The 72,089-nt window shown below is 41.8% G+C and overlaps 1 protein-coding gene across 1 annotated transcript; it reads left to right on the top strand.

The window, feature by feature from the left end:
• Nucleotides 1–16,850: 16,850 nt before the first annotated feature.
• Nucleotides 16,851–32,868, top strand: LOC307126352 (meprin A subunit beta-like; the record flags this gene model as incomplete). Its single annotated transcript, XM_079816818.1, has 11 exons — nt 16,851–16,856; nt 16,941–17,013; nt 17,111–17,228; nt 26,708–26,886; nt 27,016–27,231; nt 28,249–28,404; nt 28,484–28,708; nt 28,778–29,218; nt 29,358–29,528; nt 31,633–31,709; nt 32,449–32,868. The coding sequence occupies 11 exons, from the start codon at nt 16,851–16,853 to the stop codon at nt 32,866–32,868; spliced, it is 2,082 nt and encodes a 693-aa protein (XP_079672944.1).
• Nucleotides 32,869–72,089: the final 39,221 nt, after the last annotated feature.

Genomic DNA, 72,089 nt, shown 5'->3' with positions numbered 1-72,089 from the left:
GTAGCCTAAGGTAAGACAACCAGCATGTTTTTTATTTTTAATTATTTGTTTAGATTGTGTAGCCCGTTTTGTTTGCGCGCGCCGTTGCGATCTGCCTGCCTCATCTTGTCAAAAATGCCTTTTTACTGTGATGGTGGTGATAATAGGCTAAACGTTTAAACGATGCTTTAAGTGTTTTTTATGGATTTAATAAGCAAGACAAGTCAAGTGTTGATTTCAGAGGCTAAAGTGTTGGGTTAACTCAGGGCCGGCCCTGACCAATTTGCTGCCCTAGGCAAGATTTTACTTGGTGCCCCTTGTATCAAGGTTTAGCACTACACATTATCATTCTAAGTTGTGGAAACACTCGTACTGTTTTATTTTTGTAATGCATTGATGTTTTATTTTTATTGTTGTTTTATATGATGTCCAGTCCACTCTACATCATTATGTTCATGATATTATTATTGTTTTTTATTTGTTAAAGGCTGATGATAGTAAAACTGTACAAATATTACACCTATGCCACATTACAGCCTAAACACAAATAGCAAGAGTAATTGCATCTAACATTCATGCACAAACTATTCATTGAGAACTAGCAAAAGTGTTTGTGTTCCAGTAGATGGCAGCAATCTTCCACTAAACTATGAGCATTCATGCTTTCACCAGGAATTCAACTGAGAAATTTTGATATTTAATGTGAATTTTACATAAAATGTTGCCATTTTAAATAAACCTGTATATAAATATCATTACTAATTTAGGCAAATCCATTTTAAAATTGCTATACACCCCCTTAAAACAGCACAACTGCAGAGTAAAAACATTAGGCTATTAAAAAAGTGATATTACATGCGTTTAATATTTTTATATTATTTATTTTTTACAAAATCACTGGCTGTGACCTCTGGAGAACCCAGAACAGCTGCTTGCATAAAGTTTAAGGTAAAAATAACTGGAATTAATTAGCAAACATTAGTATTTTACTACTATGCAATTAAATAAACTGTTCATTAACTGTTCAACTAATTTGCCTACATCACTTTACTTCTGTCTTTACACAGCAAAAAATGCTCTTCTTATTTAGAATCTTTTTCTTGTTTCCAGTCCAAATATCTAAAAATTCTTAAATCAAGGTGCATTTACTATGAGTAAAATGACATACTACATTTTGATTTTATTTTCAAGTAAACAAGAAAAATGTCTTGAGTTTTTGCTTAAAACAAGCAAAATTATCTGCCAATGGGGTGAGAAAAATAATCTTATTTCTGTTTGGGACAGAAAAAAGATTTAAATCAGAAATAAGATTATTTTTCCACTCCATTGGCAGATAATTTTGCTTATTTTAAGCAAAAACTCACTTCATTTTGATTTTATTTTCAAGAAAACAAGAAAACTATCTTCTGTCATTTAACTTATCTAGTAAATGCACCTTCAACCTTGATTTAGGAATTTTAGATATTTAGACTAGAAACAAGACACAAATACTAAGTAAGAAGAGCAGTGTATCCCTTAAGGCCCATTTATACTTCTGCGTCGAGAGTACGCCGTAGTGTACGCCGTAGTGTACGCCGTAGGCTACGCGCGTAGCCGACGCCGTCGTGAGCATTTATACTTCTGCGCTGTTGTCTGCGTCAATGTGCAATTCCACATGCAGGAGCTAGTAGGCAGTGTCCTCGGGCATGTTGGTGTAATCAAGACAACAGCCGAAGAAGAAGCAGTTTGTTGCTGTGCATTCATGTCGGAGTATCAGCAGCAGTGAGAGAGCGTCTTTTCTTGCAGCTTGAGTTGTTGTATCTAATACAAATTAAGCATCTCTAGTTGATTAGTAAAGTTAAATAAGGCGATCTGGCGCTGGAATGTGTTTGTGAAACCATGCGGAGCTCGTGGCCGCTGTTTTCAGCAGCGGTGGCTCGAGCAATCGATTGCTGTTGCGGAGACTTCATTCACGAAATGTACCCTAATGTGTCCCTGTTCATGGTATACAATTACTGATTAACATCTTTGGTTTTAATGAGAAAATAAATAAACTATACTCAGCGGATCTATGTATTTATTTACTACGATAAAGAATCGCTGGACTGCAAAATATTGTGTTATAGCAGTCGTAAGGAACTATCATCCCATTTCTTGACACACACACACTCACACACTCCTATCGCAGATTTTTTATTTATTTATTGACCTGAGGGAAGGGTTCTGGCAGACCAATCACAGCGCTTGCGGTCCGCGTAGAATTGACGCGTTGTTACATTTTTGGAGAGGTGCGCGTCAGGCTACGGCGTAGGGTACGCCGTACCCTCTGCGTGCACTCGACGCAGAAGTATAAATTGGCCTTTATCTTCCCTGCATCAGAGGGCTTCTGTCTTTTTTTTAGACACTTCAATTCGGCCATCCGTCATAAATAATCAGGCAACTTACACCGTGTCAACACCTGGCGTGAGCGGCCAAGCACCCTAAAATATGAAAGCAATCCTGTCTACTAGGGGTGTAACGATTCGTTTTAACAACGATACGATTCGTATCACGATTTGAGGTTGTCGATACGATTCAAGGACGATATTGGTTAATTTAGAACGATACGATCCGAAACGATTCAGTGACTTGAAATCGATTCAGTAACTTTTTAGCCAAAAATTGTGTGACTGAAATAAATATCTGGATACTGGTCAGTGCAGGTGAAGTTTCCTAGATTCCTGTTGTTTCTTGTAAGGGAATCCGGTATATCAATTAATTATGGATATAAACAAACAAGTAAACAACAATTAATGGCAAATGCATTAAAATTTTATTTGAATGAAGTGCAACCAACAGTTTAGGTTGAATTAACAGGAAGTTAACCTTTTCTGCTCTCATTTTCAATATTCAATACATATTCAATAAAAGCACAGTAAGTGCAACCAACATTTCAACAGTAGGTTAACCTGCTACTTCTGCTTTTGTTTCCCAACATAAAAATATTACAATATTAATATCAAAAATAAAGTGCAACTAACTTCTCTTCAGGTTTAATTAATAGTAAGTTTGCCTGCTACTTTTGCTGTTGTTTTTCAACATTAAAATAATACAAATACAATATTAATATCAAAAATAAAGTGCAACCAACATTTCTTCAGATTGAATAAACTGGCCTGCTACTACTCTCAGTTTAATAAACAAACAATATTTAACAAAAGATAAAATGTAACCAACTACTCTTCAATGACTCTACAGATTTCTTTTTCAAAAATATCAACATGATCTGACCGCAGAACACTTCTCTGTGCGTTCACTATGTCGCCAGCAGTACTAAAAACTCGCTCTGCTGGCACACTGGTGTCAGGAATGCACAGGTAACAAGCAAGGGTTGAAAGTACAGGTAGCGCTTTCTCCTGGTGGCTTGATAATTTCTCGCTCGTTGGCTTCTCCTCTGCCATGCGCCATGCTATGTTTTGTTTTCTCAAGCCCCGTTCACACCGCCAGCGACACGCAGCAACAAAGCGACACGATCCCATTCATTTCAATGAGCGCTGCTGCTGGTGCGTTGCGATGATGTCACAGATAGGCAGACTGAATCGAGTAACGTTTAACGCCTTTATCATTAAAAGTGCTAAGAAAAAACATCCATATAAAGTCTGACGTGCTTAAATCCAATGCGTTATTTCCTATGATCGATACAATCGATTGATTACCTTTTAAAACGATGTTAGATCGATATATGTCGTCCGGAAGGCCAACTTGCCGAGCACAGATCGATGTAGTTAGATCATAGGAAAATAAATCGATACATCGATGTAGTAGATGAATCGTTACACCCCTACTGTCTACGTTATGCGGCGAGAGGCGACGCGACACAACAAATTCCCCTAACGATAAACTGATCTCGCGTTGTATTTCTGACGCACTTCAAGTAGATCGGCGGGGGGAGATTGATGAGGCGGACCGGAAAGATGCGGGGACTTAGTTACGTTTTTTTTTTGCGCTTTATTTGGTAATATTTCAAATTAATATTAATAAAATAGTATCAGTAATACATTTTGGCGCCCCTATGGATGAGTGGCGCCCCTAGCATTTGCCTATTCCGCCTATGCCACGGGCCGGCCCTGGGTTAACTCACTGTCGGCCGCTGGCCGCTTGGTCGTCACTTTAAAAAGCAAAAACTTTAGTTTAACAAACATTAAATGCTTTAAACATTTTTCTAAATTAACTTAATAAAGAAACAAAACGAAATATATCTACTTTGACATTAAAAACAAAACTGAACTATTTTAATGGCTGTAACTAATGTGTAATAGGGAGGATAAAAAAAACACGGGCTCCAGTGGGACTCTGATAATGAAGTGGTGAAAAAAATTGCAAAAATGAAAAATATTAAAGAATTCGCGGGGCGCTTTCGTCGCCATGAGTAAGATAGGCTATAAGACCCGTAATATGTCTCTCATCTGACATTTTTATTTATTTACATTAGTAAGCTGCAGGACATATAGTCTTTCAAAACATGACCTGCGCGAAAGAGAAAAAAAAATGTACCCAGCACTTCTGAAAATGCACTTCTGAATGCGTCTCTGTCCCCAGCACATTTCAAACCAAACTGACGCCCATGCTCATGTCAGAAAGTTAGTAACTTTAGTGAATGATGGATCAGCGCTGATTCGAGACGCGAACCGTTTAGAACGATTCAGTCTGATTTGGTGAACTGGTTCGGTTCACTAAAAAGAACCGGTTCAAAAGAATGATTCGTTCGCGAACCGGACATTAATGGACCAGAGACGGAGAGATTGCTAACAAAGTATTATAGTTATGAGAGCTCTGTCAGCGAAAGTTTATTGTGTTTGTATCTGAGAGTTCTGAATAAACACGAGCCCGTCTTCCTGCTTATTACCAACTTTGTAACACATGTAATGTACCATTACAGCTGTCGAGATGAACGAGTTACGAGTAAGTGTTGATTATAGCATTAATTTTAGATATTTTCCTATCATATGAAAAGCGTCAGTGACGCGCATTGAGTACAGAGTGCAAAAAAAGACACAACAGCAGTAATCGAATGTAATCCAGTTTATTGTGGGGATAGCTGGCTAGCCTAGCCCGGATACCCTCACGCTCACCCCCCTTCTGCTTAATCTCGCGCCGCGTTTGGTGCCTCCGCTATGGGCCAGATGCTGTACTGGGGGTCGGTGATGTGGAAGTTTATCTAGCGGTTTCTGAACGATGTTGTGCTCGCTATCCGGGTGACAACACAAGCACTATTAATTAGCATCACACGCACAATAACCGGAATTTAAAGCTGTGAAGAAACAAATAATCAGTGAACTTTTGGACCGATATACATAGTAGACTAGGATTTGTGCGCTCAATGCTCATCTTCTCTTTATGCCGTGAACTTTTCAATGTGCACTCGCGCTGCACTGCGCACTCTGACTCCATGTTGCTTTAAGCGCATCATTCTGCACTCGGGATGCGCATGAGCGCTTTGTTGCCGCTCTGTTTTGAAGCGTTTCATATATTTTCATAGTTTTGTGCACTTAAAGATTATTAAAAAATATATCTTGTTCTCAGGTATCGATCATATATTTGTTGTACCCTTACAGAGCTGCACATTACGTTTACAATAAACTATAAATCTTGTAATTTTATATTATTTGTGTAGGCCCATATAATTATTTACATTCATATATAAATATAAATTGTTTTTCATAAATGTATTAAATAAGAACACAAAGTAATTTGTACCTTTTCATTAACATGTTTAGATTTTATAAAATTAGTCCAAAGATTTTTTTTCAAGAAATACTTATTGTAATTGCAATTTATTTTAACTATCCACTCACCTAATTTAATATATATATATATATATATATATATATATATATATATATATATATATATATATATATATATATATATATATATATATATATATATATATATATATATATATTTGTCATAGCTTATGATTATATATTTTTATTCATTTATTGTTTTTTCTATAATGAAGTGTACTTAGTGGATTCTGGATTGTGTTTAACAAATAAAAGAGTGACCATTAGTTCCACAAACACAGTCCTACAGATATTCTATAGTGATGTAGAAATATATGAATCATACATTTATAACCCTTTTATTTTGCCAGTTTGTTGTGCTTGTTTCAGTTATTTACTGAATTGAATATATATTTAAATATTTAAAGGTGTTCAAGATTTCAAGATTCAAGATTCAAGAGTTTTATTTGTCACATACACAGTTATATACACAATATACAACTGGCAGTGAAATGTAAACAGGTCCGCTCCATGGACAGTGCAAATAACAAATAACAGTTACAATAGGATTGAAATAGAAATAGAATAAAATTAGAATAAAAAGTATTAACATACGTAGAATTATACATAAATCAAGTAAAAGATAAAAATAGGAAATAAGATAAAAATAAAAATATAAAAATAAAAATATAAAAATATAAAATAAGTGGATGTGATAAGTGAGATAAACTGTAGACTTAAAAATAAGTGGTTAACATAAAATATATATATATAAATATATAAAGAAGTATAATGGATGTGTAAACAGGAGTATGATGTGCAAACAGGTTTATTACAGGTTGTTACACAGTAACAATAGGAACGTAAAGTGCAGTGCAATGGCAGTATGTGGATGTTAATGTTAAAACCGTATGTTTATGCGTGTGCGGGGTGAAGTGAAGTCACGTGACTGAGTTCAGGAGTCTGATGGCCTGGGGGAAGAAACTCCTCCTGAGTCTTTCAGTCTTTGCCATCAGGCTACGGAAGCGCTTACCAGATGGCAGCAGGGTGAAGTGAGAGTTTGCAGGGTGATTAATGTCTCTGATGATTTTAGTAGCTCTACCTCTGCAGCGTTTGGTGAAGATGTCCTGCAGAGACGGGAGAGCTGAGCCTGAGATGCGCTCGGATAAGCGCACCACTCTTTGCAGGGCTTTGCAGTCGTGACTGGTGCTGTTCCCGTACCACGCTGTGACGCACTGAGTCAGGACACTTTCTATCGCCCCTCGATAGAAAGTTTTCAGGATGGCTGGTGAAACCCTGAATTTCCTCAGCTGGCGCAGGTGGTACAGTCTTTGCCTGGCTTTTTTCACCTGTGTCTGGATGTGTGTAGTCCAGGTCAGATCCTCGGAGATGTTCACACCCAGGTATTTGAAGCTGCTCACTCTCTCTACCGGTGTCCCGCTGATCATGAGAGGGGAGTATGACCGATGCTGTCTCTTCCTGAAGTCCACAATCAGTTCTTTGGTCTTGTTAACATTCAGAGAGAGACAGTTGTCCTGGCACCATGATGTCAGTTGCTCCACTTCGTCCAAGTATGCCATCTCATTGTTGTTGGAGATGAGACCCAGGACAACAGTATCATCAGCAAACTTGATGATAGAGATGGAGCTGTGTGTGGACAAACAGTCATGGGTGTAGAGAGAGTAGAGCAGGGGACTCAGCACACAGCCCTGTGGAGCTCCAACACTCAGGGTGATGGAGGTGGAGGTGAACTGGCCTACTCTCACCGCCTGGGGTCTGCCAGTGAGGAAATCTTCAATCCAGAGGCAGAGAGAAGAATTCAGGCCTAGATCCAGGAGTTTGTGTGTTAGCTTAATGGGAACTATGGTGTTAAAGGCTGAGCTATAGTCAATAAATAGCAGCCTGACATAGTTCCCACTTTTGCTGTCGATGTGAGTGAGGCAGGAGTGAAGGACGTGAGAGATGGCATCTTCAGTCGATCTATTGGGACGATAGGCAAACTGAAGAGGGTCCAAAGTGTCAGGAATGGAGGAGCAAATGTTGTTTTTAATGAGTCTCTCAAAGACCTTCATGACTAAAGATGTGAGAGCCACTGGACGATAGTCATTTAGGCAAGAGGGTTTACTGATCTTAGGTACAGGGATGATGGAGGATCGTTTGAAGGAGGTGGGGACAACAGATGTAGCAAGGGACTCGTTAAATATGGATGTAAAGAGCCCTGCGAGCTGATCAGCACAGGACCGCAGAACACGACCTGAAATACCATCCGGCCCAGCAGCTTTCCTGACATCCACACGTTTGAGTGCCCTCCGAACCTCGTCCTCCGAGACAGAGATCACGTGACTGTTGCTGCTCTGAGGGACTCTCTCTGACGCGTCACTCGCCGGAGTCGCGCTGCCGCGATTACCATCAAAGCGAGCGTAGAAAGAGTTTAACTCGTTCACCAGCAACGGATCAGCTCTCACCTCTGCAGAGGATTTAGTTCCAAAAGCACAGATGGTCCTCAGTCCCTGCCACATCCGCCGGGAGTCGTTGAGTTGGAAATGAGATTCCACTCGGTCTTTATATCGGAGTTTTGCGGCTTTAACGGCGCGCCGGAGGGCGTAACATGAAGCTTTGTACTCCCTCATATCCCCCGTTAGGAGACCGGCATTATAGGCGATAGTGCGCGTGTTTACTGCAGTGCGGATTGAACTGTCCACCCACGGTTTCTGATTAGGGAAGGACGTTATAGTTATTGTTTGTGTGGCTTGCTCTGTCAGTGTGTTGATAAAGCAGAGCGCCACTTCTGTGAACTCGCTGACGTCTTCAGAACTCGCGCGGAACATGTCCCAGTCGACGTCATCAAGAGCTGCCTGTAGCGTGATCTCTGAATGGGATGACCAGCGTTTGACTTCCCTCCTCACCGGGGGCTCTTGAACGAGCCTTTGTTTATATTCAGGTGTGAGAAAAATGGCGGCATGGTCCGATTTGCCAAAAGCTGGCTGTGAACGAGCTTTGTAGGCGTTCTTAAACGGAGAGTAGCAATGATCCAGTGTGTTTGCTCCTCGTGTGGGACAGGAGACATGCTGGTGAAAGTTTGGCAATACTTTCTTTAGGTTTGCTTTGTTAAAATCACCCGCGACGATGAAAGCAGCGTCGGGGTGTTTGTTTATGAAGCCGCTGGTCACATCATGGAGGGCAGATAAAGCCAGCCCCGTGTCTGCCTGTGGTGGAATATAAACGGCAGTGGCGATGACCGAGGAAAACTCCCTCGGTAGGTAGAAAGGCCGGCACATGAGAGTTAAATGTTCCAAGTGAGGCGAGCAGGATCGCGAAAGAATGGAGATGTTCCTAGGATCGCACCATTTCTTGTTTATCATGAAACACACTCCACCGCCTTTAGATTTCCCGGCCTCGGCTGTTCTGTCCATCCGAAAAACAGAGAAGTTCTCGGACGGCGTCACGGCTGTATCCGGGACCGCTGGCGTGAGCCATGTTTCGGACAGACAATAGATGTTGCAGTCTCTCATGTCCCGTTGAAAACTTATCCTGGCTCTAAGATCGTCCATCTTATTCTCCAAGGATTGGACATTTGCGAGCAAAATGCTCGGGAGAGGAGGACTGAATGCTCTTTTTCTCAGTCTGTTGCGGATCTCAGCGCGTTTCCCGCTGTGTTTTTTGAATCTTCGCCGTCGACTCGAGTGGCCATTGTTCAACTCGGCGTCCCGGCGAATATCAGATGGAAGATTGGAGAAAGTGTCCTGAAACAGGTCAGTGTAGCGTTAACCAATTTCTAGAAGTGTTTTGCTGTCGTAACAGATCAAAGCAGATGATCCGTTGGAAAAAATAGAGAGTAAAAGAGAGTAGAATAATAAATAAAAGCAAAGTCTTAGCGGAGCGACCTGAACGGCGATCGAACACGGCGGCGCCATCTTTGATTGTTAGCTGACAGGTGTTAGCTGTAATCTTACACTGCAAAGTGACAATTTAAAAGGGATTAAATTCATAATTATTTAATGATCGAAGCACACCAAAAAATGTATAACAAAGCCCTAAAACTGACAATTAAATGGCAAAATCGCGAGCCGCAGGTCGGCTGGGCCAAGCAGGATTTGACCACCTCCACCTCATTTTGAGCCAGGAAAAAAACCCTGCTCAGGGAGAGTATTTAAGTTAAGTGAAGTCAAGAAAGACTGTCTTTATTAAATTTTTTATTAAAACATGTTTTTTTTTTTTTCAGGAAGTATTTTTTAATTTCAACTTAAAATGTCAGGAGATACATTGTTGACGTTACTGTTAAAAATGCACTTCCAATAAAGTGAGTGTTGGCAAAAACGGTTGTCATTTTTATGTTGAGGATAATAAAGAAAAACGAATAATGAAGTTCTGTGTGAACTTGAATAATTAGCTACACATCAGAAATCACTGATCCCAGATCAGAAGGAACTGAAAAAAGACTTCTGTTTTCATTTGTACATCCAAACACTGAGAAACTGCCAGCGTTACCGTTCCTGTTATGACGTCATAACAGGAGAATCCCAAATCGGCTCGTCTGAGCTCTCATTTTCTCAAAGGCAGAGAAAGACAGCCAGAACTCGGTTTACAACGATCAAAATTTCTATCCACTTGGGGACAATATTCAGGCTAGAGGAACTCATATTAATGTTGAAAAACCTCATAAAATGAAAATTTAATGCCATGGGACCTTTAAACTTTATAGCGTCCGTAGCCTTCAGTGAATTAACTTGAGTTTAACCTTTTTTCACTGACACAGACGAAAATGAATAGACTTACAGGCAGAGCTCAGCTTTAGGAGGGGAAGAGACAGGCCAAGAGAAGGAGACTGAGAGAAAAATAAAGAGTGATGGAAATAAGAGAGTGATGAAATGAGGAGAGAGTAGGTATGACAAGATGACAAACCACTAACATGGTTTGTTTTGAAAGCTATTTATTATTATGTTTAGCCTTCAAACATCTTAAAAGGCACATAGTTAGATCAGAAAAATAATAATTTTCTTGGGGGACCAAGCCCCCAAAATAGCTCAAATTTGGGACCTCACTGGTTGTAAAACTCCTTAAGGCAGTTGTATACTCAAAAGTTGTTTCTGTTTCTGGAAACCGTATCTGGAGTTAATGTGTTTATGCTGTTAATGTGTTGCAGCCTGGAATATTTATATATAGGCCTACTTAATATTAAAATTGAATATTCAGACAGTATAAACTCATTGTATCTCTGTGCTTTGACGATTTTGTTTTTATAAAAAAAACAAAATTCCGATTATTTCTGTGGTAGAAAACGTCTCGGTTACGGATGTAACCCTCGTTCCCTGAGGAGGGAACGGAGACGTAACGTTAGTGACTAACGAATGGGGGTTTCGCTTAGAAGCCTATCAACTTCGAGTTTTGAGAAAACGCCCAATGGCGTGCCAATGCCATGGGGCATGCGGAATTTGCATACGTAGCTCCGCCTCACTGCGTGAGTATATAAGGAAGTACGAGGCAATATCGCATTATGTTACCTGCTTGAGGAGCCAAGACTGAACTCCTGCGTTCCAGGCAACACAGCTCGATGTGGCAAGGGGACGTTACGTCTCCGTTCCCTCCTCAGGGAACGAGGGTTACATCCGTAACCGAGACGTTCCCTTTCGTTCAGTCACTACGACGTAACGTTAGTGACTAACGAATGGGGGTCCCAATATAATCCCGCCACTCAGCTGTCTTCCAGTGCCCTGCGTAAGTGTGAGTACCCTGTCGTAAGACTAGTACGGACGAAGGACTCCCACTTAACACAGGAATACCAAGGTACACTGGGAAGCATATCCCAGTGAGGGAATGCCAAAGATGCCTACCCGTGGGGAGGACTTAAGAGACACATATGACCCGGAGAGGGTTGCATATGGAAGATCTCTAGGGTACCAGCCGAAGGTGGATTTTTAACCCTAGGGGTGGCGGGGACACGCCAAGGGAAGAAACCCGCTCACTGCGGAGACTTACGGTGAAATACACATGTGGGGGTCGCCGGAGGGGAACCATGCACATGGGGCACCTGGCCGGACATGAGGGTCTGGGCTCGAAAGGGCAGACTGAACTGATGTCGGCGTCGACAGTGCTGGAGGAGCTCAGGGCTCTCGGGGAACTCACCTGAGGAAATATCGCACGTATCCAGTCCGTAGAGTGGAGTGGCGAGCAAGCGAAGACACCTGAACCTGGTCCATCACCGGCCCCTCGGGGGGGCGAGTACATAGTCGGACACTGGCTCCACTCGGAGATTGTAGAATCTGGCGAATGTGTTGGGTGTCGCCCAGCCTGCAGCTCTGCAGATGTCTGCTAGCGAGGTGCCATGCGCTAGAGCCCAAGAGGAAGCCACACTCCGGGTGGAGTGTGCCCTCACACCAAGGGGACATGGTCGGCCTTGCTGCTGGTAAGCCAAAGCAATGGTGTCCACTATCCAGTGAGACAGCCTTTGCTTTGAGAGAGCACTTCCCTTCCGCTCTCCACCATAACAGACAAAGAGCTGGTCTGAGGTCCTGAAACACTGCGTCATGTCTACGTAGACGCGAAGGGCGTGTACTGGACAGAGCAATGCCAAGGCTGGGTCTGCCTCCTCCAAAGGCAGCGCTTGCAGGTTCACCACCTGGTCCTTAAACGGAGTGGTGGGAACCTTGGGCACATATCCAAGCCGGGGTCTCAGGATCACGTGAGAGTTAGCCGGCCCGAATTCCAGGCACGCTTCGTCAACCGAAAATGCCTGCAGGTCCCCGACCCTCTTGACTGAGGCCAATGCGGTCAGCAGAGCCGTCTTCATAGACAGAAACTTAATATCAACCGACCGCAAAGGCTCAAAGGGAGGTCTCTGCAGAGCAGTTAACACTACTGCGAGGTCCCAAGAGGGTACGAGAGGAGAGCGAGGAGGATTCAGTCTCCTAGCTCCCCTCAGGAACCTGATGACCAGGTCGTGCTGACTTACCTTTTTGTTCTCCAAGAGATCGTGGTGGGCAGATATTGCGGCCACATATACCTTGAGGGTGGAGGGAGACAGCCTTCGCTCCAGCCCCTCTTGGAGAAACTCAAGCACGGACCCGATCGGGCATTTCCAGGGGTCTTCTTGGCGGGAAGAGCACCAGGTGACGAAGAGGTTCCACTTCAACGCATAGGCATGCCGAGTGGACTCTGCCCTAGCGGAAGTGATGGTGGCGACCACCGTAGGTGGTAGGCCACTCAAACCTGCCGGGTCCCGTCTAGGAGCCACACGTGGAGGTTCCAAAGGTCGGGACGCGGGTGCCAATGGGTGCCCCGTCTCTGAGTAAGGAGGTCCGGTCTCAGAGGAATAGGCCAGGGAGGGGCTGTCGCAAGGAGAATGAGTTCGGGGAACCAGGTCCGGCCGTGCCAGTACGGGGCGACCAAAAGGACCTGCTCCTTGTCCTCCCTGATCTTGCACAGAAGCTGTGCGAGTAGGCTCACTGGGGGGAACGCATATTTGCGTAGGCCCCGCGGCCAGCTGTGCACCAGTGCATCCGTGCCGAGCGTGCCCTCGGTCAGGGAATAATACAGGCTGCAGTGGGAAGAGTCGTGGGAGGCAAACAGGTCTACCTGTGCGTCGCCGAACTGTTCCCAAATCAGCTGAACCGTCCGGGGATGGAGTCTCCATTCTCCCGGGAGAGGCTGAAACCGCGAGAGCTCGTCGGCTGCGTGGTTCAGGACTCCTGGAATATGGACAGCACGAAGGGACCTCAGGCGCTTCTGACTCCATAGGATGAGATGGCGGGCGAGTTGAGACATGTGGCGGGAGCGTAGACCGCCCTGGTGGTTGATGTACGCTACTACGGCCGTGTTGTCTGTCCGGCTGTTCCAGCTGGAAGGAGCGACCCCTGCCGCCGTCTCCTGGAAAGAACTGCCCATCCCTGAGCCGTCCGCATCAGGAGCGCCGCTTAGCCTGGCATTTCTTCGCGGGCTGCGGGGCTGGAGCGGACTGGGACGCCTTCCTGCGGCTGCCTCTGCGCGGCCCGGGTGGAGGCTGCTGCTTGGGTGGCGCAGAGGCGGAGGAAGCCGCGGGAGGGCGTCCTCGGCGGCGAGCAGGCTGAGGCACCTGCGCGGGCGGTGGGGTGGAGGCAGCAGCTGACCGCCGGGGCAGGATGTATTTTATAGCCTCAGTCTGCTTCTGAGCGGCCGAGAACTGTTGGGCGAAGCTCTCGACCGCTCCGCCGAATAGCCCATCCTGCGATATGGGGGCGTTGAGGAAACGTGTTCGCTCAGCGTCGCGCATATCGGACAGGTTGAGCCATAGGTGTCGCTCCTGGACCACGTTTGTGGACATCACCTGACCCAGGGAGCGTGCGGTCACCTTCGTCGCCCGGAGAGCGAGGTCGGTGGCGGCACGCAACTCATTGCTGAGTCCTGGATCAGCCCCTCTCTCGTGCATATCACACAGCAACTTGGCTTGGTAAGCCTGAAGAGTTGCCATGGTATGCAAAGAAGCGGCGGCCTGCCCCGCAGCTCTATAGGACTTCGCCACCAGGGATGACGAAAACCTACAGGCCTTGGAGGGGTGCTTTGGGTCACCACGCCAGGACGAAGCGCTCTGAGGACACAGTTGCATCGCAACAGAACGTTCGACTGGGGGGACCCCAGTGTACCCATGAGCCGCGGCTCCATCAAGAGAGGTGAAGGCGGAAGAGGCCGCCAAACGTTCACGGGAAGACAACGGGGCCTTCCAGGAACGCGCGACCTCTTCATGTACCTCGGGGAAGAAAGGTATTGGAGGAGCGGCCGGACGGGTGTCCGGACGCGCCGCCCCCAAAAACCAATCATCCAACCGCGAACGCTCGGGCTGAGGCGGAGGGTTCCACTCCAGTCCAAGCGCTGCAGCGGCCCGAGACAGCATGGCTGTCAATTCTGGGTCCGACTCGGGCAATGCTGGCGCACCCGAAGGTGGCAGCACAGCCGAATCATCATCCTCAGATGACTCCAGCCCACCTTGTGATGCGGCGATAGACATCACTTCCTCCTCCGCCGCGCCAAACGCCACAGTCGGGACAGCAGGAGCCGGCCCCGATGTAGACGCCTGAGCGCGGGCCGGGTCAAGTGCCTGAGAGGGGGGTGTGGGCCGAGGAACTAGCGTCGGAGCTTTGTTCCACACCGTCACCCTCAGATCACCCTGGTCACCAGCCAAAGTGCCGCCTCCAGAGGAGACCGCAGATTGGGGGGTGGCGGAGGGGACTCTCGTTCCGGCATCAGCACGGAACTCACGGAGTCTCGATCGAAGCACTGAGATGGCCAGGTTCCCGCAGAGGGAACATGAGTCATCCACAAGCGCTGCCTGAGCGTGCTGAAAGCCCAAACACGTCACACAGCGCTCGTGCCCGTCAAAGGAGAAAAGCGATCTACCGCACCCAGAAGTGCACGGACGAAACATCCTGAAAAGGACGTGTCACGTGCAAGCTCTTTTATGAGAGGAAACTTTGCAGCCGATGCCGAAGCGCCCAGGGAAACACACACCAGCTGGATGCAGACCACTGCACAGATCAGCAGGCAGGAAGTATGCGATCACTGGAACGCGCCGTCACACCAACACCGACTGGAAAGCTGCTCGTCTCGAAGAAGCTGACAGAGTCTCAGAAGGCTGTAGGAGTGAAGAGGTAGGTACTCTTGGCTCCGAAAGCAGAAACATAATGCGATATTGCCTCGTACTTCCTTATATACTCACGCAGTGAGGCGGAGCTACGTATGCAAATTCCGCATGCCCCATGGCATTGGCACGCCATTGGGCGTTTTCTCAAAACTCGAAGTTGATAGGCTTCTAAGCGAAACCCCCATTCGTTAGTCACTAACGTTACGTCGTAGTGACTGAACGAAAGGGAACGTTGTGGCACCAAGATTTGGTGGGTTTGGCTAAACAAGGGTTTGTTATAGCCCCAGGGCCTTACATGTTCTTAATTCGGGATTTAATCATTTTTATATTTCCCATTTTTATGTTTGAATTTAAATTGTGAAAAACAAGGTTGTGTTGCATATTATTTTAACATAGTATCATCATCATATCAGTGTAGATGTAGATGGACCAAAATAAAACCATTAAAATATAAAGTAAATAAGTTTTGTGTTACTTGGTGCTACAGTGACATAGAAAGTATTGCTACACCACGATACTCAATATGTTGTCCCACGGTGAGTCATTTTTCCCTGTTGCACCTACACAAAATTTGAGGGTTCCCCCACCTGCCAAATCCCACTTTAACCACTGGTTACACCCCTACAAATTATATACATTAAATATATAAAACAAACAGCTTTATGTTTACGTCATGTAAATAAGAGTCTGCATTAACTTATTTCCACAGTTTTAAAGTGAAATCCGTCATTTTGAGGTCAAATGTAAGACGGACCGTTTCAACTATAGCGTGTCTCACTTCCTATTAAACAGGAGATTTAGGTAATCATATAATAAATAGGATATACTTTTCCTACTATTAAATTAAATGTGAATGTATTATTCCAAGCGTATGACATTTGATTTACAGCAGACAATCATGTGAGTTTAGTCACTGAGGTGCACATTTATTCTTACAGACGTCCACATGAGAAACACTCACCGTCAGAATAAGGCTATTGTTGAAGCCATGTACAGCTGCTGATATTTTACTCTAAATCTATTTCCTTTATGTCTTGTTTTCATATCTCATGTTCTCAGGAGCCATACGGTGAGTACAGCACAGTCTCATTAATCTGCTGTAAAGTTACTGTAATATGTTTCCAGCGTGCAGGATGAAATATCCTGTTTTAACTGCTCATTACTGTCTGATGAGGAGATTGATCATTCATCATCTTACTTTCATACGGTTTCACTAAAGTCACATTTGGTCAATCACTCAAAGCGCTCAATGCTCATTCTCTCTCTGTGTCTTTTGTTGTCTTCAATATCATTTCCTTAAAGAGATTTATGAGAAATGGAAGGCCATTCCGGATATAAACACAGGTAAAACTATTATATAATCTCAAGAACACAAATACATTTATATAAGCAGTGAGATAACTTTGATCTATTTTTGTTTATGGACTATCACTTTTCCTCATGTTTTATTGGAGCATATTTACTGTGATCTGAACACTCTTGTAGCATTAGGGTTAAAGCTCACAGAAGGAGACATCATGGAGGTAAGTCTGTACATATAAATGGAGGAAAGTCTATATATATATATATATAAGATCAGGAGACGTGATGAATGATCTGCTTTAAAGCCTAGGCAAGGGAGCGTCATTCCAGGGAATCTGTGGGATATTCCCGTCCCCTATGAGCTGAGTGCCAATCTCAGTAAGATTTCTGATTTCTCACTTACGCTTCCATCAACTTTTAAACACTTAATGTAACTTTCATATTGTTTTCCACTCAGTTTAGTTTGTGTTTCTAGGTATGAACCGTAGAGGAGTCATTCTGAGAGCCTTTGAGCAGTTCAGACTGAAATCATGTATTGACTTTAAGCCCAGAGCCGCAGAAGAGTTTTACATCTCTGTGGAGAGTCATAAAGGGTACAGTATGATTAAATTTACTAATCAACAATATTAGTCATATATTATTATAGACTCTTATAGGCTCTTAAGGTAAAAAGTAGGCAGCTTGAACGCCAGTACAAGAAGTCATGCTTAACTGTTCATAAACTCATGTATGATGAACATTTGAGTCAATATGCTGAAGCACTCAAAGCAGCAAGAACACAGTACTACTGGTCTATCATTAGAGATGCTGCTGCAAACCCCAACTAGATTTTTAAGACGGTCAACAGTATTCTTGCACCAGTTAAACCACTAATTGGTTCCTCTGTGCAGGAGTGTAACAAGTTTTTTCATTTCTTTATGGAAAAAAATTATAACATCTATAAATTATTTTTCCTGAAACTGCATTTACCAGATTTAACATAGTCACTATTGATTGTATTTTGAAACTAGTGATGGCAATGAATACATCTACATGTACTCTTCAACCAATCCCAACATCTGTTCTTAAGGGGTGTCTCTCTTCAATTAGTCCCCTCATTCTGAACATTGTGAATACCTCCCTTACTATTGTTCCAAAAGCTCTTAAAGTAGCCGCTATTACACCAGTCCTTAAAAAGCCTAGATGTGATAAGGCTGATCTAGCAAATTACAAACCCATCTCAAACCTACCCTTTCTTGCTAAGGTTTTGGAACGTGTGGTTATGGCACACTTTATGTAAACCTTGTGTGTATTTGACAGTATTAGCGCAGTAAGATGACTTAGTCCAGTAATCACGTGTTTGACAAGCGTTTAGTGCGCGCGCTCGGAAAAGCGCATGTTAAAACTGCACACACGCCGGCAAGGCTTTAAAACGCATGCAAATAATAAACTTTCTTGATTGTGAATAACTCCATGAGTAGAACTCTACCACTTTCATCTTAGAAACATTGCAAGAATTAGGCCTTTCCTCACCCTGCCTGATGCTGAGAGACTTATTCATGCATTTGTAACTTCCAGGATTGACTATTGTAATGCACTGTTTGTTGGGTTACCTGCTAAATCAATCAAACGGCTACAGTATATCCAGAATTCAGCAGCACGCGTTCTTTCATACACTTCATCTCGTCAACCCATCACAGGTGTGCTCTATAGTTTGCGTTTGCTTCCTGTTCAGCTGTGTATTGTTTTCAGAACTATCACGCTAACTTACCCAGCTGGGTAACACTTTATAATAACTACACGCTATGAAGCATTAGTTAAGCATTAGTAAATAGTTCATTCATCATTTATAAAGCATTAATAGACATCACTAAGCAGTTTATAAATACAGCTATAAATGCATTATTCTTGATTTATAAGCATATCTATAATGTGTTGAATAATTGAATTTTCATACTTTATAAATTATCAATTCATCATTTCTAAATTAAGTATTACATTATTCAGAAACCAGTTATTTAGGAGTTGTCAGTGGTTCATCAGATCATTTAGAAAGTGTAAGTAAAGGATTAATAAACTATTTAAATATACATTTATACATCTTATTATTTAGACATATAGTAATAGTTACTCATTGTGTTAATAAATGCTTTATTAACATGTATTCCTACTGTAATTCATGATTCATTCAGGTAGTTATAAGACATTTACTAGTTGTCAGTAAACTATTTTTGTGAGCTCATCTAAAGTGAGGACTATTTATGCCTCGTAAAGCTTTTACAAATGAGATATAAAGGCTCAGTTCTCTTCTGAACAGGAAAAGGAAACAAACACAACACAGAGGAATATAGCACATAGAAATATTTATTTCAAAATGCAAAAATGGAGACTGTGCAACTAGTAACTTAATATAAAATTAAAATTAAACTTCTTCAATGTCATATAAAATAATATTCCTGTAGACCGCCAGAAACCATAACTGCAGTCAAATGAAACTAAGCTTCTGCAATCTGATATAAAAATACATTTCTGTAAAGTGTAAACATTGCTGAATAAAAATGTACCAGTGCCAAAATACAACAAATAAAATTTAGATAAAACAATAATAATGTAATAAAATATTTTGCAGTGTCAAAACAGTGCCAGAGAACAGCAGTGCAGAAGAGAACTGAGCCTTTATATCTCCTTTATAAAAGCTTTACGAGGCATAAATAGTCCTCACTTTAGATGAGCTCACAAAAATAGTTAACTGACAACTAGCAATGCATTAGTTAAACATTAATTAAGGGTTAACTTGTGCACAACTAAGCATTAGTTAAGCACGAACACACTAGTAATTAATGATTAACTTTACATTTAAATGGTCCGTAATTATGCAGTAGTTAAACTAGTAATTAATGATTTGCTTGTTCACAATTATGCATTAGTTAAGCATGGAAACAATAGTTATTAATGATTAACTTAACATTACAGTAAGGGCATATTAGACATTATTTACAACTTAATAAGCCATATATTATTTTTCTGTACACTCTTAGAAAGGATGTGTTAAAAATGACACAACCCGTGTTAAATTTTAACACATCTGTGGGTGAGCTCCAGGACCACTAGTTTTGTGTTAATGTTAACTCAAGCACTGTGTTAATGAGTTTAACACAGTAAATGTGTCAGAAAATTTGAACACAAAGATGTGTAAACTTGTGTAACTATCATATTTTGTGCTATCCTTGGCTACACTAAAAAAGGTACCTAAAATTATACACAAAACGTTAGAATTTGAAAATAATGAATCTCAAGTCACTTGTTGTTAATTTTATTGTAAAAATATATATATATTATAATGAAATATCAGCAGTTAAATTCAATGCAGAATATAACAATAGAATTAAGCAGTCAAAAAGGACATGTCCAACAAAGGACAAAACAGTTTTTACACAATCTCATTGGGTAACATGACACATTAAGCATTTTAATGTCTCACCAAAGAATTAATTTGGAATATAAAAGCAATATTGTGAAATATTACAATTTAAAATAACCGTTTTCTATATGAATATATATAGTAAAGTGTAATTTTTTCCAGTGATCAAAGCTGAATCTTTAGCATCATTACTCCAGTCTTCAGTGACGCATGGTCCTTCAGAAATCATTCTAATCTAATATAATTTCTGATCATTATCAATGTCTGTACTATGTACATCTTTTCCACAGCATAGAAGTAAAAGTGATCATAAAAATAAAAAGTCTGTAAAAAGCCAACACAATGTTCTTGTCCACCTTTGGGGATAAATTAACTTCTCCAAAGATTGGTTCCTGTTCAGAACTTGACTGACATCAGAACGTTCCCAGGATGCATGCGTGTCCACAAACATAAATGTGCCCAGGTCTTCTCAGATAGCGGTTCCAACACTATATAAGCAGGAAAGAGAGAGAGGAAAAAGTTACACATGAGTGTCAAATTGTTTTTAATCTCCAACAACATAATATAATTTGGAATATATATTTGTAAGTAACAACCTTTTGTCAGCATATTCAAACACTTCAGCTGAACTGCAAACTTAATTATGCCAGACTCAAATTTTAATACTTACATATACTTATTTCTCCAAAAATGCTGTGATGCATAGACGCCAAGAATGCAATCAAGGTTTTAGGCAATTCCAGCTTGTCAGGAGCGAAGGGATATCTGTTTGAGACAAATACACAGTAAGACACATGCAAGAAATCACCATGTGATGATCTTTTTCTTCCCATCAGTAGTTAACTTAACCCACCTGTGCGCTGATATGCTGGAATGATATTAGGCATCTTCCTGGCCAGGAGGGACTGTTCGACCTAATAAAAGATCAAAATAATACAAAAATAAAAACTAAAGTTGTTTGGAATGCTTGATTTGGTATGAATGAATGATTTAGTGACTTTTACTGCAATGCTTACCTGAATATATCCAATCTGGTGAGACTGAACATAGAAAATGCTCCATCTTCTGATTGGTTCATATTTGCTGTGTAATAAATATAATGTTAGACATAATGCAAAAGTCACTTATTTGATAAGTTAGCAAATTTTCTCATCCTACCTAGCCTGGCCCTGCACCCCACCAGTTAAGTTAGCTCCAAAGCACTTATAACTATTGCTAATCATTCAGCAAACTTTCAAATCCACTACAACTATTTTAGACATAACCAAGTACATTATTTTAATACACCATTACAGGTAACATTTCGTGTAAATCGGCTAACATTAACTGAACTTACAATCCACAGTCTAAAGGCGCGGTCACACCTGATGTTACCATTGCTTGGCAACATTTTACGTGCAAAATCCATTAAAGGTATCTTCAGTAACGGGAATTTCATGTGAAAATGGAAAACATGAAGTTTGAATCAGGTTTTCCACGCAAATTCGCTGCGTTGACCAACATAGAAGCTTTATATTGGTCAACGTGACGAGTTTGCTTGGTTTAGCTTCAGCTAATAACATACACTGCTGACAACGGACGTTTATTGCCCGCAAAACTTCGTCGTGACGGCGCTTTCAAACCAGTATTAAAATAACAGCAGCAGAAAATATTCTTTTTGTAATTAAAATGAGTAAAAATATGATTGTAGGTAGAGCTTACCTTAAGAATCTTGCTAGCAGTCACCGCCGCGATTCGGCGCGAATCACATCCTCCCTCGCTGGTAACCGAAGCGTTTTCAAGTTCAGAAGCAGTTTTGACGCGACGGGTAATCAGCCGATTAACTCAATGAAGTGATATGATGATAAATATCTTATTTTCAACAATATAGAAGTAAAAACGTAATGGTCGCTGTCCTTAACAGATTATGGGCTGGCTGACTGGATTCTATTCAGTCAAAGTCCCCCCTAGTCCCTATTGGTTCAGTTAGCTCATTTAAATAACGGTCGCATATAAAAATGACACATGAAGTGTGTTAGCAATCTGTCTACACATATTGTGTTAAATGCTGTGAGTAAATTCCCAAGTTGTGTTAATTTTAAACTACACATTGATATGTGTAATAGAGGTTATTTTTTTCTACACATTTTGAGTTAATATTGACACAAAATGTGTAAATTGGAGTGTTACACATTATTTGTGTAATTTTTCTACACATTCCTTCTAAGAGTGTAGCTGTGTAATTATATGTCTGTATTTTCTGTTAAGTTAACTGAACAATAAGCTAGTAATTATGTTTAATTACTGCTGATTTTGCCACTATAAATTGCTAAAATAGTTTAATAAAGACAATTTGAGCCCCTATTCTGAAGTTTAATACTCATTAATTATGGCACTTATTCAGTGATATTTAAGTTTATTAACCAGAATAAGCCAATAATTAAGCCTAACTACCATTAATACAGTACTAATAAAGGCAATTTGACCCCCTATTCTAAAGTGAAAGTTTAATCCTCATTAATTATGGCACTTATTCAGTGATATTTAAGTTTATTAACCAGAATAAGCCAATAATTAAGCCTAACTACCATTAATACAGTACTAATAAAGGCAATTTGACCCCCTATTCTAAAGTGAAAGTTTAATCCTCATTAATTATGGCACTTATTCAGTGATATTTAAGTTTATTAACCAGAATAAGCCAATAATTAAGCCTAACTACCATTAATACTGTACTAATAAAGGCAATTTTACCACTTATTCTAAAGTGAAAGTTTAATCCTCATTAATTATGGCACTTATTCAGTGATATTTAAGTTTATTAACCAGAATAAGCCAATAATTAAGCCTAACTACCATTAATACAGTACTAATAAAGGCAATTTGACCCCCTATTCTAAAGTGAAAGTTTAATCCTCATTAACTATGGCACTTATTCAGTGATATTTAAGTTAATTAACCAGAATAAGCCAATAATTAAGCCTAACTACCATTAATACAGTACTAATAAAGGCAATTTGACCCCCTATTCTAAAGTGAAAGTTTAATACTCATTAATTATGGCACTTATTCAGTGATATTTAAGTTAATTAACCAGAATAAGCCAATAATTAAGCCTAACTACCATTAATACTGTACTAATAAAGGCAATTTGACCCCCTATTCTAAAGTGAAAGTTTTATCCTCATTAACTATGGCACTTATTCAGTGATATTTAAGTTAATTAACCAGAATAAGCCAATAATTAAGCCTAACTACCATTAATACAGTACTAATAAAGGCAATTTGACCCCCTATTCTAAAGTGAAAGTTTAATACTCATTAATTATGGCACTTATTCAGTGATATTTAAGTTTATTAACCAGAATAAGCAAATAATTAAGCCTAACTACCATTAATACAGTACTAATAAAGGCAATTTGACCCCCTATTCTAAAGTGAAAGTTTAATACTCATTAATTATGGCACTTATTCAGTGATATTTAAGTTAATTAACCAGAATAAGCCAATAATTAAGCCTAACTACCATTAATACAGTACTAATAAAGGCAATTTGACCCCCTATTCTAAAGTGAAAGTTTAATCCTCATTAATTATGGCACTTATTGAATGATATTTAAGTTTATTAACCAGAATAAGCAAATAATTAAGCCTAACTACCATTAATACAGTACTAATAAAGGCAATTTGACCCCCTATTCTAAAGTGAAAGTTTAATACTCATTAATTATGGCACTTATTCAGTGATATTTAAGTTAATTAACCAGAATAAGCCAATAATTAAGCCTAACTACCATTAATACAGTACTAATAAAGGCAATTTGACCCCCTATTATAAAGTGAAAGTTTAATCCTCATTAATTATGGCACTTATTCAGTGATATTTAAGTTTATTAACCAGAATAAGCAAATAATTAAGCTTAACTACCATTAATACAGTACTAATAAAGGCAATTTGACCCCCTATTCTAAAGTGAAAGTTTAATACTCATTAATTATGGCACTTATTGAATGATATTTAAGTTTATTAACCAGAATAAGCCAATAATTAAGCTTAACTACCATTAATACAGTACTAATAAAGGCAATTTTACCACTTATTCTAAAGTGAAAGTTGTATCCTCATTAATTAAGGCACTTATTGAGTTATTAATAAACATTTCGCTGTTTGTGACTTCTGCTGCAAACTCGGTTCAAAGGATTACGTTAAACAAAACTTCACTTCAAAAGTCTAAAATGAATAACATTTCTGTAATCATTTAACCATTATTTATCATGTAATACTTATTGTATACCGTGGACACAATGACTAGAAAGTACACCAAAACGCAACATAAATTCACAAAATAAATTTGTTCCCTGTAATCCACATCTTTAGAATCCATATGATGATCTTTATGTTCAACAGCGACCGTAAACAAAGCCCGCGCACGTTATGAATTAAAAAAACTCGCTTTATGGCAGTGATATCAAACGCTCATTGGCTCTCGCCTGCTTCGTCACAGATTGCGACATGCCGTGCTTTAGTGTTTGAATGAGAAACGCGCGCGCCTTCAAATAGTGGAGTGAAGCTTAAATTAAATAACTTAAATTATCTATATCGCCAGAGAGGACTCCGACTGCAACACATCGTCATTTGGACTACTATTGGTACCGCTTTTGACATATTTTCACAATAAAGAAATTATTGTGATTACACTTTTGTTATGTTTTTTCTTCATAAGTTCACCCTAACGTTACATGCTTTTAAGAAATGTTTATGTGTAGGTTTAGAGGTTTGAGAGAGATTAGTGGCTCAACATATAATTGTAATGCTATATTGTTACTAAAATTTAAATTTTCCAAAACAATTCTGCTCATTAAGTTGTATTGTCATTTTTTATTCTCTGTTTAATTTTTGGCTTATTCTGGTTAATAAACTTAAATATTACTGAATAAGTGCCATAATAAATGAGGATTAAACTTTCACTTTAGAATAGGGGGTCAAATTGCCTTTATTAGTACTGTATTAATGGTAGTTAGGCTTAATTATTGGCTTATTCTAGTTAATAAACTTAAATATTACTGAATAAGTGCCATAATAAATGAGGATTAAACTCTCACTTTAGAATAAGTGGTAAAATTGCCTTTATTAGTACAGTATTAATGGTAGTTAGGCTTAATTATTGGCTTATTCTGGTTAATAAACTTAAATATCACTGAATAAGTGCCATAGTTAATGAGGATTAAACTTTCACTTTAGAATAGGGGGTCAAATTGCCTTTATTAGTACTGTATTAATGGTAGTTAGGCTTAATTATTGGCTTATTCTGGTTAATAAACTTAAATATCATTCAATAAGTGCAATAATTAATGAGAATAAAACTTTCACTTCAGAATAGTGGCTCAAATTGTCTTTATTACACTATTTTAGCAATTTATAACGGCAAAATCAGCAGTAATTAAACATAATTACTAGCTTATTGTTCAGTTAACTTAACAGAAAATACAGACATATAATTACACAGCTACAGAAAAATAATATATGGCTTATTAAGTTGTAAATAATGTCTAATATGACCTTACTGTAATGTTAAGTTAATCATTAATAACTATTGTGTCCATGCTTAACTAATGCATAATTGTGAACAAGCAAATCATTAATTACTAGTTTAACTACTGCATAATTACGGACCCTTTAAATGTAAAGTTAATCATTAATTACTAGTGTGTTCGTGCTTAACTAATGCTTAGTTGTGCACAAGTTAACCCTTAATTAATGCTTAACTAATGCATTATTCTGGACCCTTAAAATAAAGTGTTACCCACGGGGGAACTATTACCATATGTCTAAATAATAAGATGTATAAATGTACATTTAAACAGTTTATTAATCCTTTACTTACACTTTCTGAATGATCTGATGAATCACTGACAATTCCTAAATAACTGGTTTGTAAATAATGTAATACTTAATTTAGAAATGATGAATTGATCATTTATAAAGTATGAAAATACAATTATTAAACACATTATACATATGCTTATAAATCAAGAATAATGCATTTATAGCTGTATTTATAAACTGCTTAGTGATGTCTATTAATGCTTTATAAATGATGCATTAACTAATCACTAATGCTTAACTAATGCCTCATAGCGTGCAGTTATTATAAAGTGTTTCCGTCAGCGGATTCTCTTACTCTTCAGCAGCCTCCCTGTAGATTAAAATCTCTGTCGCTACGCCCAGGTTAAGGAACGCACTTCCTCTCACTGTTAGAGATGCTCCTACATTAGCCAGTTTCAAGAAGCTGCTAAAAACTCATCTCTTCAAAATTGCCTATATAGATTTTTATGAATATTATTCTATTGTGTTGTACTGTAATGGCTATTTAATAATTATTTTGTACTTTATTATCTTTGTATTTGATTTCTTTTAATTGTTATTGTTTTTTATTAAAAAAAATTATTATTATTATTATTATTATTATTATTATTATTATTAGACTGATCTGATGTAGCCTGTGCTGTACTGAATGTGTAGAGTCAAATATCTGACTAAATTATTTACCAGTCAAAAGTTTAAGATATAAGATATTTAAGCACATATTGTGTCTGGAAATGAAAAGCACAGTTTGTATTATTGTTGTTGTTATGAGATGTTGGCGATATAGTTTTATATGAATGTGCTGGTATCTCTGACTGGATTGGCAGGTGCTGGTCATCTATCGGACGCTCGTCTCCTGGAGGTCAGACTCTTTCCATTGGAGATGACTGTGGAAGAAAAGCCATTGTTGAGCACCAGTTTCTCCATGCACTGGGATTCTCCCACCAGCACACAAGATATGACAGAGATGATCATGTGACCATAAACTATGGAAACATCATGACAGGTTGCCACATCATTTTATTATTAATTAGCTTTACATACCGAGTGTCATTATTACTAAAGAGCGCTTAGAGAAAATAAGCCATTCCTTATGAACCATCACATTAATAACTGCTATAGTCTTTGTTTTCAGGCTATGAGAGTTATCTCAATAAATCCAGTGAGAACGTGTCCGTCACCCAAGGCACCCCGTATGATTATTACTCTGTGATGCATTTTGATAAAAACGCCTTCAGCAAAGGAGGACCCACGATCATTACCAAGAGTCCTGAGTTCCAGGAGGTGATCGGACAACTAATGGAAATGAGTGAATATGATGTGATTGAGCTCAACAAACTCTATAAATGCAGTGAGTATTTGACCACTTTCATTTGAGGCTTTAATGTCTTTTGTGGACTCTTTGTAAGACTGAAATGAAGTTGCGGTTGCAGCTGGTGGTTGATGAATAACTCAATTGTACCAATATTTGTTTGAAATTGAAACCAGGCGTTAATTTCTCCTGTTTTTCGGTTACATAATCAGTGTATATTTGCCATTTTCTCCCCTTTTTTAAATTTTACATTTGCTAAATTATGACTTTAGTAACAATCATTTGCATTATTACATCACATTATTGATATATAATAACTGTTCTAAATATTAGGCAGTCTCAGACTAGCCGTCGAGAGGGATGAATTTACTGTGGTACAGTACAATCATGAGATGAGATCCCAGTTTCAGCACCAAGCAAATATATACAAACAAATAAGCTTATTTTTTCTTTTCATTTTTTTGGCTCTCGTTTGCAATAGCCTGCAATATTTCATATAGCTGTAGTGCTGCAAGTCAAGAGCACTATGATTTATCATTTATTCATTACCAAATGGCAAAATCCCAAATAATTTGTGCACCAGCCATGCAATTAAATAAAGTAATAATAACGAATAACAAACAAAAGAGTCAATAAATAAATACAAACAAGCTGAGTAATGTGCCAAATCAGTAGCCATGTATGTGTATTATTATAACTGAGAGCTAAAAACCTAAAAAAAAATTTAGATGATGCTTAATTTTTGTTTTTTTCCTCAACGTGCATGCAGTGTAAATAAAGCACAGCAGTCACACCCCCACTAGTGGTACAGCCCACGGCGCAAACTACAAGACAAAAATGGAAATAATAGAAAATTGGTTAGACTTCATTTATTAAATCTCAGTGTGTGTTTATTTACCTAATTATCCACAGCAAAACTAAATGAACCGAACATGTCACCGTTCTGAATACCTCACCCGGACACATATTTGATGCCAGGGAGAGCAAGGGCCATTGTGATGAACTGAAATGGTGATGAATTGCTGTAGTCTCAGTGTGTGTTTGTGTGCACTGCAGATTCGTCCGTCTCTTTCCTTGCCCACTGTAGTTTTGATGATGAATCTCTGTGTCAGATGAGCGTCTGTTCTGCTGCTGATTATGGCTGGCAGAGAGTGAACTCAGTGAAGGGCATCAGTGTGACTGACCACACGTACTTGGGCAGAGAGCAGAACGGTCAGATCTATTACAGTCAGTCAGTAGAAATGCTCCACTTCCATCCACAGCTGCTACACACCTGTCTTCATGCCCGCAGGCTCGTCTTTGTTCATGCACTTCAGCACTGAGGGCAGAAACCAGGGGGACGCAGCCAGATTGGAGAGCAAGACACTGACCCCTACAAGAGCCTGCAAAGTCCAGTGCCTGCAGTTCTACTACTATCACAGCGGGAATGAGTCTGACCAGCTCAACATCTGGATCCGAGAGTACCAGAATGAAGCCGACAGCACAGGAACTCTCAGACTCATGGATCAGATCACAGGTCTGTCTCTTCTTCACACACTCATATAGGCCTGTGTCTCAGTGTGACTGACCGCTTCATTTCTTGCAGAAACCCCTGGGAATTACTGGAAGCTGCATCATGTGCCACTGAACGCCAATAAATCTTTCCAAGTTGTGTTTGAAGGCCGTAAAGGAGCAGGAAACTCCAGTGGAGGCTTCTCACTGGATGATATCAATGTTTCAGAGACCGAGTGTCCCTTCACATGGCAGATAAGGGACGTTAAGAAGGAAATGAACAGTGGGGTTGCCTTTTTCCAGAGTCCACTGTATTACTCCAGTGATGGTTATCGCTTTTACGCTGAGTTAGGAGTGGATGGGAATGGACTTTCAATGTTTGTTTTTTTGGTATCTGGTGCAAACGATGAGCAGCTGCAGTGGCCTTGTCCATGGAGACAAATAACCGTCCAGATCCTTGACCAGAATCCACACATACAGAAGCGCATGTCCTTTGAGCAAAGCATCACCACCGACCCTAACGTGACTCGATATGGTTAGATCTTTAATGCAATCTGATATTATTATTCTCATTATTCATGTGTTTATATGCAGCATTTCACTTAGATGAGAATCAAAGTTATTATCTGAAGCTTTCAGGGTTATTTTAAAAGCCATGTTTTTTTCTCTAACAGGTGGCCGCTCTTACTGGGGCAATCCTCGAAACATTGGAAATCCAACCATCATCGACGGCGAGGTTGTATCTGTGGGTGGATATGCCTATTTTCTGCTCCTCACAAAAGAGGATCTCACTAGAAGAGAGTTTATCAAGGGCGGTGACATCATATTTCTCTTGACCATGCAAGGTAGGATTTGAGCTCAGAGAACAGGTTTATCTGCTGTATTAAGAGCAAACTGGGCCTTATTAGAATGATATGGAGCCGGATCAGCCTCAAAAATAATACATTTACAAAACACAATTCATAAATGCACAATAAAAGCATAAATATTACACAAATGCATCTTCCCTAAATAAATGTAAAATCTGTACACAAATGTGTCTATATCAAGTTCTTGAGTTAATGTCCATCACACATTTATGAATGAAGACACATTTATGGATCGTTGAATCTGCATTTGCTTTGAATGTGTGTTATTTTTGAGACTTTCCTGACAGGTTAAGATTCTTAAATATCTTTTTTTGAGGATGTTCTGTTTAGCCAATCGCGGTGAGCTTTTAATCCTCCAATCAAAACGCTCCTTACTGGCCAGACTCAAGAAGCTCAACGCTTGTCCTGTGCTTTGCTCCATGATCGGGTCCTTCATGTAAAGACATTTTAATGCAAACTCTTTTTCTAGCACCTGATTACAGTTTCTACTAAATCACATTATGATTTATATCGTTAGCACAAAATACAGCTAGCGGTTAGCCTGCTGTCTTATACACCAAAGCTGCACCTGTTTATTCAGATCAGTCTGTAATGTTATTAATAAGTGTTCAATGTCCAGATATTTCATTTAAAAACAACAATTATGTGATGTGGTCTGTTGTTGTTTATGTTATTAGTAGTAATATCAGGTTCACAGTGACATGGACATTAATTCAAGAACTTGATATATACATATTTGTATAAAGATTTTAGATCCGGCTCCATAAATGATGATTGGGCAGGAATGATATTCTCATCTTTATGAGTGATGATTGAGCAGGAATGATATTCTCATCTTTATGAATGTTAATTGGGCAGGAATGATATTCTCATCTTTATGAATGATGATTGGGCAGGAATGATATTCTCATCTTTATGAATGTTAATTGGGCAGGAATGATATTCTCATCTTTATGAATGATGATTGGGCAGGAATGATATTCTCATCTTTATGAATGATGATTGAGCAGGAATGATATTCTCATCTTTATGAATGTTAATTGGGCAGGAATGATATTCTCATCTTTATGAATGATGATTGGGCAGGAATGATATTCTCATCTTTATGAGTGATGATTGAGCAGGAATGATATTCTCATCTTTATGAATGTTAATTGAGCAGGAATGATATTCTCATCTTTATGAATGATGATTGGGCAGGAATGATATTCTCATCTTTATGAATGATGATTGGGCAGGAATGATATTCTCATCTTTATGAATGATGATTGGGCAGGAATGATATTCTCATCTTTATGAATGTTAATTGGGCAGGAATGATATTCTCATCTTTATGAATGTTAATTGGGCAGGAATGATATTCTCATCTTTATGAATGATGATTGAGCAGGAATGATATTCTCATCTTTATGAATGATGATTGAGCAGGAATGATATTCTCATCTTTATGAATGATGATTGGGCAGGAATGATATTCTCATCTTTATGAATGTTAATTGGGCAGGAATGATATTCTCATCTTTATGAATGTTAATTGGGCAGGAATGATATTCTCATCTTTATGAATGATGATTGAGCAGGAATGATATTCTCATCTTTATGAATGTTAATTGGGCAGGAATGATATTCTCATCTTTATGAATGATGATTGGGCAGGAATGATATTCTCATCTTTATGAGTGATGATTGAGCAGGAATGATATTCTCATCTTTATGAATGATGATTGGGCAGGAATGATATTCTCATCTTTATGAATGTTAATTGGGCAGGAATGATATTCTCATCTTTATGAATGTTGATTGAGCAGGAATGATATTCTCATCTTTATGAATGATGATTGAGCAGGAATGATATTCTCATCTTTATGAATGATGATTGGACAGGAATGATATTCTCATCTTTATGAATGATGATTGGGCAGGAATGATATTCTCATCTTTATGAATGATATTCTCATCTTTATGAATGATGATTGAGCAGGAATGATATTCTCATCTTTATGAATGATATTCTCATCTTTATGAATGATGATTGAGCAGGAATGATATTCTCATCTTTATGAATGTTGTACTGATCCAGATATCTCAGGGCTGCTCCAGAACGACGCTCTACCCTGCCCTAAAGCAACAGTGAAGAACTTCCCCATTTCTCCTGACGCAAGTGTCCAGCAGGGACCATGTGCTGCGAGGTGAATGTGAATGATAGTTTCCTTTCCCTGCATCTCTCACTCATGCGTGTCTCTCTCTCTCACACACACACACGCACACACACACACACACACATTAAAAAGTGGTATAACATTTTTTTAATTGTGAATATAATTTTGTCAGTGTGTTAATGTCGACCCAAGAAGTGATTGCTACTTTAGAAAGTTAACTAGTCGCAAGTTTGAGGTAAAATGCACTTGGGTTGTCGATGTCAAAACACGATATAAGCTGCAGTGATGTATAAAGTACTCAAAAGACACACTTGAGTAAAAGTATAATATTTTTGCAAAGTGTTACCATTTCATATAAACAGTCATATCTTCACACATAAAGTCATAGCATTGAATTTAGACACAGTAATGTTATATGTGTATTATATGTATATTTCAGACTTTATTTGCTTCTACTTTAGAACACTTGATTATTATCTAATCAAAATATGTAACAGTAATTAAAAAAAAAACTGAAATCGAATGAGTTTCTGATTTGTTTATGTTTCCTAGAGGATACAGTTTGATTTTTCATGTCACTAGCTTCAAATACGCCAGCACATTATAAAATAATGCAATTAGGCTATGAATCAAGATCAAAATCAGATAATGCCATCAAACACTGGACAGAAGGTGTTCAGAGAGAAGCTGATGCATCTGATGATAAAAACCTGACAGTATTTCTGTGTGTTTCTTAGAGCTCTTCCCACAACTCCACCGATCTCAACAACTACAGCAACAACTACAGCAACAACTACAGCAACAACTACACCAACAACTACACCAACAACTACACCATCAACTACACCAACAACTACACCAACAACTACACCAACAACTACACCAACAGCTACACCAACAGCTACACCAACAACTACACCAACAGCTACACCAACAGCTACACCAACAACTACACCAACAACTACACCAACAACTACACCAACAACTACACCAACAACTACACCAACAGCTACACCAACAGCTACACCAACAACTACACCAACAACTACACCAACAACTACACCAACAGCTACACCAACAGCTACACCAACAACTACACCAACAACTACACCAACAACTACACATACACCAACTACAGCAACAACTACATCAACTAGCACTGGAGCTACTCCAGGACCCAATGAGGGGTAAGTCTACAACATTATTTTAAACAGTGACGTCCCATCATAATCAGACTACACTGGTTGCACTGTGTGTGTTTATGACTCACTGTTTTTTTGTGAAGTGATATATTGCACATTATAAATGTACATTTGTAAATGAGTATTTATCTATTGCATTAATGACGTTTATCTTTCCACCTCTCCTCTTTTAGCGAGTGTGTGGACATATTTTGCAGCTCCAGTGGCAGGACGGCTTCCTCTCTGATCATCCTGATGCTTTGCTTTCTTTTGCTGGAGATTTAATCACCACGAATCACCATTATCACTGCTCTATGTCTGAATACACAAGATTTACATCTGTCTGTGTCATTAATTATAGAAGAAGCTTACATATAATCTACAATCAATGTTAATCTTAGCTTTAATCAGAATAATCATTTTGAGCTCTTATTGTAATCATAATGTACTATTCACACATTCCCTGTAGAGGTTAAGGGTAAATATTTCAGTCTTTTCAATGTAATAAATCACAGAATGAATAGTATTGGTCAAGGGCATAGGTTTGATTTTGATATTGGTGGGCAATTTCATGTCATCAGCAGCTTGGCAGCCAAGCCAACTGACTCACTAATAACATCATTGTGATTGTTAACCAACAACTTTGTGTACTTTATGAGATATGCTTTATAAAAGGTAATGACGACATGTGAAGGATCTAAGGGTTTTCAACAACAGCCTGTGTGTTTTATTTTCTTTATTTCATAATCATTTATCATCATTAGTCATCATGTAGTTTATTTATCACTTATTCATATTATTTGATTTACATCATTTATTCATATGATTTTATATTACTCATTTCCTTGCAATGCTTGTTATTGTTGTTTAATCTTATGATTGTGTGTTATGCCTCTTGTCTTGTGTCTACTTGTACGTCTGTGTCTAGTTCTGTGTTGCAGGATGAGTCGGTGACCCTGTCTAACGTGCCCCAGGAGTATCTCGACCTGAAGGAAGTGTTCAGTAAGTCCCGGGCTGCTTCTCTACCTCCTCATCATCTCTATGACATAGAGTTACAGCCAGGTATGTCTCCGCCTAAAGGCAAGTTATACTCGCTTTCTGTTCCAGAAAGGGAGGCCATGGAGAAATATATTTCTGATTCGCTAGCTTTTTGTTGGTTAGAAGGATGGATCCTTGCGACCTTGCATTGATTACCGAGGGTTGAATAACATCACGGTTAAGAATACCTATCCTTTGCCATTGATGTCTTCAGCCTTTGAGAGGTTGCAGGGAGCATCCGTATTCATAAAATTGGACTTGCGTAGTGCTTAGCATTTGGTCCGCATAAGGGAGGGGGATGAATGGATGACTGCGTTTAATACCCCCAGGGGCCATTTTGAATATTTGGTCATGCCTTTCGGGCTGTCTAACTCCCCTGCAGTCTTCCAAGCACTCGTGCTGAGAGATATGGTAGATCAGTTCATTTATGTCTACCTGGACGACATATTGATTTTTTCCTCTTCTCTCCAGGAACATGTTCAGCACGTCAGACGAGTGCTCCAGAGGTTGCTAGCGAATGGGCTTTTTGTCAAGGCGGAGAAATTTCATGCACAGTCAGTCCCTTTCCTTGGGTATATCGTCTCATCCGAGGGAATGCGCATGGATCCCGACAAGGTTAGGGCTGTGGTGGATTGGCCAACTCCATATTCCCGTAAGGCCCGTTTCTGGGGTTCGCCAATTTTTACCGTTGCTTTATTCGTAATTTCAGCCAACTAGCCGTGCCTCTGACGGAGTTGACCTCCTCTTGAACTGCGTTCAGGTGGTCTGGTGCAGCCGAAGCTGCATTTTCCAAACTCAAGAGCCGCTTTGTTTCGGCTCCCATTCTCATAGCCCCTGATCCATCACGTCAGTTCGTGGTGGAGGTCGATGCGTCGGAGGTGGGGGTAGGTGCGTTTTTTTCTTTGCACTCTTCCTCGGATGACAAGATGCACCTGTGCGCGTTTTTTTCCCATCGCATGTCACCTACTGAACGTAATTACGACATTGATAATAGAGAGTTGTTGGCAGTCAAGCTTGCTTTGGAGGAGTGGCGTCATTGGCAAGAAGGGTCGGGGGTTCCTTTTATTGTTTGGACCGATCACAAGAATTTGGAATATATCAAATCTGCTAAAAGACTCAATTCCAGGCAGGCTCGGTGGTCCCTTTTTTTCGGTCGTTTTGATTTTTCTTTCTCGTATCGCCCGGGTTCCAAAAACATCAAGCCCGATGCTTTATCTCGAATTTTTGTCCGCTCCGAACGCCCGTCCACTCCCGAGTGTATTTTACCTGACAGACTCGTTGTCTCCACACTCGTATGGGAAGTCAAATCGAAGGTCAAATCGGCCTTAGAAGGGGTAACGCCTCCGCCCGGCGCACCACCGAGTCGATTATTTGTGCCCGAGAGTTTACGGTCCGACGTTGTATGATGGGTCATTGTTCTAATGTGGCTTGTCATCCAGGAGTTAATCGAAACCAGTTTTTTGGTTAAGCAATGATTCTGGTGGCCTGGTATGGCTTGCGACATTCGGGATTTTGTTTTGGCCTGTTCGGTTTGTGCCATTGGTAAGACTTCCAATCATCCTCCAGATGGGTTACTCCAACTGCTGTCAGTCCCTTCGAGACCCTGGTCCCACATTGCGCTAGATTTTATTACCGTAGGGCAAGACGGTCGTTTTGACCGTCGTGGACCGGTTCTCGAAGGCTGCTCATTTTATTCCCTTGCCCAAATTACCTTCTGCCAAGGAGACAGCGGTGGCTGTCGTTGATCACGTCTTTCGTATACATGGCCTCCCGATAGACGTGGTCTCAGACAGGGGGCCCCAATTTATATCCAAATTCTGGAGAGAGTTTTGTAGATTGCTGGGAGCGACTGTAAGTCTGTCCTCGGGTTTCCATCCCCAGAGCAATGGTCAGACTGAGCGGGCCCACCACGATCTTGAAAGAGTGTTGCGATGTCTGGTGTGCAATAATCCTTCCTCCTGGAGTCAAAAACTGTCTATGCTTGAGTACACACAAAACATGTTACCAGTGTCGTCCACGGGCCTTTCTCCGTTTGAATGTAGTGTAGGTTACCAGCCACCAATATTTCCTAGTCTGGAATCCGAAGTCGCAGTCCCCTGTGGCTTGTCTCGCCTTCGTCCAGAGGTGTCGACATACATGGACCAGAGCCCGCGAGACTCTTCTCCAGGTAGGGGCGCGCACTAAGGCCCAAGCCGATTGCCACCGGTCTAAGCCTCCCGTCTACGTCGTTGGTCAACAAGTGTGGTTTTCATCCAAGAATATTCCTCTCCGCTCCGTAAGTAATAAACTGGCTCCCAAATTCATTGGTCCGTTCCCTGTTACCAAGATCATTAGTCCGGTAGCAGTCCGCCTCAAACTACTTCCAGCGTACAGGAGGATTCACCACGTGTTCACCATTCCCATATTAATCCGCCAGTCCCGGTTCCTCCCCCGCCGCGGCTCGTAGATGGGGAACCCACCTATTCGGTCAACCGTATTCTGGACTCGAGACGGAGGGGACGCGGATTAGGGACATACTGGACCACTCCCTTATCGATGATTACAATCGACAGGTAGGTCCTCCTGGGAGCGCCAGGAGGTACTCTTAGGAGGAGGGGTACTGTCACGATTCATGGGTTCAGTGATTCATTCTCTCTCTGTGTTTGTGTGGTGGTGTTGGAGGTGTGGCTACTGATTGCTCATCTCTCATCATCTCCAGCTGCACCTGATTATCTCCCCTATTTATTCACCTCACTTACCTACTATCATTGTCAGATCGTTACAGGCTTCCTGTGTGTGTGTGGTGTGTGTTCCTGTTCCCCGGGGATTATTTCTGGTCTTCGTTCCTGGAGGATCGTCTTTGTGGATTGCCCATTGCGTCCCTGCCGAGGCTGACAGAAGTGAGTGTCATTTTTACAGGAGTAAGTTCACATAGGAATGTAGAGTGGGAAATTTCAGATTTCTCTCAAAATTTGAGAGAGTACATCATGAATCCATCTTCCAAACCATGTTTTGTCTAAGTCTTAATCACTACGGTATTCCTATATGTTTATATTCTGGCTGTTTTAGAGCGAGTGCAGGACCTGCATGACTGAGACGTAGAGAGAAGTAGTTACAATGTTTTTCCAAGTTTTTTTTATTAACTGCTAGAGCATAGTGTACCTTTTAATTGCAAACACAGTTATGTTATGAACAGTGTGAAATAAAATTATAAATAAGGTATTTCATTATGGTGTTATATTAGACCGCAACTTGTCTTTCGAAAATCATATTTTATATGTTACAAGAATGGCATTTTTCCACCTTAGAAACATTGCTAAGCTACATAACATGCTATCTATTTCTGATGCAGAAAAGTTAGTTCATGCATTCATGACCTCGAGACTAGATTATTGTAATGCTTTATTAGCTGGTTGTCCTGCATCATCAATAAACAAGCTACAGTTAGTCCAAAACGCAGCTGCTAGAGTTCTTACTAGGTCAAGAAAATATGATCATATAACACCAATTTTATCATCTCTACACTGGTTACCTATTAAGTTCCGTATCAATTACAAAGTATTGCTACTGACCTATAAACCCCTAAATGGTTTAGCTCCAGTGTATTTAACGGATCTTCTATCGCCCTACAATCCATCGCGCTCTTTAAGATCACTAAACTCGAGGCTTCTGGTCATTCCTAGGATATCTAAGTCCACTAAAGGAGGGAGGGCATTTTCACATTTAGCTCCTAAACTCTGGAATAGTCTTCCTGATATTGTTCGAGGTTCAGACTCACTGTCCCAGTTTAAAACTAGATTAAAGACGCATCTCTTTAGCCAAGCATTCACATTATAATTACCTTTTATAAATCGGATCAAAAGCATAAATATTCTGAACAGCAGCTATGCTAATTATTTCCCATCTGCTTTTCTGTTATTTCGGGACACTAGTCCCGAGGTAACTAGTTTGTCAGCTCCAGTTTGTATCCAGCCTCTCATGGAGACTTCAGATGCCCCTGTGATGAGACGACTCAACGCCTGTGAAGAGACGACTCAACGCCAGCGTTGTTATGGCCTAAATTAATACATGATTGATTAACTTTTTCTAACATTTTTCTTTAACATTCTCTTTCTAACATTTTTCAATGTACATTTATGAAATGCACTTTCTGTAAAGCTGCTTTGAAACAACGTGTATTGTGAAAAGCGCTATGCAAATAAATTTGAATTGAATTGAATTGAATTATGATGAAATTTTGATTGTGGCCTTTTATTTATTTTTATTTACAACAGACCAAACTCAAGGTACCCTGACTGTAACTCTTCTGAAAAAGAAACCATTACACCACAAAAACGCTCTATACCAGTTCCACCATCTCCACCAGCCCCGTCAGTTCCCCCAGCACCACCTGCCCCACCAGGACCACCAGCACCACCTGCCCATCATGTTTGTGCATAAGTGAGTCCTTGAATGCCGCCATCTTCTTTGTTGGTGGTAGGAGAGCAACCAGGGTGCACCTGCCATTGAATTGGCTGAGCAGGATGTTATATACAGACGTTCCTCCCATCATGTGCCACCCATAGGATTCCTGCTCCTACTGAAGGCAGGTGTGGCATGCAAATGTTCTTTCCAGCAAACAAGGTGTTTCTTAATGTATTCATCAGCTCTAAGAATATGTTGTTTCTGGAGTCTACACTTTGTGCGATGTCCATGATGAGTAGTAGCAAGGCAATCTTGATCATGTTGATGGAAGACTGAAGTTCCGGTAGATCATTCTCTGCGTTGTGTATTCTTTTCTTTTCTTCTTCTTGACAGTTCAGGGTTTTTCCTGCATTGAAAATTTTTTGGCGGCCGCCAAAACAAATTTTTGTACCGCCAAAGCCTAATTTGATGAGTTATTGTGATTTTATGAGTGATGTAGAATAGATTCTGCGCTTGTGACTGCGATCAGAGAGCTCCTCCCCCTGCGCGCACTCTCTGGGTCTTCAAAATAATCACTGTGTTAGCTCTCTCATAATTCACATATTAATCTAAATCAAAAGGTCGGAAGACCGAAACCATGTTGCACGTGGCACATTCGGACAATTTTTTCCTAGAATTACCGCTGGGTGTGAATTGCGCTCAAAAAACGTTTACTCTTCTCTGACCAGCTGACATAAAGCATACTTTCAATAAACGGGAAACAAATTATATTCAGTTATGAAGTGTTTTCTGTGTGTTGACATCTTTCACGATGTTTGTCCCAGATGGGATTCGCACACAACACGTCTGCTAATGTCCGATTCGTGACCTAATGACTCTTTTGAGCCGAATCATTTTGAAGACTGGTTAGAACAACTGAACTGTCCAACACTGAACTAATGAATCAGTTTAATCATTTACTCAGAACACCTCTGAAATGAGAACACAAGTGCGCTTACCCTATTTAGCAAGAGTGGATAGTAAGAATTATTTGTAATTATCAAGAGTATTTCAGCTTATTTCTGTTGACAATGTGTAGTAAAATAAATAGCCTACAATCATTTAGACTGGAGTGAGGTGAAACCAGAACAAAGTTATTAGCTAGCTGATAATTTTAATTAAATTGCATATGGCAGAAAATTAGGCTATTTGTTAATTTTTAATGCTACTTTTTAATATTGATATGATTATATACCAAAACAATTATCTGTAAATGGTGTAAAAAATTAGGAACAAAAGAAACAAACATCGATGTAAAAGACATAATAGGAGATGTCAAAATAAGATGATCAAAATTACTAGCATTTTTAAAATGTATTGTCAGTATTGCGCTCGCAGATCACGTGGGTAGGGTGTGTCTGTGTGTGTGTCAACCACCACCGAAGACCATTTTTGACCCAGGAAAAACCCTGCAGTTGACTCATTAGTGGGTCTAGTTGTCCTTCAGAGGTTGTGGCTTCATACGCAGGTGAGGATCGGGGCGTATGGGTCTGGGGACAGCCTTCAAGTGGTATCTGCACAGATTAAGAACGAAAACAAAAGACAACAGAGCAGTATTTGTTCTAAAAGACAGCAAACATCAGGGTTGTCTCATCTGTTCAATTGAAGTCTGCTATTGTTGTTCCTTCTTTCCCTATTTCTTAATTCCTGTGACACCTAAAGAGACAGTGAGGTAAGGATGGACTAGTGGATGGGAATGCCTACAAGGGAATCTTCGCCGCAGGTTTGGCCCCCGAATGCTTATTGCATTCAGTTCTTTCCTGGGCTCCTCACTGGTCCGTGTCCTACCCTATCCCTGTTGGTGGGGGAACAACTTTATAGTGTGACACATGACTCCAGGTTTTCCTTCCCTGACACAACACTGCAGCTGCTGTAATGTTACCTTCAATCACTTGAGCTGAACCATCAACAAACAACTCCAATTCTGCATTCTCAATGGGAGTTTCTGCTATTTCATTCGTAGTTGCGTATGTAAGCGCAACACAATCATGAGTCATTTCATCCTCTAACAAAACTTCAGTCATTGCAGACGTACATGAGGATGGGTTCGTGACTGGTGCACGCTGTAAAACAATGTTCGGGGCTGTGACGCTAAATTTCACTGAATCAACAGGCAAATCAGATATTGATTGAATGGCTACATCTGTTTCAAAGAAAGCTTGCAAGTCAGGATAAGCATTATCAGTCTTCATTCACATCAGTTTTCTCTACAGCTTTGTTGAGGTTCAATTCAAGTCAAAGAAGCTACTCTAGCACAGAGTTCTTCGTTCTGTTTCTCTAGCTCTGAGATCTGCTGAGACTGTTGTCTAGCTAGCGCTAAACACTGCATGAAAAGTGGGATTTTCGACCCCGTAAACGCCTGTATACTCCCGGAAATCTCCCTAATTTTCGGCAGTTTTCGACAATTTAGAGGCAGCGAACGTCGCGTTCGTCTGTACCACAAATTGTCGTAAACGAACTATGACGTAGGTGGAGAGCCCCCGCTGAGAGACAGCGCGGAGGTGCGACGCCTCTAATTTGCATATGAATAGCAGCGAAACCAGAGAGTCAACGGCCAGACTTGAATTTACTCACTCACTATTGGCTGAAGCCACTACATTTAAAAAAGAAAAATCCCTCGTGATTGGTTGGCAGATCACTGCAAACCAATCAGTATTGGTCCCACTGGCTCATTATAAATGTAAACCCCAATAATAATAATAAATATATAATTATGTTGTAATAATTTGTTTTATATTAATGTTATTGTGCTATGAAGTATTCATACCATCAAGGAATATATGGGAAAATTATACGGACCGTGCCGTTTATTCAAAGAAAGAGCTTCATTTATAAGCATACAGCTGTTCATTCAAAGAAAGGGCTTCATTTATAAAACACAGCTGTTTACTCAAAGAAAGAGCTTTATTGTTAAACACACAACTATGTACAGTGCAGCAGTAATGTCTCGTAATGTAATGTAAAGTTCGTCGAGCTCCAGGCTGCGAGAGGGCGGTGGCCGCACAATCCATCCAGACACCCCGTCAACAAAGCCGTCTTCCTCATCAGATATGAGTTCAATGGTCGCGGACTTCCAAATGTCCACCTCATCCAGCACACTCTCACTTCCAGCAACTGTAATACAATCCATAAAGACAATAAGCAACCTGAAAAATACTCACATTGACAAAAAACGGATCTAATATCATAAATCTTACCCTTTTTCTTCTTGATCGACTCCGAGCTAAACTTCTCAGTTTCCGCCTGCGATGTAAGTTCAGGTTGTTTGTATCTGAAGCTCCGGCGTGTCGATTCATAATACGTCTTACAGGCAGCTGGAAAACAATTACATGAGACTGGTTTTAATAAAAACAGTCACGGTACAATTAAACAAGGAATGAGAAAAACAGAAGTTATACTTAAGTTACACACACACAATGTCGTCTTGATCAGCGGTTAAATCTGGACTCGCGGAAATCGCTCCAAGCAGATAAGAGCTCACGGCTTCATTATGAGGCAAGGATAGTCTGTGTAAACAAAATGTGCAGTTTTAAGCTCGGATCTATTAACGCATCCATTTCCTTATACAGCGGAATAAAAGCATATTCTTTAAATCGTAACGTTACATTACCCATGCTGTGGTTCATAGCGCCTGCAGTTTGCCTCAGAGTTATGAAGACGAAGACAGCCTCCTGAAAATGAGTCCAAAAAGTTGGTCGCGTCCATGCAGAGTTGAAGACGGCGTCCTTTCATTGTTGATCACGAAAAAGGAAAGCAGCAAAAAACATAGGAAATGTAAAAAAACTAAAAAGTTTAAAGCTCGTCTTCTACGCGTCATGGCCATGACCTCGACCTCGCACGTCATTGGACTAGGGCTCTAATATGGAACGCGCCCGGGGCCAAATCTCTTTATACGAAACGCGTGACTTATGACCATGTCAACACGCACTGTTTGTCCGCGTCAACGCAGCAATTTTTTACGTGTTTCTTTTGTATGTGTAGACACGCACATTCTGGTCGTGTAACAGGCATACACGCACAGTCGACACACAGTTTTACATGTTAAGAAGACACATTTGAACGTGTTTCTTAACGCGCACATTCTGTACATGTCGAAGTGTAATATTTTTTTTTTTAAAGGAGACTTACCTTTAGATGTAGCCTAGGCTACATACATATTAATATAAGATATTAATTAATTGCTTAACTGACTACTGTGCTAGAGTAAAGTAGCCTAATGTTACAATGTATATTAAGTAAATGCTTAATATTATACAATTATTATAATTTATCTATATGGGTTATTGTTTGTTTTTTAAAGTTAGGCTATATATAATTTCTAAAAGTATGGGCTAATTTACACAGCACATATTTATAACTGAAAACACACACACACACACACACACACACACACACAACTTTATTCACTTTCACATAATAATGTTTTTGTAATTTGGTGTTTAGTTTGTTGTGTAGTTTGTTTATACTGTTCTGTCTCTGTTTTGTTTCCAGGAACATCTGATGAGTGCTATAATAAAATGACTTCATTATATTTAAAATATGTTTTGATATTCATTTTATTTATATTATTAATATTTTATTTACCCATAAACGTGTCTTTAGGAAGCCATAAGTTATAGAGACAAGAATAACTTTTGCCATTTAAATGCCACATTAATTTACTGAGGACCCATACAGCCAATGATCATGTGTGAAAACACTTATACATAAATTGATCACTTAGAAATCAAAACTAAGGTTTGAGAAATAAAGAATATGCATACAACAAAATATATTGTTTCATAGCAGCTTCAGTAACAAGTTCAAAACAAATTCTGCTGTAAACCGGCTCTAACAAGCCAATATAGTGTCAATATTCAGCTCAAGTGACTTCAGTGTTGATTCAGTTCAGTTGATTTCAGTTCAACTGTAAATTCCTCAGTTGTGCATATTTGTGTGTAGTTATATATATGCAAAAACAACATTTTTGGAAGAGTTAAAATAGTTCCCTTTCAGTCGGTCACTACGACGTACGTCGGTATTACCGACGAATTGGGATCACTTTAGAGAGCCATAAACTGCTGTTCTCACAGCAACTGTCGGTCTGGTGAGGGCGTTTGTTTCAGTGAGTGCACCACAGGACTGCACTTACCCCTGTGTGTTGCCGCGGTCTTCCCCTGGGTGCTTCAGCACTGTTTAAAGAGCATTTCCTCACAAAAGAGCAACACGGGTGTGACACTGCGTCTTTTTCAAGACGTCATTCCACTCGTGCGTTTCTGGATGCGGTTGTTTCCTGTCCTGACGGCCACGATCCCTCTCGCATAAACATGTTGAGACTGTGTTCGTGGGTGATCTGTGTTCTCTCAGGGGAACGGGACCACGTCGACGCGCTGGTCATCTCGCCTTCCGCGTGAGGGTTTGAGTGTTTGAGTGTTCAGTGCGCCGTGTGCCGTCTAGCTGCCGAGTGACAGCGCGGGTTGCCACGGCAGCTCAGCGCGCGTCACTCGGCGGCTACGCATGTTGAGACTGTGTTTGTGGGTGGTCTATGCTCTCTAATGAGAGCATGGCCACGTCGGCGCGCTGTTCGTCTTGCCTTTTTCATAAGGGCTTGAGTGTTCAGCACGCCGTGTGCCGTCTCACGGCCACACCCACTGTCTCACATGTCTGCTGGTAGCTTACAGATGGGATTGCTGGTCCTAAAAAATAAAAAATAAATAAATAAATAAAAAATAAAATTAAAAAAAGGACCTAGCGTTTCGTTTGGGGCTCTAGCAGAGGACAGATGTCAATCGCTGCATCGGAGAGAGGGCTGTTATGTGTTGAAAATGAAGATGATGCTGAGATTCCCACTATAATAGTGGGCGCTCGTGCTGAATCCGATTCATGCTCGACAGCCATGCTTTCCCGGGTGGCTGAGGCATAGTGCAAAGCATAAATCGCCTTGCCTGCCCCTTGCCTTTCCCGGATGTGCGTTGGAAGGCTTTTGCATTATGGAACTATTGGTGGCAAAATATGGAACACCAATAGGGCCATAATCTGTATAAAGTTTTCCTCTCTCTCACTACCCTCATCGGTGGGGTGGCAGTGCCACTGGCAGGCCACCTCCGCCCTGCTTAGGGCGTGAGGGTAGTTCTCAGCCGAGGTTGAGCTGCGCACAGCGCTGGCCCTTGGCTAGACGATGTCCAGAAACACCATTGACCCGGGTTTGGTTCGGGACTGTTCTTCCCCCGGAGGAGGGCCGGGTAAAAACCATTAGTAATTCTGTTCCGCCACTGGGGTTAAAAACAGCCAGTGGTACCCAAATATATATATATATATATATATATATATATATATATATATATATATATATATATATATATATATATATATATATATATATATATATATATATTAAAAAAAAAAAAAAAGAGAAGAAAAGTTCCAATATCTCTGGGTCTCGGGAGTTCAGGAATGGCAGCGTGTGACGCTACAAGCCTCGCCACCCTCATTCCCCTCCCCACAAGAGGGCGAGAATGGCAGTGTGTGACGCTACAAGCCTCGCCACTCTCATTCCCCTCTTCTCAGCGGTGTGTGGACGACAGTGCGCGACGCTATGCCTCGCCACTCTTGTTCCCTGCTGAGGAAGGAGGTGAGGCAGACCGTGCGTGACGCCACAAAGCCTTGCAACGATCAGCCCCTCCTTCATTTGGAGAGCGCGCTGGGCGGTGTACAACGCTCCCATGCCTTGTCAGCCTCTGGTGCCTCTCCAAATCGCCAGCAGGGGGTGCCGGCTGTGGGAACGCACTCAAGCGGCCTTCCCACACTCGCGCACCCCCTCAGCGGATGCAGGTCGTGTGTCAGACCCAGACCCCTACACGGACCACTCCCATGTCGTCCTGGGGTCCCTGCATTCCGCCTCGCTGCCCTGCTGCGGGTACGTCTGTGGTACCGATGACCCCGCTTGTTCGGTCTCTGGGGGCCTGGCTAGCGCTCCCCAGCCCGTCTCGCTGGGTCATCTGTACCATCAGACTCGGCTTGCGATTCAGTTCGCCCGGCGTCCGCCCAAGTTCGGGGGCGTTCACTTCACGTCTATTGCGTGGGTGGATGCCCCCATGCTTCAGGCGGAGATCGCTGTCCTACTGGCGAGGGACGCGATAAAGCCGGTCCCTCCAGCCGATATGAAGTCCGGGTTCTACAGCCCGTACTTCATTGTATCCAAGAAAGGCGGCGGGTTACGGCCAATCTTGGACCTGCCTTACTTGAACCGTTCCCTCCACAGGATGCCGTTCAGAATGTTAACGCAGAAACGCATCTTCAGGTGCGCCCGTCCCCAGGATTGGTTTGCAGCAATCGACCTGAAGGACGCGTACTTTCATGTCTCGATTCTCCCTCGACACAGACCATTTCTACGCTTTGCTTTCGACGGACGGGCATGTCGGTACAAAGTCCTGCCCTTCGGGCTGTCCCTGTCGCCCCGTGACTTCGCGAAAGTCGCGGAGGCGGCCATTGCTCCCATGAGAGAGCGTGGTGTTCGTCTTCTCAACTATCTCGACGACTGGCTGATTCTTGCCCAGTCGCGGGAACAGTTGTGCGAACACAGGGACATGGTGCTTCGGCACCTCAGCCGGTTGGGTCTTCGGGTCAACTGGGAGAAGAGCAAACTCTGTCCCGTACAGAGGATCTCTTTTCTCGGGATGGAGATCGACTCGGTCGCCATGACAGCGCGCCTCACCGAGGAGTCCAGTCGGTGTTGAGCTGCTTGAGTACGCTCAAACGCAGTACAGCGGTTCCACTGAAATAATTTCAGAGGCTCCTGGGGCATATGGCAGCCGCAGTAACACCGCTAGGGCTGCTCCATATGAGACCGCTTCAACACTGGCTACACGACCGAGTCCCGAGATGGGCGTGGCACAGCGGGTCCCTCCGTGTCCAAGTGACGCCGAGATGCCGCCAAACCTTCAGCCCGTGGTCGGACCCTTCATTTCTACGGGCAGGAGTGCCTCTAGAACAAGTGTCCAGGCATTCTGTTGTCTCCACGGATGCCTCATCCACGGGCTGGGGTGCCACGTACAACGGGCTTGCAGTATCGGGTCTGTGGACGGGGCCCCAACTGCAATGGCATATCAATTGCCTGGAGTTGCTGGCGGTTCGTCTTGCTCTCAGCCACCTCAAAGGGTCGCTCAAAGACAAGCACGTTCTGATCCGGACGGACAGCACTGCGGCCGTTGCGTACATCATCAAACAGGGTGGTCTACGCTCCCGCCGCATGTCCCAACTCGCCCGCCATCTCCTTCTGTGGAGTCCAAAGCATCTGGGGTCCCTTCGTGCCATCCACATTCCGGGCCCGCTCAATCGTGTGGCCGACGAGCTGTCACGGCTGCCCGTGCTGCCCAGGGAGTGGAGACTCCATCCCCAGGTGGTCCAGCTGATTTGGAGTCGCTTGGGGCCGCACAGATCGATCTGTTTGCCGCCCCGACACGACCCACTGCCAGTGGTACTATTCCCTGCCCGGGGGAACCCTCGGCACGGATGCCCTGGCACACAGCTGGCCCCGGGGCCTACGCAAATATGCGTTCCCCCCCAGTGAGCCTTCTTGCACAGACACGGTGCAAGGTCAGGGAGGACGAGGAGCAGCTCCTCTTGGTAGCTCCGTACTGGCCCAACAGGACTTGGTTCCCGGAACTAGTGCTCCTCGCGACAGCACCTCCTTGGCCCATTCCTCTGAGGAAGGACCTCCTGACTCAGAGACGCGGCACCCTGTGGCACCCGCGTCCGGACCTCTGGAAACTCCATGTCTGGTCCCTGGACGGGATGCGGAGGTTCTAGGTGACCTACCACAAGCGGTAGTTGACACCATCAATTCCGCCAGAGCCCCCTCTACGAGACGGCTATATGCGTTGAAGTGGAACCTGTTCGTCGACTGGTGCTCTTCTCACCGAGAAGACCCCCGAAAGTGTTCGGTCAGATCTGTGCTCTCTTTTCTTCAAGACGGGTTGGAGCGAAAGCTGTCTCCCTCCACCCTCAAGGTGTATGTTGCCGCTATAGCGCAATCATGACCTGGTTAATGGTTAATTCATTAGGCAAGCACGATCTGATCGTCAGGTTCCTGGGGGGGCGAGGAGATTAAATCCGCCTCGTCCTCCCTTTATACCCTCTTGGGACTTGACTCTGGTGCTAACTGCACTACAGAGGGCGCCCTTTGAGCCTTTATAGTCAGCGGAGCTTAAGATCTTGTCTCTAAAGACAATACTCCTGATTGCATTGGCCTCAGTTAAGAGGGTAGGGGACCTGCAGGCATTTTCGGTCGACGAATCGTGCCTGGGATTCGGGCCAGGTGACTCTCAGGTAACCTTGAGACCCCGGCCTGGATATGTGCCAAGGTTCCCACTACTCCCTTCCGGGACCAAGTGGTGAGCCTGCAAGCGCTGCCTTCGGAGGAGGCAGACCCAGCCTTGGCTTTTCTCTGTCCAGTTCGTGCCCTGCGCGTCTATGTTGACAGAACGCAAAGCTTAGGACCTCAGAGCAGCTCTTCATCTGTTTCGGAGGACAGCAGAAGGGAAAGGCTGTCTCCAAGCTGAGGATGGCTCACTGGATAGTGGACGCCATCGTCTTGGCTTATGAAGCCCAAGACGTGCCCTGCCCGCTCGGGTTAAGAGCCCACTCCACTAGGGGTGTTGCTTCTTCCTTGGCGCTGGCTCGTGGCGCCTCGCTGACAGATATTTGTAGAGCTGCGGGCTGGGCGACACCTAACATGTTTGCTAGGTTTTATTGCCTACGTGTAGAACCGGTGGCTTCTCGTGTGCTCGCTTCCCATAGTCAGCAGCCGAAGTGCCCGTTCTAAGTGTCGGCTTGCTGCGCCATTCCCTTCCCCATGGAACGGATACGTGCGCTTATTTTCTCCAGTCGAGTTCCCCAGGATTGGCGAACCCTGTTGAGTCCTCCGCACCCCTCGGCAGTCGGATGTGGCGGAGCGTCTGACGCCAGGTCTGGCACTTGTATGCATTGGTGGAACTTGTGTCGGACTGGGGTCCGTATGTCGTGACACCCACGGCGGTCCCATACGTGTATTCTCCACGGTACAGCTCCCTACGGTGAGCTCGTGTCTTTCCCTTGGCAGAGTTCCTCTGCCGTCTCAGTTCGGTGTCGTCCCCCGCCTGTATAGGCCGGGGCCACCTCTGGGACTTCTGTATGTTGTGCTGCCCACGGCCAGCCCATACGTGTTCTCTCCACATGGTAACTCCCTCCGGGCATGATGTGGCTCCCGCAGCGTCCTTCGGGCACGTTTTCCCAGCGTTATCCAATAAGTCTGCTGAATGGGTCTTGCGGAACAGCAGTATGACTCTCCCTGCGTGAATTTCACCGCCCGCATCAGAACGGGGTCTGAGGGGCTCTCGCTGGGCGCTGGAAGTGGTAGTAACTGTGGCGTTTTCCATAGGGATCCCAATTCGTCGGTAATACCGACGTACGTCGTAGTGACCGACTGAAAGGGAACGTCTCGGTTACGTATGGTAACCCTCGTTCCCTGAAGGAGGGAACGGAGACGTACGTCCCGTCGCCACAGTTCCTTACCATCACTGCATGGCCGAGTCACTAGTTCGGCTCCTCAGTGAAAAACGTCAGTGCGATGCTCTCACTTCCTGTTTATACCCACGGCGCGGGGCGGAGCGCGAGATGCAAATCTCGCACGCCAATGGCCCATTGGCCTGTTCTCTAAATCTCGAAGCTGATAGGGGCTCTCTAAAGTGATCCCAATTCGTCGGTAATACCGACGTACGTCTCCGTTCCCTCCTTCAGGGAACGAGGGTTACCATACGTAACCGAGACGTTTTGCACAAAGTGTTGCTTTTGCAAGCGATGTCTGATGTTTTGCATGTTGTGTGTTTTGTGTGTAGAGTTACAAGAAATGGAGCCATATTTTCAGAAATTGTGTGTAAGCAAAAAGATAAAACTGTAAATGACTCCAGTTTATTTTAGTTCAGGACTCATAGTCCAGGTGTTAGTAATCTGTGCTTAATCTTTGTTCCAGGCAACAATTTTTTAACTCATGATTAACTAGATTGAGGCCTACTCTTGGCATAATTTAAACCCTGTCCAGGAAACCACCTCTTGAAAATCTGCATTGATAATTCATAAAATGTGGTGTGAGCTCAATTTAAATGACAATTACAGAAAAACACAATCTGACTTAACTATAAACACACAAACTTATGATTAATAGCCATTTAAAAAATCATTCACAGTGCAGGGTGGAAAAATTAATTTTGGTATGTAAACTGTATGCTTTACTTGATTTATTTGTGTGCTTTGGTTCATTGTCTTGTTGCATCACATAACCTCTCTAAAGGTTGAAGACATGAACTGCTGTCCTGTATTTTTTTTTTTTTTTTTACATAACATTGGTTATTGCTAATGACATACAGAGTAATTAATCTACACTGTGAGCCCGGACAAGTTGTATCTACTTAAAAAATTGGAGCAAACTGGTTGCCCTAAAAATGTAGTAATGTGAACTAAAACGAGTACATTTAACTTAAATTTAAGTTAACATTTTAACTTAAACTTTAAACTTGTTTTAGTCAAAAAATTTCAGAACCTAGATAAATCTCCCCCTGCTGCTACTCTGATTTGCATTTGTGTAGCTCACAGCATGTTCATTTACATGATAAAGCCTCCCCTAGAATTAAGGGGAGGGGGGGGGGTCATGGGGGGACAACTGCCAAGCAAGGCCCACGTGAATTTCCGACAATTTACGGCAGTTTTCGGTGTTGCCTGCAAATTGCCGTGCACAGTCGTAAACCTGAAGTTTCACGGCAATCTGCAGTGCCACATACTGACGAAAATCCCACTTTTCATGCAGTGAAACCAAATTCTCTGTGACAACAAATAATGCCTTTCACATTGTTCTTGCGAATACATGCTCCTAAAACTTTTTTACATTCATCAATCGACCAATTCTTGTCTGGATGGATCTCATATTTCTGAGTTAGTTTTTGTCTAACTTTCTCTGTGACAATTAAATTCATCTGCACTCCTAACTGTGATATGAAATCACTGTCTGTCCACAAAGGAGCTGCGAGACCACCTTTTTCAGTTGTGGGGGTCAGTCTAGCATTCTTTCTAAACATTTTTGAATTTCTTTGTTACCACACACACACAAACACTGACTTCTCTGATCATTTCTTTGTTACCACACACTCACAAACACTGACTTCTCTGATCATTTCTTTGTTAACACAGCTCAACTATTGTTGACTTTCTTTGACAAAACAGAGGACAAACACAAATATTAACTAAATGTTAATCTTCCCTGCTTGAAACAGAGGATGACTCATCTCTAAAAACAAACTTTTTTAGAGGGTAACACAAATATTAGCTAAATGTTAATCTTCCCTATTTAAAACAGAACAATTATTAGCTTGTGGAGGCAAACAACTTCCCTGCTTGAAACAGAGGCTGAACATTTCTTCCCTGCTGAAAAAAGGAGGATGACTCATCTCTAAAAAAAAATTTTTTTTAGAGGGTAACAAATATTAGCTAAATGCTAATCTTCCCTATTTAAAAACAGAACAATTATTAGCTTGTGAGGCTAATCTCTTCTGCCTGAAAAACAGAGGATAACTTTCATCTCCAAACAAACTTTTTAGAGGGTAACACAAAACACAAATATTAGCTAAATGCTAAACTTCCCTATTTCAAACAGAACAATTATTAGCTTGTGAGGCTAATCTCTTCTGCCTGACAACAGAGGATAACTTTCATCTCTAAACAAACTTTTTAGAGGGTAACACAAAACACAAATATTAGCTAAATGCTAAACTTCCCTATTTCAAACAGAACAATTATTAGCTTGTGAGGCTAATATCTTCTGCTTGACAACAGAGGATAACTTAGTTAACCAAACCCTACAGCCGTCCGTTAACTCTTCCCTGGCAGCCAGAGGATAAAAAATTTGTACTGGTCTTTAAGGTTCTTTTGGATAGATCAGCACTCACCATAACCCTTGGTTGAAAGATTCAGTCTGGAAAATCTTTGTTCAGCTGGAAGTTTCGCTCTGGATTCCAGTCTGGAACATAGGAAGATCTTTTTCTTTGAGCTTGAAGTTTCAATCTGGATTTCAGGTGAGGAAGCTGGAAACTATCCGGGTCACAAGGCACCATCTGTTGTGAACTTCTGTTGTTTCTTGAAGTTAGAGACCAGGAGACGTCGGATCAAGACAGAAGTGATTCTTTTAATGAGAACTCTCTGTGCTGCAGGTCATCCGAAAACAGTCTGATTTAACAGTACAAAATAAGGCAATTTATCTACATTTTAGGGGGAGGGGTTATACAGCAGAGGAGGAGACATTCAAACAAAGGAATGCATATGTTGTGTAGGTAAAGGACACACCCCAAACATTCCTGTCTCATCAGCCGTAATTCAATCAGCATAACAGTGCCATTCAAATGCATAGATGCTAATCCAATCACTCAGGCAGTATTGCTCTAAACTTGTCATGGTAAATAGTCAGGAAAGTGCATAGAGACAAAAGACTTAATGTCTCAACCACTTACACAGCCTGAAGTAATCTCCTTAGAATTTCCTCAAGTTTACTTCAAAATGTAAAACACAAATATAGATAATGTTTTCAGTTATATTCTATTACATTTTAACCTAGATATAACAATGTATAAATTTGTAATTCAACAGTACTTATCATATGTCAACAATGTTACTACAATGAATTCATAAATAACTTTGAATTTCAATTTTACTCAGTTGTACATATAATATTTAGAAGAACCTCTCCGTAAAATGCCATGTGGTGTCTGGTGCTAGGCAACCATTTTGATTTTATCCCTAAAAACAGCAAAAATGTCAACTAGGTTACCAGTCACCGTTGCAGAGTAACATAGTTGACATTCATGACATGTTCTTATAGTTTTCAGGAGTTCATTTAATATTCTAATTGTACAGTAACTATAAAATACTTTGCAATAAATATTATAAAAGTAAACTTGTTTTCAGGCAAATGCCACGATTATCTGCTGCAGAAAAGCAGCGCCGTTACCGTGCACGGCGAGATGCTGATCCTGCAAAAAGGGAGGCATACTTGGCAAAAGGCCAGCAGAAATGGAGAGAAAAGAGGGAGCAAGGTGAATACTATAAACCCATATCTGAACAGAGTGAGAGGGAAAAACGTGCAAAGAGAAAGGCCTGGAGAAGAGCCCAGGAACAGAGCAGACGCAGAAAGAAACAGGCTTCTGCTATTGTTACCCCACCACTGAGTTCTGACAGCGAGGAACAACCAGTTCCACAACCAGGAAGGTTAGAAGGTTATGTAGAAAGAACCTCAAACAGAACTATCTAGGCAGGCTATGTAGAAAGTACATTAAACAGAACAATGTCTCGTGAAAAAGTACTTGTTAGATTATAATGTTAGATTAAAATGCAAAATTACATGGTGGTATGGTGACAATTAATTTCAAATGCTTTGAGTGACATGTTAAAAATTAATTTAAAAATGTCTTCATGTAATTTCAGACAGAGAATACAAGGAAGAAGGACTAGAAGAATACGGTACCAGAAAATATACATTGAGAATCACAAACTCAAGGAAAAGCTTAAAGTTCAAACAAAAACATCAGACAAATACCGCAAGCGTTATGAACGGCTACTGTGCAGTGTCGACTCTCCTAGGAAAAGAAAAAAAAGGATGCTCGGAACAAGTCCAGTCAGTAATGATGTGCGGAGAACTCTGGTCTATCATCATGCACTTGTGAAAAGCCTCAAACAAAAATTTCAGTGTGCAGCAAAAGAAAAGACCAGGGCCTGTATTCATAAAGAATCTTAATGCAAAGAGCAGCTCCTAGGGACAAAATTCTAAGAAAATTCTTAGAAATGTGGGCGTTTACTCTTAAAATTAACTAAAAAATCTTAGTAAAGAAAAAAGTAATTCAGAAAGCATCTTAACCCTTAAAAGAGGTCTTAAGGTCAAATTTGTTAGGAGCACGGACGAGGACTTTTAAGAGGCTTAAGAGTTTCTTTAGCAGAGGAGAAAATGGCAGAAAGACGAAGGAGAAGAAATGTGTTGCAGACAATGGATGACAGTGACTTAATAAAACGCTATAGATTAGATCGTGCAGGGATCATGTTTGTTGCATTAAACCCAACTTTCAAACCACCAATTAAATAGACATGCCAGCAATCAGTGTAATTGGAAAGAGTGGAACAATGTTTATAATTCTAAGCCAATCAAATACCTTATAGGAAATTAACAGCATGGTAAATAATAAAAGGATTTATATACACTGAAAAAAATTATTTGTTGAATTTACTAAAATTTTATCGTAAGTGGTCGCAATCAATTTATTTGATCTCAATTTAAACAAAAACACATGCATTTCCCATAAAAATAATTCATTTTTTCAAATTAAAATCAAAAAACTACATTTAAATGATTTAAACGAGCACTAATTAATTATGCTTAATTTAATTTTTCAGTGTACATATATATAATGTGTGTGTGTATGTGTTTGTGTGTGTGAGTGAGAGAGAACGGTAAAATAGGACAATTTGCGCTTGTAAATTCAAAGTGAAGGCTTAGAATGTCACAGTTCTATGAGAGAGGACTCAAATGCAGGAATGAGTGATCAGGGGTTTATTGACAAACAGCAGAAAAGACAAGAAATGGTGAGGAGGTGAACAGTCCAAACAGTAGGCGGGTTAGGAGCACAATCACAGGTAGGGAGAGCAGCCACAATAACTAGCTCCAGAAGGTGGTAGACAGGAGAGCAGTTCTGACAGAACAGCATGAGACCAGAGGATAGCAGCGATGGCCAGGCAGGAATCCTAGGGTAATGCAGTCAGGTCATATCAGGAAACTCACCAAGCTTTCAGCTAGGCAAGGAGAGCAAGCTGCCAGGGAAGCTCTACTTGTAGGACAGGAACTAGAGACAGAAAACAAGAGGAGACAAGACCAAAAGGCAGCACAAACACTTAGCACTACTAGTATAACACACGTAGGTATAACGAACCAGCAACCACATGAGGGAAAGAACACACCTTATAAAGGGAGCAGAGAACAAGAGGAACAGGTGAACACACTCAGACAAACAAGGAGCAGAAAACATGAGGAAAGGGTGAGCACACTCAGACAAGGAACAGGTGAGCACACAATCAGTTAATCAATGAGGACTAGACAAGGACTAAACAAGGAGGCGTGGTAACAGGAAACAAGGAGGCAGGACACAGGGAGCACATGGCAAACACAAACCAAGACAAAGCCATGTGTTCATGCACAACACAAACAAAGACACATTAAACAAAGACAAAACATACAGAGCTGTCAGAGGAGAACCCTGACATAGAATAGACGCTATACTTAAAAGCGCTCCTTTTTTCCCCTTTTTGGACAACCAACCAATCACAGTCTTCAAAAGACTGTGTCATACGTAGCAAAGGGGTCAGCCCCGCCTCTTCACTAAGATAAAAGCTTTTATATTTTCCTTGCTCAGAGTTGCTCTCAGATCGGTCCCGAATAGCTCTTAAGCTAAGACTCCTACGTAAAAGTTTTTAAGCTAAATTAGGAGTTTTCTGAGAGGACTCTTAGAATCTTTATGAATACGGGCCCAGGAATCTAATCACCAGAATCGTATCTGGAAAAATATTGAAAAAATACAGGTTCCAGAAAATCCTTCATGACACACTGGGTGTCTCAGCCAAACGATTCTGCAAGAATGTGAACACAAATGGGGACGAAATAGCCTGTTTTGCCAGGAAGAAATACATATCCACACACTCAAAACTGCAAGACCAGGTTGTTGCCTTTTACACCAGGGATGACGTAAGTCGTTCAACAGCAGGTAAAAAGCAGACCGTAACAAAGGGAAAAGTAAAAAAGCAGAAGCGGTTTATGACTGACACCATGAAAAACCTCCATAGGAAATTCCTGCTGGAAAACGTCTCTGGCAAACTTTCCTATACACTCTTCTGCTGAATGCGCCCATACTGGGTAGTCCATCCAACCATTGCAGACAGAGATACGTGTCTATTAGGGGTGTAACGATTCATCTACTACATCGATGTATCGATTTATTTTCCTATGATCTAACTACATCGATCTGTGCTCGGCAAGTTGGCCTTCCGGACGACATATATCGATCTAACATCGTTTTAAAAGGTAATCAATCGATTGTATCGATCATAGGAAATAACGCATTGGATTTAAGCACGTCAGACTTTATATGGATGTTTTTTCTTAGCACTTTTAATGATAAAGGCGTTAAACGTTACTCGATTCAGTCTGCCTATCTGTGACATCATCGCAACGCACCAGCAGCAGCGCTCATTGAAATGAATGGGATCGTGTCGCTTTGTCGCTGCGTGTTGCTGGCGGTGTGAACGGGGCTTGAGAAAACAAAACATAGCATGGCGCATGGCAGAGGAGAAGCCAACGAGCGAGAAATTATCAAGCCACCAGGAGAAAGCGCTACCTGTACTTTCAACCCTTGCTTGTTACCTGTGCATTCCTGGCACCAGTGTGCCAGCAGAGCGAGTTTTTAGTACTGCTGGCGACATAGTGAACGCACAGAGAAGTGTTCTGAGGTCAGATCATGGTGATATTTTTGAAAAAGAAATCTGTAGAGTCATTGAAGAGTAGTTGGTTACATTTTATCTTTTGTTAAATATTGTTTGTTTATTAAACTGAGAGTAGTAGCAGGCCAGTTTATTCAATCTGAAGAAATGTTGGTTGCACTTTATTTTTGATATTAATATTGTATTTGTATTATTTTAATGTTGAAAAACAACAACAAAAGTAGCAGGTAAACTTACTATTAATTAAACCTGAAGAGAAGTTAGCTGCACTTTATTTTTTATATTAATATTGTAATATTTTTATGTTGGAAAACAAAAGCAGAAGTAGCAGGTTAACCTACTGTTGAAATGTTGGTTGCACTTACTGTGCTTTTATTGAATATGTATTGAATATTGAAAATGAGAGCAGAAAAGGTTATCTTCCTGTTAATTCAACCTAAACTGTTGGTTGCACTTTATTCAAATAAAATTTTAATGCATTTGCCATTAATTGTTGTTTACTTGTTTGTTTATATCCATAATTAATTGATATACCGGATTCCCTTACAAGAAACAAAAGGAATCTAGGAAACTTTACCTGCACTGACCAGTATCCAGATATTTATTTCAGTCACACAATTTTTGGCTAAAAAGTTACTGAATCGATTTCAAGTCACTGAATCGTTTTGGATCGTATCGTTCTAAATTAACCAATATCGTCCTTGAATCGTATCGACAACCTCAAATCGTGATACGAATCGTATCGTTGTTAAAACGAATCGTTACACCCCTAGGGCCCTATTTTAACGATCTGAAACGCAAGTGTCAAAACGCGAAGCGCAAGTAACTTTGTGGGCGGGTCTCAGCGCTGTTGCTATTTTCCCGGCGGGATAAATGGCTCTTGCGCCCGGCGCAAATCTAAAATGGGTTGGTCTGAAGTAGCTTCATTATTCATAGGTGTGGTTTGGGCGTAACGTGAATAAACCAATCCGAGCGTCATCCAACATTCCCTTTAAAAGCAGGTGCGCAAGTTCCATTATGGATTGCTATTATTATGGCGTATTTACCAGGCGCACGCCAGGAGCGGTTCACAGCCGAGGAGACTGATGTTCTTTTAAGAGCAGTGAAAGACAGAGAAGTGAAGTTGTAAGGTTGTACATTATGGTAAAGGTGATTTCACAGTCTTTTTTTTTTCAGTCTTTCAGTTTTTTCAGTTTTTCAGTCGATTTTTGTTCCTGGTTCTTGACGGACAAACCAATTTGTCAGATGTCCTTATATACATATATGTCTTGCCACTATTGGGCAAACAGGTCTTATCCTTAATTATTACAATTAGCCTGAATCATTTGTAAGCTAGATTTATGCCTATTTTTTCACATCTTCGTGGCACACCACAATGATTTCCGTCATATGACGGATGAAGATGAAGATATCTCATGTGTTAATATTTTTTTAGTGTAACAATTTATGATTTGCAAAAATAACTTGCATCTGTGTAGATTACATGAGCAAAGTGTATGCGCGTTGTGCACGCTATACATTATGGTCAAGCATGCGCCCTTAAAATAGCATAATGAACAACGCGCAACGCGCCACTGACTTTAGACTAGGTTTTTTCTGGTCAGTGGCGCAATTGTTTAATGAAACAGCAAAATAGCACCAGGGATTGTTTGCGCCGGAACACGCCTCCTTTTTTGCGCTGAACCGCCCAGGGAGCGCAAGTGCATTCACTAGTTTAGCGATGTGCTTCTGTGGAGGGAAAAGCGCGCTTTGCGCGGGTGCAAAATAGGAATGACACATGCGTCGGTGTACAAAGTCAATTGCGCTGGGTGCAAGATAGGGCCCCTAGTGTCTATGTAAGGTGCATGAAAACTTGGAATTTATCGTGGAGAAACTTCCTGGACTTAAACTTCTGGAGAGAAGAGAGTTGGAATCTCTTGCTGAGGAAACTTGCTGTAATCCAACATTTAAGCCATGCATGTATGCGGAATGCAAGAACTGCAAACTACAAGACCTCAAGATTCAGTCTGGCTATGATGGTCAAACCCAAGTTTCTTGTGTGCAGTGGACAACTGAAACTGTCCAAAGAGAGAAGAAAAGTGGTGACAGCAAAGAAAAGTTGCCTGTGAATATCACCGTGAAGAGGGAAATGGAGAGTTCTTTGGAGGACCTGATTGAAACTTTCCAGAAACAGCTCAAAAAGTTCAAAAGGCACTTGTTCAACATCAAGACCCAGTTTAACTACTGCAGGGAATTGAAAAAGAACATGAAGAGTAATGAATGCCTCATACACATTGATTTCTCTGAAAACTACTCTTGCAAGTTTCACAAAGAGATTCAAGCTGTCCATTTTGCCCCTTACCATCAACAAGCAACTCTTCATACAGGGGTCCTCTACATTGGTGGTGAGGAAGACCTCTTGTGCTTCACAACAATTTCGCCATGTAAAGAAAAGGGTCCACCTGCCATATGGGCACACCTCTCCCCAGTACTTGACCATCTCAAGGAAACATGCCAACAGTGTCAATTATCCACTTTTACAGTGATGGTCCCTGCTCACAATACAGGCAGAAGGGCAACTTTTACATGTTGACAACTGAATTGTACAACCAGGGTTTCACTGCGGGCACTTGGAATTTTTTTGAGGCCAGCCACGGAAAGGGTTCCCCCGATGGGGTAGGAGGCCTTCTGAAGAGAACAGCTGACAGATTGGTGAGCCAAGGTGAAGACATTTCCACTGCTAAACATCTTTTCAATGCATTGGTAAACACCAATACAGCTGTCAAGATCTTCTACATTGAAGAGGCTACAGTGGAAAAGGCTATACAGCAGATGCCACAACGACTCCCCGCTGCACTATGCGGATTCACCAGGTCATCACGCAAGCACCAGGGAAACTGACATACCGTGATGTGAGCTGCCTGTGTTCAACAAGGCAGATTCTGCAATGTCAGTGTTACCAAGCTCAGGCCTTCGACTTCAAAGTCAGCTCTGCTGTTCCTGCGTTGCACCAAGAACAACCAGACCTTGAAGTACAGTGGGATAGAGATGACAATGTTGGTCAGTGGTGTGTCATCAGATATGACGATGAGGTTTACCCTGGAACCATTGTTGAAGTGAGTGAGACACATGTTCATGTCAAGTGCATGCACAGAGTGGGACACAATCGTTACTACTGGCTAATGCGAGAGGATGCGCTCTGGTATCCATTTGAGGATGTGCTCAGGTTGATTCCTGCCCCACAGCACGTGACAGCACGTCATGTTGAAATAAAAAGAGATGTGTGGGAAGATATTGCCAAATCATATCTTCATGGCTAAGGACATGCGCACACACACACACGCTAACAAACACGTGGCACAAGCACACGGTCAAGCAAACACACATATACTGTAGACACCAGACGTGTATAGTCCAGGTGCCAGAAAGTAAAAATCCTGCCATGTTTTTGGATCTGCCTCTACATCTTGTTACGGTTGGCTCATATACCGCAAAATAAAAGAGGCAAACAACAAATGGTTTAAACAATAAACCAATTTATTTACAAAACAAGAAAACAATTATTAAACAATCAAAAGAAAACCAACGTCTAGGGGAAAAAACACACGCGTGTGGTAACTAAATATTCTCTGACACAAACAATCAATCAAGGAAAATAATATTAAGGAAACATATAAACAGGAGAGACATATAGAGAGAGAGCGCTACTCTAGAGCATGCAGATCTTATATCCCCAAACGCCATGATAATGGGTTGATTACTAATAGAATACATCTGTAGCCCAACTAACATCTGCACTGTCTAGCAGAGCCAGCAGGGGGCAACAGGCAGGCGTAACACCTCCCCCACAAAAGTATTCCTCTAGGAATGCAGAAAACAATTTTCCACCAGTTGTTCATCACTCCACTTAGTACCGGCTTCCTGGGCCCTAGGAAACAGGATAGAAAGAGAAGAGGAAGAAAAGGGGAAACAAACAACAGGATATACAATCTCACGCTCGAGATAAAGCATCAGCAATAACATTTTCGCTGCCGCGGATGTGTTTAATGTCAAGGGAAAATGGTTGTAAAATGAGACTCCACCTCATTATCCTCTGGTTATGGTTTTTCATTCGGTGTAAGAACACTAGAGGATTATGGTCTGTATAGACCACAATTGGACTGGCAGATCCCCCCCAAATAAACTTCAAAATGTTGAATAGCCAGAACAAGAGCAAGCGCCTCCTTTTCCACAACAGAGTAGACTCGCTGATGGACATTGAATTTTTTTGAAAAATAACAGATTGGATGTTCTACTCCATCCTGACTTTTCTGTAAAAGAACAGCTCCAGCTCCAGTATCGCTTGCATCTACAGCTAAGCAGAAAGGCTGAGAGAAATCTGGTGCAACGAGCACAGGAGCACTAGCCAACAGGGCTTTTGCTCCATCAAATGCCTGCTGAGAAGCAGTAATCCACTCAAAAGGTACTTTAGTACTGATGAGATCAGTCAGGGGTGCCACAAAGGATGCAAAATTTGGGCAAAATCCACGATAGTACCCGGCCATTCCCAGAAACCTACGCAATTCTCTGCGATCTGTAGGTACTGAAAAACCCAGATGGACTCAATCTTCGCATCAATTGGACGAATATGTCCATTTCACACTATCTTAACCTAAATAGGTGACGGTGGCTTTCCCAAATTCGCATTTTGCCAGATTTAAAGTTAAAGAGGCCTCGGTCAAACGAACGAATAACTCCCTTATTTGGACTAGGTGATCTGCCCAAGAGGAGCTAAACAAGACCACATCGTCCAGATAAGCCTCACAACCAGATAATCCAGACAACACCTTGTTAACAAGGCGCTGGAAGGTGGCCGGAGCATTTCGAACCCCAAACGGCATAACACGGTATTGGAGGAAGTCATCGGGTGTCACAAATGCAGAAAGTTCTCTTGCCCTAGCAGTCAGTGGGACCTGCCAGTACCCCTTTAAAAGGTCAAATTTGCTCACAAACTTCGCAGACCCCACTCGGTCCACACAGTCATCTATGCGGGGTAAAGGATAACAAGGCGCTGGAAGGTGGCTGGAGCATTTCGAACCCCAAACGGCATAACACGGTATTGGAGGAAGTCATCGGGTGTCACAAATGCAGAAAGTTCTCTTGCCCTAGCAGTCAGTGGGACCTGCCAGTACCCCTTTAAAAGGTCAAATTTGCTCACAAACTTCGCAGACCCCACTCGGTCCACACGGTCATCTATGCGGGGTAAAGGATAACAATCGGGCTTAGTGATGGAATTTAGCTTACGATAGTCTGTACAAAATCTGTAGGATCCATCAGGCTTGTTTACGAGAAGACAAGGGGAACTCCAAGCACTAAAACTGGCCTCAGCCAAGTTGTTCTTCAATAAGTAAGCAACCTCTCTTTTCAACAATTCACGCTTCATAGGATTTACCCTATATGCATGCTGCTTAATTGGTAAAGCAGTACCCACATCAATGTCATGTTCAATAACTGTGGTGCAACTAGGCACATCAGAAAACAAGTTAGGAAAAGACTCCACTAACTGAAGAATGTCATTTTTCTCAGACAAAGAGAGATGGGGTAAATGATGGGCCAGTTTTTCATACATCTCAGAGTTATTCAATCGTCCTTCAATAATACCTCAGGAAGGAAAATTGACACAGTCATCCCCAATGCAATCCAAAGAACTCTTTCTAGAGGAAGTCCCCTTCCCACTCAAATATACTGACTCATCTAACACAGTGGTTACTAACCCAACAGAAGATGTAGAAGGAAGATAGGGCTTTAGAAGGTTTATATGGCAAACCTGTACTCCCTTACGTCGTTCTGGGGTTTTCAACAGATAATTCTGTCCAGGAAGGCATTTAAGGACAGGAAAAGGACCTGCAAAACGGGCTTGAAAAGGGTTATTTACAAGAGGCAGCAAAGCTAGCACTTGGTCTCCAACCTCAAATTTTCTAGACACTGCTCGTCTATTAAACAACCTCTCCATCTTACTCTGCGATTTCCCCAGTTTTCTCTGGGCAATTGCTAGAGCTTCATACAGCCGATATCGGAAACCACTAACATAATCCAGAACATTTTGGGAAGGTTCAGTGGGGATCCAGTTATCAGCAAGAACTGCAGTGGGACCACGAACTTCATGTCCGAATACCAGATCATTTTGACTAAATCCAGTACTCTCCTGAATAACCTCTCTAACACCCATAAGCAGCCAAGGCAACCCCTCCTCCCAATCAGACCCAAGTTCCACACAATATGACCGCAGCAATGACTTCAGGGTCTGATGAAATCTTTCAAGGGCCCCTTGACTCTGAGGGTGGTATGCGCTGGAGATATTATGGCTGATTTTTAACTGTTGCAAAGCCTTAGCAAACTGACGGCTCATAAAATTAGAGCCTTGGTCAGACTGGATAATTCTGGGAATGCCAAATGTTGACATAAAATCAGTTAAAGCTTTGAGAATCGATTTTGTAGTGATGGACCTGACAGGATATGCAGCTGGATATCGAGTAGATAAACACATAACTGTTAGTAAATACAGATGACCAACCTTTGATCTAGGTAGGGGACCTACACAATCAATGAGCAAATGCTCAAATGGTTTTGACATTGCTGGAATAGGTTGAAGAGGTTTGGTTTACCAGTGAGTTGGCACACATGACACGTTCGAATAAACTTAGCCACATCCCTCTTTAATCCAGGCCAAAAGAATTTACGTTGCAATCGATCATAGGTTTTCCTCACCCCCATATGTCCAGCCACTCCATCATGAGCTAAACAGATCACAGATTGTCTAAATTTAAGAGGAACTACCACTTGAACGTAAGCTTTAGTGATTGGTTCTATTTTACTGACCCACCGTCTAAGCAACAACCCCTCTTTTAGAAAGTAGCAGGAAGGTAGCAGAGTTTCAATATCCCCTTCAATAGGAACCATTGAAAACAAAGGTTTAAGAGTTACATCAGTTATCTGTTCTTGAATCACATTCTCTCGAGAGACATTAAAAATAGAGGACAAAGGTTTTCTGATTTTCATTTCTCCCAAGAGACAGACTCCCCAGAAGAATAGTCAGATGAATCACAAATGATGTTGTATGTTAAGGTCATACCAAGTGGTTCATCCTCCACTGCTCCACCATCAGCTTCAGTAGTTGGTAGAAGACCACTTTCATCAACATACTTCTCAAAATGAACAGGTAAAGTTCTCACTATAGTTACCTCACTGTCAGGACGTAAAGAAACTTCACCTTCACACAATTGGTCTGCTTTGAGTTGTTTTCCTCTGGCTCGAGTGACAGCACAGGAAGGAAACACATGGGGAAATTTCTGACCACATTCATCAGGAATACCTGCAGACACAGGTGAGGAGACTTCAACAGTAGATGGTACAGGTTTAAATGTTCCCCAAACATTTCCTTGAGCAAGATCATTCCCCAGAATAAAAGCAACACCTGGCACTGGGAGAGAAGATCGTACCCCAACGATCACATCACCAGTTACAAGATCAGAGGCAAGGTGAACCTTGTGTAAGGGAACTTTTAAGAAAGTAATTTCTATCCCCCTAATTAATACATCCTTCCCCGTTGCAGTCTGACCTGAGAGTGGAAGAATTCCCTCTAACAAGAAGGACTGAGCAGCTCCCGTGTCTCTCAGGATTTGCACAGCAACTTCTCCCTCTTGTCCTGGCAGAGACACAATACCAGTAGTAATAAATGGAGCATACTCTGTATAATAATCCCCAGCATCTACCTGAGTTGATATCGCCTTCTTATCCACCGAATTTTGTGCACATGCCTGAATCCTCAGTGGTTCGAGCCCAACTAATCCAACTGGCTTAGCGAACTTCTTTAAAGCATTACATTCCGAGATTTTATGTCCTACTTTATGACAATAAAAACAGACCACCTTACCCTTCTTATCTGATATACCTGGCACAGTGCCTGATGTAATCACTGGAGGTGTCCACTGATTCCGAAATGGTTTTTTACTCTGATCACTTGATGCTCTATCAGAAAAAGAAACTCTGAGTCAGAACAAATTCATCAGCCAACACAGCCGCATTTGCCAATGTCAGGGCCTTTTGCTCATTCAAATAAGTAGACACGGACCCTGGCACACAGTTTTTAAATTCTTCTACCAGAATTAACTCCCTCAACTGGTTCAAAGTTTCTACTTTCTGAGACTGACACCATCTTGTAAACATAATCTCTTTTTCCCAGAGCGAATTCTACATAAGTTTGTTTTTCAAATTTTTTGTAACCCCGAAATCGTTGGCGATAAGCCTCGGGCACCAACTCATACGCTCTCAAAATGGCTGTTTTGACTTGTTCAAAATCTACACGTTCTTCTTCAGAAAGAGAAGCAAACACTTCCTGAGCCTTCCCTGTCAAAACACACTGTAGAAGTAAAGTCCAGACTTCTTCTGGCCATTTTAGAGAAAAAGCAACTCTTTCAAAATGTGCAAAATACTTGTCTACCTCACGTTCACAGAAAGGAGGAACCATCCTAATGTGTCGACCAACATCAAAAGAAGTCTGCACAACCGGAACAGGTCTAGAAGCTTCAGCTTTCTTAACTTCCAGTTCAAGCTCTAGCTTCCTCACCTCATACTGCCTCCGTTCACGTTCACTCTCATGTGCATACTGTAATTTTTTCAACTCAACCTGAGCACGCTCGCGCTCCTGTTCAAGCTCCAATTTTTTTAACTGAACTCGTTTTTCCCATTCCCTATCTGTTAATGCTTGAGTACTTTCAAACGATAGTCTCTCCGTTTCAAACTGTGTTTGTTTTTCTTTTACCATTACATCTCTCTCTACACTTGGAAACAGTACCTTACCAAAAGTCTCATCTCCCATAACAGAAATTCCTTTGGCTATCAACTGGCTTTTAACAGCCCTTAACAAATCTTCCTTGCGCTTCTTATCATTACTAGTCAAAACAATAGCATGACTCTCTGCAAGTTCTAAAAGTTGTTCTTTGGTGCAGCTCTCTAGAAACTTTTCAGAAAGCTCTATATTCGATTGCTCATTGGAACTCATTTTGAACTAGCATAAAAATTACACAATGAAGATTAAAGGATAAATTGATCACAATAAATCCAGATAATCGCAATAAACCTCTTTAAAAAAAAAGTAGTGCCAGAAAACATCCTAGACTTAAATGATTATTCAATATCACCCATATTGACATAACATTTCATACAGCCTAGCTCAATAATCCACTAAACCCCACTAGAAACATAAGATGAATGAACAAACTCAAAACCAAATTTAGCTTTATCATTCAACTTAATCTCCACAGGCCATAAAGTCACTGTTTCAATCCAATTCTAGTACTTTAAAGTGGAAAACAATGCAGATTTATAATGGAAATTTACAACCCGCATTACCCAGCGATACAGTGTTAATTTTCAATTAAATTCAATTCAAATTTATTTGTATAGCACTTTTCACAATACACATTGTTTCAAAGCAGCTTCACAGAAAGTGCATTTCATAAATGTACATTGAAAAATGTTAGAAAGAGAATGTTTGTCACGACCGCTATGGTGAAAAAAGGGGTGAGGACTCAAATGCAGGTGAACATGAATTTTATTAACCAAAGAAACATAAACACAAAACAAAAACCCACTATGGGGTAAAAATCAAACATCAAACAGAGACAAACCAGGGACCGAGATCAGGGACAAGAATCAGGAACCAGAATACCTCCACACGTAACATAGACAACATAACCGCCCAGGACTGAAAATGGAAGGAGACTAAATAGCAGACAAACAAGGCAGGTAACAAGGGACAACAGGTGGAGCAAATTAACTAATAATCAGATAACGAGGGGTGGGGTCAAGACAGATGACAGGCGCACACAGGACAGAAATAAACCAAAACACCATGTGCTACACAGGACAAGACAGACATGTGACACTACCCCCTCTCCAAGGAGCGGCTTCCAGACGCTCCATCAGAACCCAAAGAGGGACAGACCAGGGCGGGACGGGAGGGACAGACGGCCGGGGGGGGCGGCCCACAGAGTTCAGGCGGCCCACAGAGTTCAGGCGGCCGGGGAGGCGGCCCGCAGAGTTCAGGCGGCCGGGGAGGCGGCCTGCAGCGTTCAGGCGGCCGGGGAGGCGGCCCGCAGAGTTCAGGCGGCCGGGGAGGCGGCCTGCAGCGTTCAGGCGGCCGGGGAGGCGGCCCGCAGCGTTCAGGCGGCCTGGGAGGCGGCCCGCAGAGTTCAGGCGGCCCGCAGAGTTCAGGTGGCCGGGGAGGCGGCCCACAGGGTTCAGGCGGCCGTGGAGGCGGCCCACAGGGTTCAGGCGGCCCGCAGATTTCAGGCGGCCCGCAGAGTTCAGGCGGCCCGCAGAGTTCAGACGGCCCGCAGAGTTCAGGTGGCCCGCAGAGTTCAGGCGGCCGGAAAGACGGCCCGCAGAGTTCAGGCGGCCGGGAAGACGGCCCGCAGAGTTCAGGCGGCCGGGAAGACGGCCCGCAGAGTTCAGGCTGCCGGGTCGGAGCGGGCAGAGCAGGGCGCCGGGTCGGAGCGGGCAGAGCAGGGCGCCGGGTCGGAGCGGGCAGAGCAGGGCGCCGGGTCGGAGCGGGCAGAGCAGGGCGCCGGGTCGGAGCGGGCAGAGCAGGGCGCCGGGTCGGAGCGGGCAGAGCAGGGCGCCGGGTCGGCGCGGGCAGAGCAGGGTGTCTGGGCGGCGCAGACAGAGCAGGGCGCCGGGTCGGCGTGGGTGGAACACGGACCACCAGAACAGCCTTCCTCCTCCGTTTCGGAACAGGGACCACCGGAACATGGAGCATCGAAACACAGACCACCGGAATAAGGTCCACCGGACCACGATCCACCGGACCTGGGACCACCGGAACACGACCCACCGGACCTGGGACCACCGGACCACGATCCACCGGACCACGATCCACCGGAACTGGGACCACTGGAACAGGCATGGAGGGAGCCTTTCTTCTCCTCCTCCTCCGTTTTGGGACCACCGAAACAGGGACCACTGGAACAGGGACCACCGGAACAGGGACCAGCGGAACAGGGACCAGCGGAACAGGGACCAGCGGAACAGGGACCAGCGGAACAGGGACCAGCGGAACAGGGACAATGGTCATTGGAGGGCTGGGGTCAAGATAGTCTATGAACTCCCAGAAGCCAAAAACCCCCATCCTCCCCATCTCCTCCGGAGTGAGGGGCATGTCCAGACAAAGATTAAAAACCTCCTTGGTCTCTGCCTCACTAAGGTCCAAGTGATCGATCTCAATGAGGAAGACCCGAGCAAACCTCCTCACATCAGCTCCCTGCTGACGTAGATAACGGGAGTTCACATACCACATAGCCTCTAGGTGGGTGACAGGTTCCATGGAGAGAAATCTGTCACGACCGCTATGGTGAAAAAAGGGGTGAGGACTCAAATGCAGGTGAACATGAATTTTATTAACCAAAGAAACATAAACACAAAACAAAAACCCACTATGGGGTAAAAATCAAACATCAAACAGAGACAAACCAGGGACCGAGATCAGGGACAAGAATCAGGAACCAGAATACCTCCACACGTAACATAGACAACATAACCGCCCAGGACTGAAAATGGAAGGAGACTAAATAGCAGACAAACAAGGCAGGTAACAAGGGACAACAGGTGGAGCAAATTAACTAATAATCAGATAACGAGGGGTGGGGTCAAGACAGATGACAGGCGCACACAGGACAGAAATAAACCAAAACACCATGTGCTACACAGGACAAGACAGACATGTGACAATGTTAAAGAAAAATGTTAGGATAAGTTAATCAATCATGTATTATTTTAGGCCATAACAACGCTGGCGTTGAGTCGTCTCTTCACAGGCGTCGAGTCGTCTCATCACAGGGGCATCTGAAGTCTCCATGAGAGGCTGGATACAAACTGGAGCTGACGAACTAGTTACCTCGGGACTAGTGTCCCGAGATAACAACAGAAAAGCAGATGGGAAATAATTAGCATAGCTGCTGTTCAGAATATTAATGCTGTTGGTGCGATTTAACTGTAGTATAAAACTTATTTATAATGTGAATGCTTGGCTAAAGAGATGCGTCTTTAATCTAGTTTTAAACTGGGACAGCGAGCCTGAACCTCGAACAATATCCGGAAGACTATTCCAGAGTTTAGGAGCTAAATGTGAAAATGCCCTCCCTCCTTTAGTGGACTTAGATATCTTAGGAATGACCAGAAGCCTCGAGTTTAGTGATCTTAAAGAGCGCGATGGATTGTAGGGCGATAAAAGATCAGTTAAATACACTGGAGCTAAACCATTTAGGGCTTTATAGGTCAGTAGCAATACTTTGTAATTGATACGGAACTTAATAGGTAACCAGTGTAGAGATGATAAAATTGGTGTTATATGATCATATTTTCTTGACCTAGTAAGAACTCTAGCAGCTGCGTTTTGGACTAACTGTAGCTTGTTTATTGATGATGCAGGACAACCAGCTAATAAAGCATTACAGTAATCTAGTCTCGAGGTCATGAATGCATGAACTAACTTTTCTGCATCAGAAATAGATAGCATGTTACGTAGCTTGGCAATGTTTCTAAGGTGGAAAAATGCTGTTCTTGTAACATATGAAATATGACTTTCGAAAGACAAGTTGCGGTCTAATATAACACCCAGGTCTCTTACTGTAGTGGACAGAGCGACAGGACATCCTTCCAAGTTAAAGTTGTATTGTGAGAGGTTTTGTGGGCAGTTTTTTGGACCAATAAGTAATACCTCCGTTTTATCTGAATTTAATAGCAGAAAATTACATGTCATCCAGTGTTTAATATCATCAACACACGCTGTCAGTTTAGATAATTTAGCGTTTTCATCTGGTCGTGATGAAATATATAATTGAGTGTCATCAGCATAACAGTGGAAATTAATTCCATGTTTTCTTATAATATTACCAAGTGGCAGCATATATATTGAGAATAGCAGAGGGCCTAGCACGGATCCTTGCGGCACCCCATAGTCTACTGATGTTATCTTTGATTTTTCCCCATTTAGACAGACAAAATGGTAGCGGTCTGATAGATACGATCTAAACCAGTTTAATGCCTGTCCCTGAACACCAGTGTAATTTTGAAGTCGATCTAATAGTATTTTATGATCTATAGTATCGAACGCAGCACTAAGATCGAGTAGAACTAGTATTGAGATACAGCCTTGGTCAGAAGCTAGAAGTAAATCATTTGTGATTTTAACGAGTGCGGTTTCTGTGCTGTGATGCGGCCTGAATCCTGATTGAAATTTTTCATAGATATAATTTTCTTGCAAGAAAGAGGACAATTGAGCGGACACAACTTTTTCTAGTATTTTAGACATGAATGGAAGATTTCATATTGGTCTGTAATTTGCTAGGTTATTATGATCTAATTGCGGCTTCTTAATGAGAGGCTTTATGACTGCCAACTTGAATATTCTTGGAACATGACCTAAAGATAAAGACGAGTTAATAATATTGAGAAGAGGCTCTTCCACTACAGGTAACAACTCTTTCAGTAGTTTAGTGGGTAGTGGATCTAATAAACATGTTGTTGGTTTAGATGCAATGATAAGTTTATTTAGCTCTTCCTGTCCTATAGTTGTAAAGCGGTGTAGTAGTTCTTGAGGGGCGATAATTGCGGTTGAATCATAAGACATCATTAATGATTGTACATTTACAATTTTGTTTCTGATGCTTTCTATTTTGTCAGCAAAGAAGTTCATAAAATCATTACTACTAAACTGTAACGGAATATTTTGCTCAGGCGATGTTTGTTTATTTGTTAGTATAGCCACAGTGTTAAATAAAAACCTTGGATTATTTTGGTTATTTTCTATTAGTTTGCGGAGATGCTCAGCCCTGGCTGCTTTTAGGGCCTTTTTATAACGTGACATACTTTCTTTCCATGCGATTCTAAAGACCTCTAAATTAGTTTGTTTCCATTTACGCTCTAAGTTACGAGTTTCTCTCTTGATAACATGTGTAGCACTGTTGTACCATGGTGCTTTAGTTTTCTCTTTAACCTTTTTTAATCTAATTGGTGCTACAATTTCTAATGTACTAGAGAAAATGGTGCTCATACTGCTAGTCATTTCCTCTAGTTCATCTGTTTGTTTGGGTTCACTTAGCAGCTGAGACAGATCCGGTAAGCTATTTGAGAATCTATCTATAGTGGTTGGAAGGATTGTTCTGCCTGGCCGATAACGTGGCGCAACATGACAGATTTCAGCAGTACGCAGTATGCAAGTTACCATGTAATGGTCAGTGACATCATCACTTTGTGGTATAATATCTATATCGGTTGGGTTGGTTAATTTGCATAGTAAACAATCGGTCGTATACTCAATAGGCTACAGCAGCGATTTCAACCCGATTCACTAATCATCTATAACCTGCTGTTGTCCCTAACAAAAGATTGTGTAAACAAACCGAGTTTTGCATAACTAACACATAATACCAACACACGAAAACATGCTCTCTTTATAAACAATTTAAACGATGAACAGGGAGAAAAATAGAGTACTCACCAGGATTTCCATTGGCTTTACATCTCCGATATACCTGCTTGTTGAAACTATCCTAACTACTCTTCAAAGGACTGCCGGGCTCGAGGCGACTTGAAACGCTAAACCTCGTAACAGCGGTTCTCCAAATGAGTTCAGCTGCGCGAGAAGCATACCCCCACTCAGGATTTCCTTCCAAAACTCCAAACAAAATACAAAGAAATCAACAAAACAACATATAGTGTTCTGATGGAAGGACCGCTCAGGCGCAGCCCAGCTGAAACACTCTAACTAACCGGAGTGCAAGCTAATCCTCAGGAAATCCTGAAGAGACAATAAAAATACTCCCTCAAACAAACGTTCAAAATCCAGAACAAGCCCCCATTTTTATGTTACGGTTGGCTCATATACCGCAACATAAAAGAGGCAAACAACAAATGGTTTAAACCAATTTCCAAGGTTTTCCTCAGGCGTAACAATCTAGAACAGGTGTTTTCACTAACGAGCTCATCTACCTGGTAGAGGATCTGGTTTAATGATGGTTGGAACAGCTGCTGGACAGGATTTCTACTTTCTGGCACCTGGACTATACACCTCTGATATACACACACTCACACACTCACACACACACACACACACACACACACACACACACACACACACACACACACACACACACACACACACACACACACACACACACACACACACACACACACACACACACACACACACACACACAAAGATTACTTGATTGAGCTTGAAAAAAGTCATTGAAAAACAAACCATCATTGGCCATGTTCGTGGGTTAGAAAATGGGGAGTGTGTTCTGTCTCCGCCGGTTTCATGGGTGCCTGGAAGTTGGAGGGTATGCCAATGTTTGACTTGGGTTCTGACATATGAATGTTTTTGAGATACAACTGTTTGCACTATTAAAAATTTTGATCCAATGCAGCACACTTATTCTGTTAACCAACAGAATAAAACACTATTTGGTTATTGTTACTTATTGCATTTACTAATTGTTATTATTTTTTGTTCAATACAATGCACTACTGTATTTCATTCCACAAACAAGATTTTCAAAATGTTTACATGGTGGAATTTTTGTGTAAGTGCTGTTTTTGATACTTTTGTTGTTGTTGTTTTCTATGTTAGGATCTCTTGCTTAGGGCTGAGCAAATAATTGAATTTCGATTTCGATTTTGGCTCCCAACGATCACCAAAATAGTACAATCGAGAAAAAACTATTATTTTGCCATGTTCAGTTTTGCAAGAACACTCTTATTTTGTCTTGCGTTCTGAATGAAACGCGCACATCCGCCCCTCCCGAAGCCACAAACTCTCTCAGGTCGTGAGTCTCGTTAATCGTGTGCATATCATTCGCTGGAATTTAAAAACTCGGCGCGAGTAAAGATGGCAGAAGGAGGGCAGTTACAGCAGCGTTTGGTGAGCAAAAAAGGCAAAACCAACTCCGTTGTCTGGGAACAGTTTGGCTTCGAGGAATCAGACGACGAGCAGAAACATGCTAAGATTTGCTACATGGCAGTGTCTGCAACGCAAGGGAACACCACGAATTTGTTTAACCACTTGAAAATTAAACAGAGTGACCTATGACAATCTAATAAAGAAACAAAAACTGTCGAGAGCAGGGGAGCCGTGTAAACGTCCTTTTTTTCCTTCATATTTTTCAAATAATTTCCTCTTTGTA

Source organism: Gobio gobio (assembly GCF_949357685.1).
Source record: "Gobio gobio genome assembly, chromosome: 5".
Taxonomy (NCBI): Eukaryota; Metazoa; Chordata; class Actinopteri; order Cypriniformes; family Gobionidae; genus Gobio; species Gobio gobio.
The sequence above is the reverse complement of the archived record's forward strand: the minus strand, read 5'-3'. Positions and strand labels throughout refer to the sequence as shown.